This window comes from Mercenaria mercenaria, unplaced genomic scaffold, assembly GCF_021730395.1.
Source record: "Mercenaria mercenaria strain notata unplaced genomic scaffold, MADL_Memer_1 contig_2936, whole genome shotgun sequence".
NCBI classification, from domain to species: domain Eukaryota; kingdom Metazoa; phylum Mollusca; class Bivalvia; order Venerida; family Veneridae; genus Mercenaria; species Mercenaria mercenaria.
The window spans coordinates 1-65442 of record NW_026461029.1 but is presented as its reverse complement, the minus strand read 5'-3'; the positions used below and the strand labels follow the sequence as shown (position 1 = coordinate 65442).

Sequence of the window (65442 nt, the reverse complement as noted above, 5' to 3'; positions counted from 1 at the left end):
TTCATGAAAATTGGTCAGAATGTTCACCTTGATGTTATCTAGGTCAAGTTTGAAACTGGGTCACATGCGTTCCAAAACTAGGTCATTAGGTCAAATAATAGAAAAACCTTGTGACCTCTCTAGAGGTCATATTTTTCAGGGGATCTGCATGAAAATTGGTCAGAATGTTCATCTTGATGATATCTAGGTCAAGTTCAAAACTGAGTCACGTGCGGTCAAAAACTAGGTCAGTAGGTCAAATAATAGAAAAACCTTGTGACCTCTGTAGAGGCCATATTTTTCATGGGATCTGCATGAAAATTTGTCAGAATGTTCATCTTGATGATATCTAGGTCAAGTTTGAAACTGAGTCACATGCGTTCAAAAACTAGGTCAGTAGGTCAAATAATAGAAAAACCTTTTGACCTCTCTAGAGGCCATATTTTTTATGGGATCTGTATCACGCCCGGTAATCTCCAGAATCATAACCTTTCGGTTATGTATGAAAATGCTTCTGCTGTGATTTCCGGTTATGATGGTTTCCTCCTAATATTACTATAAATTAAAAATCAGCGAATGCTATTCGATGCACGATTGAACAATGATTACATACATCCCAGATTTTCCGTGCAGCTACCAACTGTTTGCTTCCTGTCAACTTTAGTTGTACACATGATGACATTTCAGCGTTTCTGTGCCACCAATACCGCTTTTTGCTATTGTTTTCGAACATATACGTTTTCTTGTGGCAAATAGTCGGCGACAGTCGATCAATGTTTCACAAACGTTTCAATTTATCCCCACAAAAATGTGTGAGAGCGTTGTTTACGACGGAAATATTGCAGTTTATAAGGTGTTATGATTCGGTTGATGATGTTATGATTCTTCAAAGGGGTTATGATTCTTCATAAAACAATATCTGTCGAAACGGAATTTAACCACAAATGCATGGATCTACACACAAACGCTGGTCCGATGACCCGGGGACAGTGTTTTTTCGGTCGGAGAAGTGAATCCTGAAAGATAGCTGGTCCATCGGACCACAACCCCCCCCCCCCCCCCCCCCCCCAAAAAAAAAAAACAAAAAAAAAAAACACCACTTTGGCTTTACTCTGTGATGTCTTTGAGCTGGGTTGAAAGTTAACCTGTTTGACATTGCGAGGTGACCTAAGTGAACTGTAGACATGTATAAAAATATACTTCGGGTTAAGTTTTATGGATTTTCATTGTGTAGCTGTAAGTTTGTGTCTTCTTTTCTTTTTCTTATATATAAATGAAAATTAAAGACGTAGTTTAGTTTAATCATATTTTATTTTACATATTTACAATAACAGCTCATATACACAGCATAAAGAAGTAAAGCAAAGACGACTGGGCAACAAGTCCTTAAAACATTAATGAATGCCTTCCTCTAAGATTTTAAACAGCAGTGGCAGACATGCTGCAAACACATTGCCGCTGAGTGTCTTTTTCAATTCCACGTTCCTTAATTTTAGAACACATTTTTTTAATATTTACGTTAAATGTCGTTCTTTTTTTCTTTTCTTTTTTTGTATATGTGGTACTTTAAAAAAGAAGTAATGAGAATTGAAAGTATTGAAATTTCCTACGATATAATTTCTAATATGAAAAAGCGCGACTTTATCGTAAAACAACTGAGATAATGGAAATGATATTAGCAACAACAAATAAGACATTCAATGTAGTCATGGTAATCTGCACATCCATTGCTTAATTTTGCTTTTCATGACAGAAAAGTTTTGGATTTCCTACGTCACATATTGTTAAACGAAGAATCATAACCCCCTTTGAAGAATCATAACATCATCAACCGAATCATAACACCTTATAAACTGCAACATTTCTGTCGTAAACAACGCTCTCACACATTTTTGTGGGGATAAATTGAAATGTTTGTGAAACATTGATCAACTGTCGCCGATTATTTGCCACAAGAAAACGTATGTGTTCAATAAACAATAGCAGAAAGCAGTATGGGTGGCACAGAAACGCTAAAATGTCATCATGTGTACAACTTCTAAAGTTGACAGGAAGCAAACAGTTGGTCACTGCACGGAAAATCTGGGATGTATGTAATCATTGTTCAATCGTGCATCGAATAGCATTCGCTGATTTTTAATTTATAGTAATATTAGAAAGAAAACGTAAGAATTCCTTACCTGTGTCACTGTTTTTACGTGAAAACCATCATAACCGGAAATCACAGCAGAAGCATTTTCATACATAACCGAAAGGTTATGATTCTGGAGATTACCGGGCGTATGTATGAAAGTTGGTCTGAATGTTCATCTTGATGATACCTAGGTCAAGTTTGAAACCGGGTCAACTGCGGTCAAAAACTAGGTCACTAGGTCTAAACATAGAAAAACCTTTTGACCTCACTAGAGGCCATATTTTTCAATGGATCTTCATGAAAATTGGTGAGAATGTTCACCTTGATGATATCTAGGTCAAATTCGAAACTGGGTCACGTGCGGTCAAAAACTAGGTCAGTAGATTTAAAAATAGAAAAACCTTGTGACCTCTCTAGAGGCCGTATTTTTCATGAGATCTTCATGAAAATTGGTGAGAATGTTCACCTTGATGATATCTAGGTCAAATACAAAACTGGGTCACATGCCTTCAAAAACTAGGTCATGTCAAATAATAGAAAAACCTTGTGACCTGTCTAGAGGCCATATTTTTCAATGGATCTTCATGAAAATTGGTCAGAATTCAATTTTTATCTTGATGATATCTCGGTCAAGTTCAGAACTAGGTCACATGAGCTCAAAAACTAGGTCACTTTGTCAAATAATAGAAAAAAACGACGTCATACTCAGTTCATGAGGGAACAGGTGAGCGATTCAGGACCATCATGGTCCTCTTGTTTTAATAGACAGACTGAAACATTTAATTAATCTTAGTGCTCAAAGTCAGTTATTGTGATACCTTGTGCCTGTCTTCTGTTGAGGGTCGTCTTTGTCAACAGTTTTAATGTAAACACCCTGAAGATCAGTTTTGGTCAAATTTATGTATGATCTTCGGTTAAAATGTAACCCTGAGTAAAATCTCGAATTCAAAACTAGGTCTTCTTGTAAAAACTTGATCACTAGGTCAAGTAATAGGAAAGTTTTAAAACTAGAGGCTGTATTTTCTACCTGATCATAAAAGGTTATAAGAATTGTCTCTGCAAAATTTAGATGGAGTTTAAGGATGCATGCTGCAGTTTTGGGTAAAAAAAAATCCCAGTAATAGAATTTGTTTAGACTTTGTATATGAACACAGTGTCATGTTAAAAACAGAATTATGAAAAAAAATTGAAGGTCACCATGCTTGTTCAGGAGTTATCTGCCCTTGAATATGCAAATTTGAAGAAAATTCCAGTTTTAAGGGCAGATAACTCCTAAACAATCCCGGTGACCTATGATTGATTTTGCATTTTTCTGTTTCTAACATGAAACTGTGTTCATATACAAAGTGTGAACAAATTCTGTTATTGGGAAATTTATGCCCCATGTCTCATACAAGAAACTGAAGCAAGTGTCTTTAAAACAGGTTTTAACTTATTGGAGATCAAAAACTAGGTAACTAGGTCCAATTAGAGAAATCTTGTTAACACTTAGTGATCGCATTTTCTACCAGACGTTCAGAATCACAGGTCAAGATTGAAACTGGGTTATCTTAATATGTCAAAAACTAGGTCAAATCTTAGAAAAACACTAAGGCCATATTTTCTACCTGATCTTAATAAAATCTTGTTGGAAAGTTTGTTTCTATGAAACCTAGGTCAGATGTAAAACTGTGTTATCTGAGGTAAGAAATAGGTCAAATCATAGAAAAACTTACGTCTGTAGGCAACAGTTTCAATCTGATACATTAGACTCCCTCTATGGACTAAAGAAAAAGTTCAGTTTATAGGTATTTTTGATTTAGTGGAGTTTTTGTTGGTTGGAAGTCCAGTTTGAAAGAAATACACAGAAAATAAAACAATGTATATTGTCATTGCATTTTAGTCTTCAGTAAATAGTTATAGGTTATTAGCTTTGTATCGGGAAATATGCACGAGTTCTTCAGCGGAAATATTGCGCGACTTTAGGAGCGCAATATTCTTCCGCTGAAGAACGAGTGCATATTTCCCGATGCAAAGATAATAACCTTTTTATTACATACGCATCTACACGTATAAATATTATGTAAATATCATAAATATGTTCAACAGCCTGAATAGGATTGATAATACTGAACAAAAAAGAAAAAAGTAGTGCAAGAACAAACACTGAATTACGTCACGCACCCGATATGAAATTCAGGCGTCAGTATATGGAAAAATATTGACGTTTCCGGTACCAGTGTTACTTAACGGGAAATAGAAACGAGTATGTAATAATTGTAGTTTTATTTCGATTCTTGACTGTGTTTGTGTAACAATTATCATATAATCACATTATAAACATATTTTGAATGTTTTAACCATGATAACAAGACATAAATAATATGCTGACCTGACATCACAAATGTTTGCGTTTGCAATCTAGACACCTTTGATTATTTTTATAGTAACATGCCTGTGAACAGAAAACAAAAATTTGTATGCACATTCTGGAAAAAACGGACATTTTATAGAATTGTGTTGTCCGTCAGACAGTCAACATTTTCCATCCACAAAGTATAATGGCTATAGCTTTCCACCTTTACAGGATGACTAAGCATCTTTTGAAGAGAATCCCTAGTGTTTTGGGGGTTAATTCGGTCAAAGGTCACAGTCATGGTCTGTCGGAAATACCGTCAACTTTAATTTGTGAATTTGATAACAGTCTAGTGAAAGTTGGTAAGACATAAAACAATACAATAACATAAGCGATTATTAACTTGCGACTATGGATAAAAAAACGCACAAACAAATATAACAAATACATTATGTAAAAGAGCTGTTACAGGAAATAAAATCATTTTCTTCAGTACTTAATTACTGTAGAGTCACTCTGCTTAATTCGATATTGAATCACTGTGACAATTATATAAGTCATATGGCGACTTTCCAGCTTTAATGGTGGAGGAAGACCCCAGGTGCCCTTACGTGCATTATTTCATCACGAGCAGGCATCTGAGTAGAACCACCGACCTTCCGTAAGCCAGATGGATGGCTTCCTCGCATGAAGAATTCAACGCCCGAGTGAGGCTCGAACCCACATCGAAGACGGGCAAGTATCCACTCAAACACGGAGGCCCCTCAATATATAATTAAGTCAACTCGAAGCTTAATATGAAATTATATGAAATTATCAGCAGACGGCTAGACACTTAATTAATTTGAAATAATGCACAATACTAGTATATAGATTTTTAACTGACAAATTTAAGCAGAATGCAAGAAGTCGCAACGTCAACGTGCATCACTATTTTTAAATATTAAACAAACGGTGTCGTTCTAATCGGTCAGATCGCTTCTATAATACGTAGTTATTTTATTATTTTTCTGCTGTGACACAACACTGATAATTAGGTGGTTGTGTGTGTGGTGGTGGTGGTGGTGGTGGTGTGTGTGTGTGTGTGTGGGGGGGGGGGGGGGGGGGGGGCTTAGCAAAATGTACTTATATAGTTTATAAATTGAACTTTAATGTTAAGAATAAAAAAGGAAGTAAGAAGTCATATAGACGTGTTTATTGCGTGGTAACTAATACATTCTGCGTTTCTTGACATTTTTACTTAGGCTTATAAATGTGCAGGCCAGTAGCGCTACTATAATTTTTATTTATCATAACACCAATAGCCTTAATCCCTCGTTCGGCATATGAGCTATTTCAAGTCTCATCCACCCCTAAGATACAACGTCTGAAATTTACTGTCAAATATTAGACTTACGTGCATGCCCAAAATGTTTCTATTAATTACACGACCAACTAGTCGAAAATAAACTGTCGGCGCGAATTGGAAATGGGAAGAGAAACTTTCCAGGAAATGTGTGCAGTTTTCTGAAAATATTTCAGAAACTATAATATTTTCTATATACATGTATAGTATTTGTTTCCTGGAAGTATGTTCGTTATAGTGCTTGAAACTGCCACTTCTTCTTCTTCTTGTCGTTCGCGACTACACTGTCAGACCAGCAACCTCGATGAAACTTGTGGTTTGCCACAGATCCTCAATACCTCCATACATTTTCTGGTGGATTGAGGTATCTATCGGCCAAGTCGCAGCTCGCTCCTGGTCATGCCTTTTACATCTCCGAAGTATATGCTCCACAGTCTGATCTTCTCCACCACATGGACAAGTTGGCGATGATGCCAGTCTGTATTTTTAGCTCACCTGTCACAAAGTGACAAGGTGAGCTTTTGTGATCGCGCGGTGTCCGTCGTCCGTCGTGCGTCCGTCCGTGCGTCCGTAAACTTTTGCTTGTGACCACTCTAGAGGTCACATTTTTCATGGGATCTTTATGAAAGTTGGTCAGAATGTTCATCTTGATGATATCTAGATCAAGTTCGAAACTGGGTCATGTGCCATCAAAAACTAGGTCAGTAGGTCTAAAAATAGAAAAACCTTGTGACCTCTCTAGAGGCCATATATTTCAAAAAATCTTCATGAAAATTGGTCAGAATGTTCATCTTGATGATATCTAGGTCAAGTTTGAAACTGGATCACGTGCCCTCAAAAAGTAGGTCAGTAGGTCTAAAAATAGAAAAACCTTGTGACCTCTCTAGAGGCCATATATTTCAAAAGATCTTCATGAAAATTGGTCAGAACCTTCATCTTGATGATATCTAGGTCAAGTTCGAAACTGGGTCGTGTGTCATCAAAAACTAGGTCAGTAGGTCAAATAATAGAAAAACCTTGTGACCTCTCTAGAGGCCAAATTTTTCAAGGGATCTGTTTGAAAGTTGGTCTGAATGTTCATCTTGATGATGTCTAGGTCAAGTTCGAAACTGGGTTACGTGCGGTCAAAAACTAGGTCAGTAGGGCTAAAAATAGAAAAACCTTGTGACCTCTCTAGAGGCCATATATTTCATGAGATCTTCGTGAAAATTGGTCAGAATGTTCACCTTGATGATATCTAGGTCAAGTTCGAAACTGGGTCACGTGCCTTCAAAAACTAGGTCAGTAGGTCAAATAATAGAAAAACCTTGTGACCTCTCTAGAGGCCATATTTTTCATGGGATCTGTATGAAAGTTGGTCTGAATGTTCATCTTGATGATATCTAGGTCAAGTTTTAAAGTGGGTCACGTGCCATCAAAAACTAGGTCATTAGGTCAAATAATAGAAAAACCTTGTGACCTCTTAAAAGGCCATATTTTTCATGGGATCTGTATGAAAATCAGTCTGAATGTTTATCTTGGTGATATCTAGGTCAAGTTCGAAACAGGGTCATGTGCGGTCAAAAACTAGGTCAGTAGGTCTAAAAATAGAAAAATCTTGTGACCTCTCTAGAGGCCATACTTGTGAATGGATCTCCATAAAAATTAGTCAGAATGTTCACCTTGATGATGTCTAGGTCAGGATTGAAACTGGATCACGTGCCATAAAAAACTAGGTCAGTAGGTCAAATAATAAAAAAACCTTGTGACCTCTCTAGAGGCCATACTTTTCATGGGATCTGTATGAAAATTGGTCTGAATGTTCATCTTGATGATATCTAGATCAAGTTTGAAACTGGGTCAACTGCGGTCAAAAACTAGGTCAGTAGGTCTAAAATTATTAAAATCTTTTGACCTCTCTAGAGGCCATATTTTTCAATGGATCTTCATGAAAATTGATCTGAATGTTCACCTTGATGATATCTAGGTCAGTTTCGAAACGGGTCACGTGCGGTCAAAAACTAGGCTAGTAGGTAAAAAAAATGGAAAAACCTTGTGACCTCTCTAGAGGCCATATTTTTCATGAGATCTTCATGAAAATTAGTGAGAATGTTCACCTTGATGATATCTATGTAAACTTCAAAACAGGGTCACGTACCTTCGAAAACTAGGTCAATAGGTCAAATAATAGAAAAACCTTGTGACCTCTCTAGAGACCATATTTTCAATGGATCTTCATGAAAATTGGTCAGAATTTTTATCTTGATAATATCTAGGTCAAGTTCAAAACTGGGTCACATGAGCTCAAAAACTAGGTCACTATGTCAAATAATAGAAAAAACGACGTCATACTCAAAACTGGGTCATGTGGGAAGAGGTGAGCGATTCAGGACCATCATGGTCCTCTTGTTTGTACATGTGAGCATTGAGCTTGTTGTGCCCTGAGCGGAGCCTGACCATCATCACTTGTTCAGACCGATCAAGGAGATGAAAAGCATCTTCCTCCATCCTTGGTCTTGTTAGTGCCTTGATGATGGTGACTTTCTCCTTGTTACTCACAGGTTCTGTTGGTTGTTCTGACTGAGCTGCTAGCTTAGCCAGTTTATCTGCCTCTTCATTGCCTGCAAGTCCACAATGGGATGGAATCCACTGAAGTGCTACTTTGCAGTCTATACTCAGGCTCTGCATTCTCCTGGCTAGCTGCGGAGCTTTATTGTTGATCAGAGCTTCCATGACAGTGCATCTGTGAGAAAGACGTCTGCGGAGCTTTCTTCTGCCGAGTCTTCAACCATTGAGACGGCCTTCACGAGTGTTTCAGTCTCTGCCTTGTAATTGCTGCAGTGTTTTCCTGTGGCTGCATGTAGTGTTTCTCTCTTGCCAGATGGGTACGGAATGAAAACTCCTGCTCCTCCATCTTTGATGGCGCAGGTGGCTGATCCGTCTGTATAGACATGAGTCCATGATTCCGGAGGATAGTCTTCATTGATCATAGCAAGCCTGAGGCCCTTCCGAATGCCTTCATCCTCTTGCTTCCCGCGGAAAAAGTACGAAATATCAAGACAATTTCGGAAAGTAGGTGGCATATTTCTGCCACGAGATAGCTAGGTAGCTATCACGATAATTTGTAAACTGGAAAGAAATGTGTGTATTTTTCTGAAAACATTTCACCACTAAATAATATTTTCGAGAGATTTTTATTAATTTCATGAAAATGTTTTAACGCAAAATTTCGAGGTTAATACTTGGAACTGCCACGAGATCCTTGGTAACTATCACGATAATATTTTAAACTTTCCAGTAAAGTTGTGCATTTTTCTGAAAACATTATCGCAATAAATTATTTTTTCTCGATATGCCTTTTATTTCAAGGACACTTTAGGCTATAATTGCGATAAACTTTTCAGAAAAGATCGAAATATCAAGATAAGTTCTGAAAGTATCGAGAAATATACTGGTAATCTGTCTAATATTTGAATGGCAGTTGTGAGCACGTACACAAAAAGTTTCGAGAAAAGAATGTAAATTATCGCAATATTTCCAGGAAACCTTCCACTATTGAGATAATCTTTTAAAAAAAACTTTGCTTTTTGAAGTATCGCGATAGCTACCTAGCTATATCTCGTGAACCAATTTCAAGTTTTTAGAGATGATAGAACCAGTGGAATAGGGGGTGGTGTAAGCTGTTTCCAATAGATTTGTTTGTGAGGAACAACCTGACTTAAAGACTGATCCAGATTGTAACATAGTATGGACAAAATTAAACATTCCAGGGGTCAAAACTATCTACTTATCAGCATTTTACAAACCTCATGAAAATGATCAAAATAGCCTGTTGTCCCTATGGAACTCTCTACAGAATGTACCTAGAAATAGTATAGTTTGGATACTAGGCGATTTAAACATGCCTGATATAGATTGGACGTCTGGTACAGTAAGGGATTCTTGTAAATTTAAATCATTATATGAATTCTTTTTGGAAAATCTTACAAATTTCAACCTGGACCAGGTAGTAAAAGAACCCACAAGAGAAAACAATGTTCTTGATTATTCTTGACAAATCAACCTTCTCAAGTTCATTCTACCAAAATATTACCCAGTCTTGGATCGTCAGATCATAATACTGTCTTTCATGAAATGAACATTAAAACTGGTAGACCTCGTCAAGTAAAACGTGAAATCAAACAATTTAAAAAAGCCAACTGGGATTCATTCAAGTCTGATCTCAATGAATACTTTAAAAATGTTTTTGTTAAACTCTCATCTAATGACCCAAACATACTGTGGGAAAAATTTAAAAATAAAGTCAATGAGCTATCAAGTAAATACATACCAACCAAAATGACTAAACCCAGAAGTGATCTTCCCTGGGTAACAAAAAAGATCATCAAAATGATACATAAAAGAGATAAACTACACACTAAATGTAAAAACGCTAAAGGAAAAGAACATTATAGCAAAATGAGACAGCGACTTACTATTCTTAAAGCAACCATTCAAAGAGAAATACGCAAATCATACTGGGAATATTTAGAATCGGTAATCTTTTCTAATGACTCAGAGACTGGTAAAAACAAAAAGTTCTATTCTTTTGTGAAACATAAAAAAACAGACAAGATTTCATGGTGTAGCACCCTTAAAATCTGAAGGTAAAACTTATACCAAACCATATGATAAAGCAACAATTCTAAACAAACAATTTGAATCTGTTTTCTCAAAACCTAAACCAGTCAGTCTTAAACAACTTTGTGAATTAAATCTTTTTGAAAGGGACAAAATTCAGCAAGTAAATAAAATGACCGATATAGATATAACTGTAGAAGGTGTTTTGAAAATGCTCAAGGATCTGAATCCTAACAAGGCGTCTGGTCCGGATCAGCTGTCACCAAGATTACTTAAAGAACTTTCTCTCGAAACAGCTCCTTGTCTCACTAGTCTTCCAGAACTCACTGAGAACTGGTATAGTTCCAGAGGACTGGAAAACTGCTATCGTTGCATCTGTATATAAAAAGGGTCCTAAATATAAAGCTAGCAATTATCGGCCAATCTCCTTGACATGCATAGCCTCCAAACTAATGGAGCATATCATGGTCTCTAACATCATGCGCCATCTCGACAGCAACAATCTTCTCACACCTTTCCTACATGGCTTCCGTTCCAAACATAGCTGTGAGACTCAACTGTTATCCTTTACACAAGAAATTTTTGATCTCCAATCTGGAAAACAAACAGATCTCATTGTAATGGATTTCTCGAAAGCTTTCGACAAGGTCGATCATCAACTTCTTCTCTATAAACTCATGAAACTTGGTGTCAACAAAACATCTCTATCTTGGATTCAATCTTTTCTTAGTAATCGCTCTCAATCTGTAGTAGTTGAAGGCTCACACTCTGATTCTCTACCAGTTCTATCAGGGGTTCCAAGGTTCAGTGTTGGGTCCTTGTCTCTTCCTCTGTTTCATCAATGACCTTCCCGACTCTGTTAAAAGTAGAATACGCTTATTTGCTGATGATACCATCATATACCTCACCATCGACTCATTAGTAGACTCTAACAAACTTCAAGATGATTTGACAAAATTAGAAGAATGGGAACGTAAATGGTCTATGGAATTCAATCCTGATAAATGCGAAATCATAAGAATCTTCAAAAAAAGAAAAAATATCATTTTTCCATATAAACTACATAATCAAGAACTAAAAACCACAGAAAATGCTAAATATCTTGGGATTACTATTAGTGATGACTTTAGTTGGAAAAACATATTGAAACTACATCTTCAAAAGCTAATAACACTCTCAGATTCATAAAAAGAAATGTACAATGTATAACCGTAATATCAAAGAAACTGCCTATAAAACATACGTCCGCCCACAATTAGAATACTGTAACACCATATGGCATCCATGGCAGAAAAACTTAGCATATGAGATAGAAAAGGTACAAAGAGCTGCAGCCAGATATGTTATGAATGATTACTCATGACAAAGCAGCGTAACATCAATGCTTGAAATTCTTAAATGGCAGACATTAGAACAGAGAAGAATAAATGCATCTTTAATTATGTTGTATAAAATATCACACAACCTCGTCTCTGTAGATCATAACCACCTGACAGCCTCTAGAAATTTAAACTTTATCATTCCATCTTCAAGAACACAATATCATATGAATTCCTTTTCCCCCCCGCACGATCAGATACTGGAACGCCTTGCCTTATAACATCAAGGACAGTGTGAACCTTCAGTGCTTCACATCTGACCTAGACTCGCATATGTACTAATTAATGTCATCATCCTGTTTTTATTTTTAACAAAGCTGTACATATTACTGCTCTTACTCTCTTAACACATGCATATCATGTATCATGTAACATAGCAACATGTTTTTAATAACTGCCCCGACCTCCCAGTTATGATCAGAAATTGATTGTTGGGAGTATCCCCGTAGATGTAGATGGCACCATGGATGGGTGGATATGAAAGTAAACCTAATCCAGCTAATAAATGGCAGTTGTGGGTACAATGTATCGGGATAATAATGTAAATTATCGCAATAATATTTCCAGAAAACCTAACTTCGCATATATAGCTCACCATACATGACTAATGTGTATTTTGATAGCTCCAAATTTTTATTTAAAAATAGAATCTAGCAACCAATGCTTTTTTTAGTGTTATTTTTAGAATTTATCTGGACTATTTATATGCAATATAACATAATTGCATTTTAAACCCTAAGAACAGTTTATGGAAATACATATGAACTAAAATCTATTAAAATAAATGTAGAAATATTTCTTTCCTCTCTAAAATGGATAAAATATTATAAAATTACACGTGTGTTTTCTTCCATAAAATACTTCGTTCACAAATAATTCTACATAAATTTAGGACCCGGAAGTTCAAGGCCGTAGTAATGGCCGCTCCCATGATTTTTATTGCGAACGTTTTGTTTACTTAGTAATTTCACGCTTCTTTGACTAAAATAATTGCTTATTCATGGATATTGTGAAATTTACAGAAACGTCTCTCTGAAAACTGTCTCTGATGATAAAAAACAATGTCTAGAGCACCGAACGACAATAATTTGACAACGTACAAACTGGTGGTTGTTGGAGATGGAGGTGTGGGGAAAAGTGCGCTCACAATACAATTCTTTCAGAAGATGTTTGTGGTAGATTATGATCCAACGATTGAGGATTCATACATACAACATACTGAAATAGACGGAGAATGGTGTATACTTGATGGTAATCTAAAATTCATGTAGTGTTTCTTTTTGCCGTTTTTGTTGGAACGATCTAGCCTACCGGTAACAGGATGCCAAGCCTGTGTTCTAGCCGTCTGGTTACTGGACGGCTAGCAAATCCCCAGAGGATTTTCTAGCCATCCGGTAAACAATTTCTAATTAATAAGTAATGATTTAATATAATTTTACCTGTTATTAATACTTATCTGCAAACAAAATTTGTGTGAAGAGATACAAAAGTATATTTTTAATCATCTTGAATACACTACTGCATTTTCAGCTGATAAAACGAAAGCGATGGAGACGGTGACAGTCAAAAGTTATCACGCTGTCCCGAAATGTCCTATTATTTGAACTAGGTGGTCTAGTGGTTACACGCTTGACCGTCAGTCCAGAGGACTGTGGTTTGAATACTGGTCCAGGCATTGGAAATTTCTGAGATGCTCTTGAGTGTCTCCCATGTGTGTATCGGTGCTATGTCTGTTTGCAAAGACCTAGGTTAAGTCAAAGAAGTATAAAATACACAGAATGGCAACTGGCTGTAATCTCGCGTGAGCTCGTGTCAGAGCGTGATTCAGCGTTATCTTACTAAAAACAAACATCGGCGAGCATGGAGTTACAATTTGTACCTTTAAAACTACATTTAAAATACATGTTAGCTTCTAAAACAAAATTTGTTTAATTTGAAATGGTCTTAAGACACGAAGTACACGTTTTTTTTTGCCATCGAAAGAAGCGTGGTCATAGTATCACACGGTGATAATTATTTTACCGATGAATAATTGCTTTCGTATACAAAATGGTGCGTGGAGAAAGCGCCACTTCCGGTAAACGAGATCTCGTTTTTTTGTCACGGGAGGTTGGCAAGATTTGCTCTATATGCCTTTCAAGTTGCCAATCTATTTATTTTTATAGCTCTTTGGTTAAGTTAGTTAGACAGGCCTGTATCTGAATCTGTTCTCTCTTTCCGTTCTGAGGGCTTTATCTCACTCTGTCCCTCTTGCCAGATCGCTCCGAGTCTGTACTAGTAGAGGATGAATTTCGCGCCCTGTGTGGCTGCGATTGCTATATGTAAAGTGCCTTTGAATGTGTTTATCATGAAAAGGGCGCTATATAGATTTGGTATAATAATAATAATAATAATTAAGTTGTTTAACAAAGAATGCAGTGCACTTATTTCCCATACAACCAGAAGTCAATGTCGCCTAGACATCTAAATCTAATGTCTATCAGACGTTGTGGGTATGACATTGTATAGATGTTGGATTTAGGTCACCCAGATAAATCCAGTTATTGTAACAACTTACTGTCTAGCTATTTTAAAAGTGATTAACAGTGTCTTTTGGTATCATGCTGCACACATTTATAAGCATTTAAACCTTTTTTGAACAATCCAATTAGTCATCAAATTTAATATTGATATATATTATAATGTCATTACTTATATTTAAACATTTCATGAGTTTTTATAGTTTGTTTTTTTTGTCTTTCGGTATCTTACAGTGTCTTTCTGTTTTTCAATGTCTTTCGGTATTTATATACACCGTAATAACAGGACAACATAAAAATTATAACTATTACAAAACAGCCAGATTAACATATAATTCTATAGTTTTAAATTTTTTATAGATAGAAAGAAATATGAACAACAAAGTGATCCTTAACCAGAAAATGGAGGCTGCTGCATGCACATGTTATTGGAACTTTCATGTTTTGTTATCATTTTTGGAGTTATGGCCCTTTTTTGCACTTCGAAAATTTACAAGTACATCAGACCATTGTTGACTCAACTCCTATAGACTTGGTATTCATAATCAGCAAAAAGTGGGCATGTGTATATTTTTGAGACTTTCATGTCCATTTATTATTTTTGTAGGTATGACCCTTTTGTGGACTTTGTGATATTACAACGACATCAGATTAAACATTTTGTACTGAAGCCCTCTACTTAGTTATTTATGAGACTTGGTATACATCATCAAAATAAAATGGACATGCACATGTTTTTTGGGTCTTTTATGACCAAGAATTCTTAAATCAGAACAAGAACAGGAGATAACTTTTATTTTAATATGACTAGCAATGCTTAAATCATCACAATGATATTATGTTGATGTCACATCGACAAGATATTTAGCACCATGTATGCATCTAGAAAGAGCGCTTTCATATTTGATCAAATATTTTACTAAATAGCATGTTTAAAACAAAATGTCACATTGCACAACTCTCTTGATTAATTTACACACATACTGAGTTGGTTATAAAATCACTTTGTGTAATAATTTGCCATCATTTTCACCCAAATTGAACTCTTCCACAAGATGTATTACCATTTCCGGTCCTGGTGTGTCAAAGGAATGCGACGACCTACCATTTGGAGCCATAGTTGATCAGAATTTTTCAATAAAAGACATATTAGAATTGAAATAATTTATAGCAAATCTGTGTTTTAATACTATTTATACACTTGGGCGTTTATACGTTGTTCAAAATAATTTCACTGACAGGCTGTGCCCTCTTGAAACTATTAAGCCTAACATGTCACCACCCATCATGTATAAATAATGTTAAAACACGGTTTAACTATAAATTATTTCTTAATTATTAAACACAGATTACAAACAGTAGTACCATGATTGTGAACAAAATACAGGTAGTATGTTTGCTATTCAATTATTTTCTCCTCCTTTGGCAGTGGAATCTGCTGCAGAAAGTCTGGTACCTGAGAAGTAATGAGTAAAGTTATAAAATCCACTTAAAACATGCATATTTTATAAAAGATCTTAAATGTGTTCACCATAGAAGAATTCCCAAAATTCATTTCTTTACTTTTTAGCTCACCTGAGCCAAAGGCTCATGGTGAGCTATTGTGACCGCTCAATGTGCGGTGTGCGTCGTGTGTCCGTCAACATTTTGTAAAAAATTCTTCTTCTTGAAAACCACTGGGCAGAATTACACCAAACTTCACGAGAATGATCCTTGGGTGGCACCCTTTCAAAATTATTCAAAGAATTGAATTCCATGCAGAATTCTGGTTGCCATGGCAAACGAAAGGAAAAACTTTAAAAATCTTCTTGTTCAAAACCACAGGGCCTAGCCCTTTGATATCTGGTGTGTAGCATCATCTAGTGGTCCTCTACCAAAATTTTTAAATAATCCCGCTAGGGTCAAATATGGCCCCGCCCCGGGGGTCACATGGTTTATATAGACTTATATAGGAAAAACTTTGAAAATCTTCTTGTACAAAACCACATAGGCTAGGGCTTTGATATTTTTGTAGCATTATCTAGTGGTCCTCTACCAAGATTGTTCAAATTATCCCTCTAGGGTCAAATATGGCCCCGCCCCTGGGGTCCCAAGTTTTACATAGACTTATATATGAAAAAAAGTTTAAAAATCTTCTTGTCTGAAACCACAACACTTAGACCTTTGTTATTTGGTTTGTAGCATTGTCTTATGGTCCTCAACCAAAATTGTTCAAATTGTACCCCTGGGGTGAAAAGAGGCCCTGCCCCGGGGGTCCTAAGTTTTATATAGACTTATTTAGGAAAAAACTTTAAAAATCTTCTTGTCTGAAACCATACGACCTATGCTTTTGATATTTAGCATGATGCATTGTCTAGTAGTCCTCTACCAAAATTATTCAAATTATGCCCCTAGGGTTAAAAGAGGCCCCGCCCTGGGGTCACTTAGTTACTATGTGAGTTATATAGGAAAAATATTTAAAAAATCATTTCATCGTATTTCCAAGACTGTTAATTATAATTACCTGATGACCCCAAGTAATATGATGTCACTTGACTGTGACCATGACCTACTGACCTACTTTCTTGTTTTTCAAGATACAGCCTTGAAATTTTGATGACATACACAGTTTTGCACACCAATCGTAAAACTGAATTTCATTGACCATGGATGTGACCTACTGACTTTCTTAATATTTTATCATCAGTTTGATCTTTGAAACATGTAGCTCATATTACTCAGGTGAGCGATCCAGGGTCATCATGACCCTCTTGTTTAAGTTTTTTTGCATGTCTTCCTAAAATGATTCAATAATTCTTTATTTCAGTTCTCGATACAGCTGGTCAGGAAGAGTTCAGTGCAATGCGTGAGCAGTACATGCGTAAGGGAGATGGTTTTATGCTTGTATACTCTGTGACTGATCCAGCAAGCTATGAAAACATGTCGAGCTTCCATACACAGATTCTTAGAGTTAAAGACAAGTAAGATATCTGCCTTTTTAATTTCCGTGAATAACATCTCTGAAAGGCAAATAAAATACCTGTACAAGCTTCTGAACAAAGGCAGCTATTTCCCCTGACTCAATGTCATCAGCTCCCTATTCCATGGGGCTGTTAAGATTTGTGTGTATGCAAGTTCGATAATGAGCCAAATCGCCTCAGGCACTTCAAAATTATGGCCCTTGAATTACCGTAAATTGGTCTTTTTACTCTTGTCCGTGCTCTAAATTGAACAGTTCTCATCCGATCTTCACCAAACATAAACAAAATGTGTTTACCAATAAGTTCTCTGCCAAATTCGATAACGAGCCAAATCGCCCCAGGCAGTTCAGAATTATGGCCCTTGAATAACCGAAAATCACTCTGTACTCACTTGACCACTCTCTTAAGTCGAACATTTCTCATCCGATGTTCACCATAGTTGAACGAAATGTGTTTGCCAATTATTCCTCGGCCAAGTTCCATAACTAGCCAAATCAGCACAGGCACTTCAGAATTATGGCCCTTGAATTACTGAAAACCGCTCTGTACACACTTGACCGCACTCTTAAGTCAAGCATTTCTCATCCGATGTTCACCAAACTTTAACAAAATGTGTTTTCCAATAAGTCCTCGGCCAAGTTTGATAACTAGCCAAATCAGCCCAGGCAGTTCAGAATAATGGCCCTCAATTAACGAAAATCGCTCTGTACACACTTGTCCGCACTCTTAATTTGAACATTTCTCATTCGATCTTTACTACACTTGAACAAATTGTGTTTGCCAGTAAGTCCTCGGCCAAGTTCGATAACTAGTCAAATCGGCCCAGGCACTTCAGAATTATGGCCCTTGAATTACAGAAAACCAACTGTACACAGATGCCAGTGATACATGTGTTGGTGCATGGTTGACTCAGGTACATAACTATTCAGATGATTAGGCGGTCGAGGGAGACATGCGCTATTCTCAAAAGCAGCTCTAGTTTTACATGTATGAAGTTATGACATGTTTTCTGTTTCAGAGATGCTTACCCAATGTTGCTTGTAGCTAATAAAGTAGATTTGGTCCGGCAAAGGAAAGTGTCAGAGGAACAGGGGAGAGCACTGGCTGCTCATTTAAGGGTAACTTTCCTGCATTAGATTTCTTACTCAATTACTTAGTGATAAAGTTTAATTTATATGTTATTTTTATCTCACCAGAGCACAAAATGCTCATGGTGAGCTACAGTGATCATTAACCGTCAGTCTGCATTAATAGTTACTTCAAAAAACATTTCCTTTGAAACCATTTGTTTGATTTTGATGAAACTTAGCAAGGATATTCCTTGGGTGATCCTCTTCCTAAGTCGTTCAAAAAGTTCAATTCGGTTGAAAATAGACTGCCATAATTGAAAATAGACAATCTTCAAACAACATCTTTACCTGAACTCAGCATGCTGGTCTGAATTTCATTGAAATATTCTTTGGGTGTCCCCCTACAAAGAGTGTTCACATTCTTTTAATTTGTCTGAAAACATGGCCACTAGGGGGCACATTTCTTTTCTCCTATGTATTGGAACTTAAAAAATCTTCATGCCAGAAACTGCCGAATTAAAGTAAATTAAAGTAATTTCACACAAATGAATCTTGGATGACTTTTTCCAAGAATGTTATAATTGTTTTGATTGGCAAAAAAAGTTGATCACCAGAGGGTGTGATCACTTTTCCTATAGGTATATAGTAGAAAGTTTACAAATCTTCCTGCCAGAAACTGCTGGCCCAATTTTGAAATAATTTTGCAGTAAAGGTTTTGGTTGACTCTCTACCAAGGTGGTTCAAATTCTTGTGATATGTCCAAAAAATGGCCACATGTGTCTCTATATAATGGGAACTTTACACAAATGTTCCTTTGACGACCCTTTACAAGTTTTCAAATTCTTGAGATTTGTCATAAAAGGGTAAGGCCACCAGAGGGTGTGGTACCTTTCTCCTTTTATGTATATTGTGGAAACTTCAGAAATATTGATCTCAGAAACTACCTTAGTCACAGTCTGTTTTTTCTCTCACCAAGATTTAAATTTTATTCATAATAACATGGCCACCAGAGCTAAAAATTGAAGAAAAAAACATCCCCTAACCCATTTGTTTGATTTTGAAATAATTTCTTAGAAGTGTTCCATGTATTACTATGTGCAAAGAATGTTCATTTTGATTGTTAATAAAACAGACTGCCAGAGCTAAAATAGAAAAAATAACATAACTAATACACAAAAACCTCTTGTTCGATTTTAAAATAATTTTACAGACAGAGAATAGCTGTATTTGTCAAAACAGCAAAATTTGATACCAACAGAATGAAATTATTTGTATCGCTAGCTAGAAGTTCTTATCAATCTCTTTTTTAAAAACTTTGATTTTAAGATCTTTGATATCACTTAGTTGCTTTAAATACTTAATCCTTATTTCCCAGTAGTGTAGTACCTCTCCACCATTATGTCACTTGAATATGTCACTGATACACTACATGTATATTTTCAGCTACCATATATTGAAACAAGTGCTAAAGATCCGCCAGTCAATGTAGATTTGGCCTTCCATGATGTTGTTCGAGTGATAAGGTAACAGCTTCAGTTGAATACATTCACAGTATCACCTTCTCTCAGTTATTTAACTTAGTTACATAAAGGTCTTGAAATTGGCGAGTACTAGAAAATTCATTGATCTAACAAGAAAATTTGTAGTCCTTAAATTGTCTTCCAAATAGGTCAAATTAATGCATTAAAGTTGTTATCATTGCCATAATGAAATTTAAATTTGTAAAAAAAAGTGTAATAAACTAACTCAGTGACATAAGTCTTTGTCAAGTTATGGCCCTTGTTCCACCAAGAAATTTTCGAATAGCCTTATATGCTGTCTTCTGGATTTTGATTTTAAACATTTCAAGTTTCTGTAAATATAGATAAAATTGTATGTATACTGAAGGTCTGAATATTAAACATCAAATAGTGAACTCCTCCATATCTTGCACTTTTTTACCTACTCTTATACTCTGCATTTTTGCTAAATTCTATATAAATGTTACATTGTTTTACCCTGTCTTACAGACAACAACCAAAAGAATTCAAGAAACAGCTCAAAACACACAAAGGAAAGCGGCGGAGATGTACAATACTATAAATGTTTGTTAAAATTTGACCCATAATATAAATGGTAACTACCTTTTGTCAGTTTAAGTTATTGTGCATTTTCTTTACACTTTCCTATCTGGGAAGAAAATCACCACCAAATTTTTAGCTGTTATGCCCCCTTAGTTGTGTAAACATTTGTATTGTTATTTTAGTTTTTGAGGGCTGATTCAGCAGAAGAGTTAAGGTTTGTTAACAAGGAGGTCACGTTCTATTAACACACCTTTTACATTATGTGCTATTCCATGGCAAAATGTCATGATGTCATACATATGTTTGTATACATTGTATACCTGAAGAATTTTTTTTTAATACGAAACGCGTTTCAAACTTGAGTTGTCTTCTTTCTTTAACCATATTATGGCAACGTGTAAGGGTACATCAGCCTCATTACTGTAAGTACTCAGCTTCGTAGACTGTGTCAGAGGCCCTGGAAGCTGTCTGGTGAAGTTTGTGAGAATTTTGTGTACCAGTAGTTGAATAAATTTGCCTTCACTAATTCTGTAGGTAGAGAATTCAGGACCTTTGGTTATGTTAATTGAACAGTGTAACATTACTTAGATACAGTTGAAGAACACTATTCAAGGAACAGTAGAATGAGTAAATGGTGGAAATATTATCAGTAAATATTGTGCGTAATTTTGATGCAAATATATTTATTTAAGAATTATAAATTACACTTAATGTTTTCTCTTTTCAGAAATGTGTTTCTTCCTTCCTGATTGAAAGAAATAGGTTATTTGAAGTCACCGATGTGCCATTGTCCATTAGAAAGCCCAGAAGAGTTTAGCATTTACTTAGATGAAATACTAGATGAAATTACTTGCATTTACATACAGTACAACCTGTGTAGATATAACACTATATGAATGGCTAAAATATCTGTGTGGTACAGAGTTTGTTGCTTTGGAGAAGTTTATTTATCAGGAACATTTTCCAACCAGAATACATGTGTGTCTTTCTAGGGAGAGCTGTTAACACAGGCTTTGCTGTATTATGTAGAGAAAAAGCATTTTTACTTTTGACTTTATTTAAGTAACTCAGGTTTTACATTTTCTATATGATTCTATTTGATGTGTGTTGAATATGGATTTTTGAAGATTTTATATATTAGATAGATAGATAGGTAAGCAGAACAGACATGTAATACAGCTTCTACTGTTGATTATGTAGCAATTCTGTGCAAAAGTAAAAAAAAACATTGACATAACAACCTGTAATGTTAGCATATAAAAATATGTGTGACATTAACTTTGTCATTTCCTTGTATCGATTTTGTCACTGAATTTAGAAGGTACACTCAACCCTGCACACTAGTACCACACTTACAAAAACTTTTTTTTTTACAAAAACAGTTGTTTTTGTTGGGGGATGGTCTTTATTCAAGTCCCGTTAATGTTAAACTCGGGGAATACAATAAGAGGTATTTACAACAAGCTGTTCTATTACAAAGGTTGTAAGAAACACATGTTTTACTGTATTTGGATATTGTTTGTTTGAAAATGCTGTCTGTACACATAAACAGACTGAAAAACAAAATTTGTTGCATCATGGTGCTTCATTCAGCATATCCTAAACATTGTTATTTCACTGTAAATTTCAGTTAGCATTTTACACTAGCTCTTGAATGGTGTACCATTACAAACTGTATTCTCTAAAAATGGATGAAACTTTAATGTTTTGTTGTGTTTTGGTTTGGAATTTAGGAGGTACTTCCTTTTCCTGTAAATGAAATTGTTAACACATGATTCATTGACATGGTTGTACCAAAGATTTCTATCAGGAAAGAAATTTAGGTTTACATTATAGTTATGAAGTAGCAACTTAAGATGTTTAATGAAATTGCTAGATAAATGTTATAACTATACTGTTTTTATTATTATGTGCAACCTGAATGTATGCGCCCTTAAGAAATCTGAGATTGTTATTTTACTGTTACAGCATCAAGTGCCTGATATTTCATGAGTTGATTGCAAAACTGTTTGATCTCTGTCTTTGTTTTACAATGAACCTTGTGTTAGTTGTGTTGTTTTTATGCAAGTGATGATAGGAGAGATTGTACCAGGGACCAAGATGATCTCCAGATAATTGTATATATGATTATAATATGTTTTAGTGTTCACAGTAGGATTTTCTGGCTCCAGAGTAAAATGCTTCTTACTCAAATTTCTGTATTTTTCAAGTGGAAGTTTTTTTGTTTTTTTCTTTTAACAAGAAAAGTCATAGTAACTGGGTTCTGGTATTGAAAGAAGTGAAGTCAAATTTCTGTTTCTCCATGATCAGCAAAACATTAAAAAATAAATATATAAAAATATCGTACAGTTTTCTGCATAATATAATTTGAAAAGAAAAAAATTGAAAACTTTCCACATTACCGCAGTACCACTTCATACATTGAAGAACTAAGGGGAAATATTTTCATGGACAAGAGGTTTTACTCTGAAGACAGTTTAGTCTAGAATTCACATAGTAAGTAAGAAAAGAGGCATCTCAAGGAAGTTCTACTCGTATTGAAATTATAGTGAACGTCAAATTTTGGAAACAATCTCGGGGTGAAAATGAATATTGGTGACATATATTTAAAAACTTAAATCTACATTCTATGGGATTTTGATAAGTTTATTTAACATTTATTGTTATTGTTGGGAATTGCACTTGTTTTGTAGGTACTTGGTTCTTTTTCAGCACTTTGAATATTTTTCCCTACGGTGTGATTCTATATTTTGATTTACCTAGCACTTTTTGTGAAGCATAATTTTACTAGAAAGGTTGTTAAAAATCCAAGATGGCAGATGTTTTTATCTTTATGTTGAGTTGTTTATACACAATATATAAAACAGATATAAACTTTATATATATTATGTTTTTTCATATATGTTCATATTTTATATATGTTTGTACTTTTTGGTTGTTACATTGTTCTGTACGTTACAAGGCTGTATAGTGTCTGATAGTCACATACACTTCCTCATTTATAAAATATACTTGACAGTTGCTGCAAATATCTCACCTCTTGGTCCTGATTAGCTTAGTAGGAAGTACACAATACTAGGGACCAGGGATTGAGTTCGATCCCCCTACCCTTTCTTCCCAGGTGCATTCTATGCACACCATGACCATTTTACAGAAAACAATGTGTCTGAAGTCATTTTTCCTCTGCCTCCAAGGCATGCGAAAAAGATATTACTGGTTCAGAGTCCAGCAACATTTGGTAGGTTAACTGTCTGCCATTGCATAAAACAAATAATGACAAAAAAATGTGTTAAACAAAGTAAACATTTCATTTCTTGGTCATTATAAATAGAAATCAGCGAGTTTTATGCAGTGTTTCATGATGAAACACTGTGAAATATGTTGGAATGTAGTTATTTACAGTAAAATCTAGCAAATATCTGTCAACAATGTCTGGAGATTGTGTACATAGAGCTGCTGTTGATCAACAAGTGCATTATAACTTTGAATGAGTAAATGTTTTTCTTTTCTTTTTTTCCTGATTTTATTTTATATGTCCAAAACATTTTTTAACTGTTACTGGAATTAAAATCCTTTTAGCTAGACTGTTAAAAGAACAGTGAGAGCTATTCTACTCACCCATGCATTAGCGTCACACCTTCATTTAAGCCTTATCTCAATAACCATTGCATGTATTGAATTAAAACATCACAGAGGGCTTTCTAGTCATCAAAACCTACTGCAGTATTCAAGATAGATAACACTTGGTTGAATTTAAGTGCGAATTACAGCACTTTTTTGACTTACAATTTTTGGTTAAAGTTTTTCTTGCTGATAGACTGGCTTAATCTGTATGACCCAGAGCTTTCTGTAGGTTCTGAAACTCAAGAGTCATTGACTCTTCAGCCAAAATTTTCAAGGATCAAAATCAGATTTTCAAGAGTCAAGATCAGCTTTTCAGGGGTCAAGCTACATGTATACTGTTATTAATGCAATTCCCACAGACTTTATCTAAAACAAGTACATTAGTCATAACAGATTTTCTTAAGCAATTCATATTTTAGTTGTCTTATTTTGCACATTGCCTAAAAGTGGGTGGGGTTTGGTGCTTTGCATGATTTTATTCTCGGCAAATTCTTCTAAATAAGAGCTGCTTCGGAAACAGTGATCATATTTTTCTTCAATGCAGACTTTTTATTGGCTTTTTATTCAGATTGTACTAGAAAAATCTTGTTAGAAATGATAAAAATGTCCGAAAATGGCGGTCGCGAAAACGAGTGACAAATACGGAAAACGAAAGTAAACATTTAAAATTCTTGAAAAAAATAACTGTTTTAAATTTCATTTTTTCATCATACCTCGTATAATTTCAGCTTATTTAAAGCATTTTATTTCTTTAGGCCCAAACAAAGCCTCGGCAATGATAATAAATTTGGTATAGACTGTGACGGCCGACCGGCTCATGTAATCGTATCAAGCACACAAAATAATTAACAAGTGGTACAAACACGATAATCTAAGGCTGCATTGTTTATCAATTAACTTTTACACATTGATCAATTTACACCTTTGATAATGTCAAGGCATTATTGTACTAAATACAAACCGCGAGATGATCACGTGTCAGTCGGCACGTGGCGTGACTAACATCTATCAGTAGCTAATTAACATACGACGCTCCGCCTTCTGCCATATTTCCGCTTGTGCCGGCGAACAATATTGAAATTCACTGGGGTTTTGATTGACAGGGAGGGGCAGAACTTTCGAACTTGAGACACATCAAAGTAAATTTCTGCGAGTCAAGCCAACGCACGTGGCATATTTTATGCGGGTCAAAACCCGGGGACCTTGGGTCAGCCGAACGCCCTGATGACCCTTTTTTGTCTCAGAAGTTGTGGAATAGTCAAGCGTGCTGTCTTATCGGCAGCTCTTGTTGGTTAAATATAAGTGCTTTATACTTGTACACTATTAGCATAATTGTAATTTTGTATTTGCCTGTCATGTATTGGAACCATTCTTTACAATAAAGCCAAAAGGACCACTTTTGTGGTGTCTGTTTTGAAAAGAAGCTGGTTTTTAAGTATTTTTAAAAAAAAATTTCTTTGTAATATTTTCAGTAAAAGATGCAGAAACAAAACTCGTTATTTATGTTTATGGAAATCATATTCTTGAGTCATTTGCTACTGTGTTTTGTTTATCACAGATACTTATTTTGTTATAAGTAAGTCATGTCAAGAGTCTGAATATTTGTATAACCCTTACCCTGCTAAATTTCTATAATGAACTTGTCCATCTTTCAATTTGGACAGTACCATTAACTGTTAAAAGGTGTGCTTACCAAAAATTTACTGACTGAATGGCGAACATTGCACATCATGATCAAGGATGTGCAGGCTGATCTTGGTCTGCACTGGTCACATACTATTAGGCAGAATCATTTGCAGCCAGCTGGGTAAAGGTTAAAATTTTAACATTCAAGATTTTGAATATTTATGATTTTACGATTTAAGATTTTAGATATTTATTTTCTTGAGTACAAGAAATAATCGAAGGTGTATTGATTTAGTTCTGTCTGTCTGTATGTTACAAAGGTTGTCCACGCAAGTAGATATAATAAATTGACTGCTTGAAATATAATGTTGTATGCTAAATATAATGAGTCAGTTGCAAGAAAAAATAAATGGATAGCTCAGAATAAATAAATATTTGTTCTAAACATACCAGTGTAAAGAAAGAAGTTTATTAGGTATTCTTAAGAAGCAGGAGAACTAACAAGAAGTTATTTTTTGTATAAACACATCCTGTAATAGCATTTGTAAGCATGTGTAAATGCATGGGCATGCATGTGCGTGTGTGTGTGTGTATGTGTGTGTGTCTTAAACAGATTATTAATGTTGAATTGATAATTTCATATATTGTTTGTAAAAAGTGTTATATATATGTAACGCCCATGTATTGCTCACAAAGATATGTATTATGATACCTCAATAGTATTCACCAAAATGTATTGTGTATGCACACTTCTGTTTGTTGGGAACAATTGTTTTGCATGATGATGTAAATCTAGCTTTTGAAGGTTTTATGAGGTATTTTGTGTGGTGTCAAGTTCATTGAACCAATTTTAAACAACTGATACTTTCAACAGGTCCAACATTTTAAAATTTACATGCAGTATACCATAGCCTGCCCAACAGAGACTTGTGTCGCAAGTTTGAACTGATGTTTAAGGCAAATGTTATCATGATACTTGCAGTGGTTTGACCTGCTCTTCTGATTCGTAGGAAGTTGTCTAGTACTTGCAGAGAACAAGTTAGTGCTCATACAGAAGCCATCACATTACTGAAATACCAGTGAAAAATGACCCTTGAAATACCAGTAAAAAATGACCCTTAAAATACCAGTAAAAAATTACCCCTGACCTTAAACATCCAAATCAAAGAGTGAATCATATGTATAAGAATGTCAGCTGTTTCTCAGTAATTAGTGTTTTGCTGTGCAACAGATGCTAGCCTTTTTACTATTGATCTGCTTTTTAAATGAAGAAACAGGGCTTGGGGAAAGAAAATTAGAACAGTACTTGCTTTTTTAGGACATAAGACACCAAATTCTTGTATTTTGAATTTATGCCAAATTACCATAAGTCACCTTTTTATAAATTTGCCAATAGTTTGTATTTTAGTGTGGACATATTCTGTATAATACAGATTGTAGGGTTTTATTGCGTTCCTTAAATATTTTTTCCTTAAGTTTACTCTGTGCTGATATTTTTCTTTATACCATTGCTTTATGTTTGTTAGGCCAGGTCAAGTTTTTTCTTAATGTTTTGTATATTTGTGGTTTTAGACACATCTGGGAATTTGTACATTTTATGAATCATTGGTTTCATACCCTACAGGGATATCTTGATTAAGTGCTATTCTAAATTTAGCTATTTTTACAGTTTATACATGTAAATAAATTTTACCTAGACTTACCAGAAACAAGCAGAAAGGTCGTTTAAAGTCTATTTGACCTGGTCTAAAGTTAGTTTCTTTTCGTTTTGTATTTGTTTTGTTTCCGTGGCAACTAGTTGCTAGTCAGCTGCTTAAGGGTAGTGCAATACTAGATATGGTTTTATATGTACAGAGAACATATGTAGAACAGAAGGGATTGTGGTCTTGTTTCATTATCAGGGGTGAAGTTATTCAATTTCTCTGATACTCTTCTCTGTTAAATACAAGGGATGGGAAGACTAACTTAATTATATAGAAACTATCATCTTTTAATTAAACTTTTTAAAATGTTGACTTTGCTTGGTATAGATTGGCAGCTGGATGACTTAGTCCAGCCTTGGTTTTAGATAAGTATAGAGATAAGATAAACTTTCCTTTTTTTTGTTGCATTCTTAAACTAAAGTTAAAACATTTTCAGTAGAAACACTCTTATAACATGTTTTAAAACATAACCACTGACTGGTAATATCCTTCAAGAAATACAAACTTTTCACCTGACTCTTGGAGAAAAGTAAGTGTTAGTTTTTTTCAACAGAAGTTGCAGCTGTTAAGAGATTTATTTTTGCCTACCTTGCAGAGAAAGACAACAGTATCCTTGTAGTAGATCACACTATCATTCTACTAGGGAAAAAGACAGGCTACACATCTGCATTTTGATGTCGTAATTAGAGTGTCATAAACTATATGTACAATTTTATAATTTACAATACTAGTATCTTTAACATTTTTGCAAAGTAGGCAAGAAAAATAATCTTACATATGTCCTTATGTTAGATAGGCGTTTTCCCCTCCCTTGGGACAGTGTTGGTAAGAAACCTCACTGGCACTCAGTTTCCTATTCACTGCTATGCCTTGGGTTGGGAAAACCCTGTTCTACACAGGCTGACATGTATGAGTCTTATAATGACCCCACTGTTCCCCTGTTATTGAAGATGTACTTTAGGTGCTTCTTAGGCCATTAATTCTCTATATTGTAGCAGTGCTTACTATCAGTCTTCTCTGTCTGCTTGTTTTATCCCCTGTACTTTTCTACATCTTTCGTTGGTACAAACACTTACTGAAGACTATCTGTTTGAATCAGACAGTCTGAACTGATCATTTCTGAAAGAAAAGGTTTAAAAAACATTCTGGAAACTTGTGAATTTCTTGTAGAGTCAACCATCAGCAGAAATAATTTCAGCAATATTCTTACTGAAACATCGCTATATGTTTCCTTGGCCAAGAACAATTTATATAATTTCAGCAAAAGCAATTGTTGGTCTATTATTGAAGGCTATTCAGGTTATACCTGTAGATATTTTGTATTCACAAGTTTATTTCCACAGCATATGTACTGTATGTACTCATTGGAGACACTTGACTTTCTAAGTTATATGACAATCATTAGTTTGTATAATCTGCTCACATTGTCATGTCCTTCAGATAGATAGATGTTACAGTTGTGACATTAAATTGTTTTTTTTCATGTAACACACAGTATATTGGATGTTACATTAGGTGTTACAGTTGTGACAATGATTTGTTACTCACTGTTGTCATAATATCCAGATATTACACATGTTTAATGATATTGAAATAAATTGTTCATGTAAAGCATATAGGACATTTCTTAAATGTTACAGTATAGATGATAACTGGTGACATATTAGTCTTAATATCCAGATATGACACCAGGTATAAGGTATGCAGCAACAAATGTATCAGACTGAGAGTATTTGAAATGATGAATTATAAAAACATTACAATGGCAATGAAATCAAATTTCAGAGGTCAGCATCACTGTGTGACAGTGATGGAATGTGTACACACCTAATTATTTTTCATACTCTGACTTATTTATGAACTAAAGACCAATTATTGCTATACAACAGATACTGGTGGGTGTATTAAAATGTGGGGTATCCAATAGCCCTAAATAACCTTTATGTTTATTTTGCTTTCACTGCTGTAAGATATATATACATTTATAATACTCTTCCACAATCTTACCCTGATTTATATACTCGCTAATCTTCCCTGCTGCTTATATATCTTTAGTGTATCTGTATTTTTAGCTCACCTGAGCATTGCTCAGGTGAGTTTTTCTGAGCACTCGATGTCCGGCGTCCGTCGTCTGTCGTCTGTCAACATTTAGCTTGTGTATGCGATAGAGGCTGTATTTTTCAATTAATCTTCATGAATATTGGTCAGAATGATAACCTTGATGAAATCTAGGCCGAGTTCGAAAATGGGTCATCTCAGGTCAAAAACTAGGTCACTAGGTCAAATCAAAGAAAAACCTTGTGTATGCGATAGAGGCTGTATTTTTCATTTGATCTTCATGAATATTGGTCAGAATGATTGCCTTGATGAAATCTAGGCCGAGTTCGAAAATGGGTCATCTCGGGTCAAAAACTAGGTCACTAGGTCAAATCAAAGAAAAACCTTGTGTATGCGATAGAGGCTGTATTTTTCAATTGATCTTCATGAATATTGGTCAGAATGATAACCTTGATGAAATCTAGGCCGAGTTCGAAAATGGGTCATCTCGGGTCAGAAACTAGGTCACTAGGTCAAATCAAAGAAAAACCTTGTGTATGCGATAGAGGCTGTATTTTTCAATTGATCTTCATGAATATTGGTCAGAATGATTGCTTTGATGAAATCTAGGCCGGGTTCGAAAATGGGTCATTTGCAGTCAAAAACTAGGTCACTAGGTCAAATCAAAGAAAAACCTTGTGTATGCGATAGAGGCTGTATTTTTCATTTGATCTTCATGAATATTGGTCAGAATGATTGCCTTGATGAAATCTAGGCCGAGTTTGAAAATGGGTCATCTCGGGTCAAAAACTAGGTCACTAGGTCAAATCAAAGAAAAACCTTGTGTATGCGATAGAGGCGGTATTTTTCAATTGATCTTCATGAATTTTGGTCAGAATGATTACCTTGATAAAATCTAGGCCGAGTTCGAAAATGGGTCATCTCGGGTCAAAAACTAGGTCACTAGGTCAAATCAAGGAAAAACCTTGTGTATGCGATAGAGGCTGTATTTTTCAACTAATCTTCATGAAATTTAGCCAGAATGATTACCTTGATAAAATCCAGTTCGAGTTCGAAAATGGGTCATCTGGGGTCAAAAACTAGGTCACTAGGTCAAATCGAAGAAAAACATTGTGTATGCAATAGAGGATGTAGTTTTCAATTGATCTTCATGAAATTTGGTCAGAGTGATTGCCTTGATGAAATCTAGGTCGCGTTTGAATATGGGTTATCTGAGATCAAAAACTAGGTCACTAGGTCAAATTAAAGAAAAATCTTGTGTATGCGATAGAGACTGTTTTTTTCAATTGATTTTTATGAAATTTGGTCAGGATGATTGCCTTAATGAAATCTAGGTCGAATTTGAATATGGGTCATCTGAGGTCAAAAACTAGGTCATTTGGTCAAATCAAAGAAAAAACTTGTGTATGTGATAGAGGCTGTATTTTTCAATTGATCTTCATGAATTTTGGTCAGAATGATTGCCTTGATAAAATCTAGGTCGAGTTTGAACATGGGTCATCTAGGGTCAAAAACTAGGTCATATCTAAGAAAATGCTTGTTTTATCGCAAGAGACCAATTTTTTGGTCCAATCTTAATGAAAATTGGTCAGAATATTTGTTTCCATGAAATCACTAGGTCAAACATGTTTTACACTGTTATGGTGTGTTTCTTAGGTGAGCGACCTAGGGCCATCTTGGCCCTCTTGTTTTTTTTTATTAGCATTTAATTTTTTTGTGAACAAATTTCTACTTGATATTTTTTCCAACATTGTTATACTAGTACCTGTTTTTTTGTTTTTTTATATTTGAACTATGTTCTTGATGAACTTACTGTATCTGTGCTTGTTTTAGTGTTATTCAGATTTTGCTATTTCCCCAGGAACAACAAGTATTTGTGTACTAATTTGGAGTCATGCCTTTCTGTTTGTCCATCCATCCAACATATTGGTCATATTGGAGGTCAAAGATCAAATAGCTGTATTTCTTGTCCAGTCAATATCTCTTGAGCCACTACACAAATTTTTTTAAAACAAGAATCAGTTTTTAAGCATGTCAGTATGACATGCAGAGAGTGGTTGACCTGTAAGAAAGTGTTGTCAGGGATATAGTTTAAGCCATTGTTTATTTGAAACATCTTTGAAATGTAGCTGTTGTGTGTATGATGTAATTTGGTAGCTCATGCTACATGATTGGGGTCATACTTACCAGGAATAGTGATTCCATATTTGGTCGTGCTTTTAGGGAAGACTTTATTTCATGTATTTAGTACATTTTCATGTTACAAACTACTTGTCATAAAAGGTAATGAGTACGTTCTCTCTTGGCAATTGTTCTCATCTACTAGTCTGGTAGTTTTGAAGCTCATACAAGCACTTGACTTCCATAACCAGCTGGGAAATGCAGGATGGTAATTGACAACTGGCATTAGGGATCAAAATGTCATGTATCTTGAGCGTGACTGTTTAAACATAAGTGAGAGCTATTCTGCTCACCTTGGCACCAGCGTCGCCATCATCATATGTGCCACATGGTTAAACTTTTGCATGTAAGCTCTTTTTTCAGTAACCATTGCATGCATTGGATTGAAATTTCGCACTTCGCGTTCTGTTCATCAGCCCTAGTGAAATAACTATGTTAGATAACTTGTGCTTGAATTTAATACAAGTTGCTATACTGAAATTTTAATATCTAATAATAAATTGTTATAAAATAATGGAGTTACACATGTCTTGCCAAGTTATGGCCCTTGTTAAATTAACAAGTTGTGGAATAGTCAAGCATGTTGTCAGATGGACACCTCTTGTTCAAAATTCGGTGAATTTTTTCTCTTTGTTTAAAGTTGTATGAAAACCATATTTTTTTTATGTCATCCCAAATAATAACCATTGTTTTCGTTGTTCCTTAGATGATTATTTTCTTTCTGTGAATGTTAAATAACATCCAGTTTTATCTTGTTCTGTAAGGCTAGTTATTTATCTGATATTGCAATGATAATATTGACATAATACTTGGCACATGATACTATTTTTTATATAAAATTATAATAAAGGCATATTAAATTCTTACTTATCTTGTTTTAGTGTTTATCACAGTAGCATAAGAGGACACCTGAATTTTATTGTCTTGCCCACTTTTAGTGGAAGCGAGACAAAGCAATCCAAAGTCTGGCGGTGGCGACGGCATTAACAAATGGGAATTACCGGTACTCAAAAACTATTACATATATTTCCTTTAACCTTAAAGGATGATTAAGACACCGATTTTACACGTTTATGGTGAGTGCTTGCCTGCTAGTGACCTCGACCTTGAAGACATTAGCATTTTGTAGACTCTTTTGACGCCTTTGAAAATCCACAAAAATGACAATCTCTCAAAAAAACTGTTACATATATTGCTTTGAAACCTTCTAGGATGGTTCAACCCACGTGCCCACCTAGTGACCTTGACCTTGAAGAAATTAGCATTTTTAGCTCACCTGAGCAATGCTCAGGATGAACTACTGTAATCACGCTGTGTCCGTTGTGTATCTGTTCGTTGTCAACAATTGTGTTTAAAAGACACCACTAAGGCCATACCAAATTGATATGTCGTTCGTCGGAACTACCGCATCAATAATTTCATTCCCGAGAAAAAAAAATAAAAATCACCCGCCCGCACGTACATAAAAATCTCCGAAAAAAATTTTTTTTCCCGATTACGTGGTCCGGAATAATAACGGCAAAGCAGGTTTTATCGCTGTTTTAATGCGTCAGTCAGATATTGATCGGATTTCATGCGTCCGTAATACATGTTACTGATGACCAAAACTCAAAAAGTCAGGAATTATGGTGTTGTTCATCATTTGTTTTAAATCTGGAGTGTCTGTGCAAGTGCCACACATGGCATTCGATGTGTCGGTAGGTAATGAAGTAGGCACGTTCTACTTTTGTTCAATACGGAATTCCGTTAGGGCCATCGCCTTTGTATGTGTTGATCTGAAACGCGATACTCGATAGTACGATGATGAAAACGCGAAATCACGATACTACGATAACGAAAACGCGACAACACGATGATGATAACGCGAAACTACGATAACGAAAACGCGATAGTACGATAGTACGATGATGATAATGCGATATACTATCGCGTTTTCACCATCGTACTGTCGCGTTATCACCATCGTAATATCGTGATATCGCGTTTTCGTTATCGTAGTATCGTACTATCGCGTTATCATCATCGTACTATCGCGTTATCACCATCGTACTGTCGCGTTATCGTCATCGTATTATCGCCTTCCGGTGCCCATGCGCATAGAAACATTTCCCCTCCATGTGACAAAATGTCTGATTCAGACTCAGATAACGAAGGTAAACTTTAGGCTAATTCTGATTCATAAATTAGTACAACTTTTTATTTGTTAACGGAAATAAGAGGTTTGTTTATCTTTGCCTTCTTTGCTGTATAATTTTATGTTGTTATCGCAGAAAATTCTGTTTAATCTGGTCACAATTTGACATGATCATTACGTTGCTTTTGGCAGTACAATAGTAACTTCCCTTAGTTCTAAATCCGCCATTACAGTATTTCCCTCTCATTTTCAGTAACATTTTCTTATAATTTTATGAGGTTTTGTGTAATGAAGGGATGTCCCATAATTGTAACAACAAATACTTATAATAAATAAGATACCTATGACAGAGTCCTGGCATACCGATATAATTTGATTTCAATGTTGAAATTTATATAATCATCTGAAAAGAAGATCAATAATTTTTTATATAAATTTCACAGAAATATTTATGAAAATAAATCCATTCAATTTCTATATGCAGTTGAGATCATTTATACATATGGGTGAAATGGTAAAGCTACACTTGTAAGCTATGGAAAGTCATGTCTGTATTTTTCCAACTGAGCCATTTTTCCAAATATCCTCTTTTTTCAGATTCAAGCATTGGTGAAATCCTGAGGCGGTTAGGGTGTGGGGAGCATGTCGCTGCATTTGAAGCGCAAAAGGTAGTTTTATTGTATTTCAAAATGTGTAAATTCATATCTTTATTCTGAACTGCCTCTGGTCAGCAGGACTCTGTAGAGATATCTGTTTGCTGTCCCCGGGCAGGTGGGTACGACAGACTGTAAACTCTGTCTTCTATATTCTGTTTTTGCTTTTTCTTTGATATTCTTTGTCTTTCTCTTTGGTCTTTCTGTAAATTGTTTATGCAATCCATATACAAGAAATTACTTTGTCACCTTTTTGTCACAACTTTTGTCTCTCGGGTACTAAAGCTTGCAGGTACGCTATAATTCAAAACACAGAACAACTCCAAATGACATCTCCTAAACTTCTTCGCAAATGTTGATGAAACTTGATTGGGATGTTTGTTAGATAGTGGTCCCTTTCTAAAGCTGTTGTAAGATAATTGAAATTCCATGTAGATATCTGGTTGCCATTGCAGCTGTATAGAAAACTTTGATATTTGGCATTTGACATCATGTAAAAGTCCACCACAAAGATTGTACAGAATTTACAAATTATGGCCTGTAGGTAAAAATTGGCCACCTACTGGGATGCGGCTTATTCCACTTTCATGTATGTAAAAAGTATGAACTTTAACATGTTTCCTACTTTGAAATTTTCGAAATTACATACATTGTATTGTTGTTTCTGTAGTATCTACAATAAGGACCACTACAAGGTAATTAAGGTAACTACAAAATGCAAGTACCCTACACTGTGGCATCTGGCTCTTCATAATTATGACAGTCAAAATATTAAATGTTCCCGGCTTCTTATGCTGGAAAACTGTGAAATGGAATATAATTATATTAACACTACCTAAAATAGGTTGTGACTTTGTTTTTTAAAAAACAGCATGATGCATGAAAGGACATGTGTAACATTGTATATGTATATCAATTTGCCTGTCAATTCCAGTACAGGTAATAGTAATGTAACTTTTTATAACTACACTCAATAAACGGTTTTGAAATTTAAACTGTATGTACAGATTTATGTGCAATATATAATTTAAAGAATAATTATGAACAGTTACATTAATTCTGATAAATTTGACTTTGACCTAGTGACCTGCTGTTGGATGTTTTTAAGCTACAACCTTTGGGGCCTAAAAATTATTCTTTCTGGTAACAAGCTCTAAAAAATTAGTTTTGTTATTAAGGGAGACTTCGGAAATTATTTTGTGTCAAAAAAGGAATACAAATCAGGGACTTATGCCTTTAGAGCATCACTAAGTTGATTTCTAACATCACTGACCATGTTAAAGCATAAAAAGTGCGTTTTGCAATTTTTTTTTAAAAAGTTGAAAAAATATTCTCCAAGGTCATAAAACATTTAGGGTCTGGCCAAAAATTTAGGGAGGTCGGTACCAATAGGAACAATTTTGTTTTAACGCCTTATTAGAACCACTTACATCATTTTATGTGCTGATTTGAATTTTATATTGGCCAAATGCATTTCAGTAATGCTTGCATGCATTTATTTCAGATCAGCATTGAGCAAGTGGGTAATGACGGATGAAGATTTTCCCAGAAAGTTGGCTTAATACGATTGGAACTCGCATTAAAAATTATTAAACAAGGGCCTGTAGGAACTTTTGAAAGGTAGGCATTAAATGAAAAATAAAAAACATATAATAATCCGTATATTATAAAATGCATAAGTACAGTAATTTTAAAGGAAGAATGAGCCTATTGGCAAAGTAGGATAACTGCCTCTTTTTGAAAGAGCTGACCAGATATTCAAATAAATGTATGTATGGTTGTAGTGAATGAACAAAATGTAAAATTCTATTTAAAGCATCACATCCCTGTGCATCAAGACCCAATTTTCTGAATTTTTCCCGTCATACCATAAAAAAACTTGAAAAAGTATGTAAATATTTTCTAGGGAGTGTTTTTTGTAATTACAGGAAATCTGCAACCCCAAAGTGGTGGAAAAGTACTTGAACTACCCACAACCTAGAAAGAAAAAAAAAGGGTGCGCAATGAAAAACGAAACATTCTTAGAAATGAGAAGCCAACAAGGCGATTATATATAGGGTGGAAACACAAAGCAACAGGTCATTTTAAAATAGTTTCAGCTAGCAAGGCGGTGGGCAACAGTTATTGGATGTCAGGAAAGATAGCCCTATACTGAACTGGTTAAGTTGATATTGACTTTCTTTTTTTCCGAATGGTTACAGCAAATGGCAGGGTTTGAGATCAATGATGTAACGTATTTCATTGGAAACTTCACTGGTGAACCAGTACCGACAATGGATGGGAACTTCACATTCTCCAAGTACATGTCCACACCAAGCATCTTGCCCTTGAGATTGTACCTTCATACGGAAACCGTAAGTGATATAAGTCATTAACATAATGCCATTTGTAAGGAATTCCTTAGGTCCATCGCTTTGAATATGTTGATCTGAGACTGAAACGCGATACTCGATAGTACGATGATGAAAACGCGAATCACGAAACTATGAAACAAAAAAGGCAACAACAAGATGAGATAACGCAATAAATACAATAACGTAAACACGATGATATGATAGTATGTGATGATAAGCAATAAACTTCATTGTACTGTTGCGTTTTCACCCATCCCTAATATCACATTATCGCGTTTTTCCGTTATCGTAGTATCATAATTTCGTAATTTCATTATCGTACTGTCGCGTTATTATCATCGTACTGTCGTGTTATCATCCATCGTACTGTTGCGGTGGGCCTGTCTGTTACTGCTGCAGTTTATAATGGAATTTTGAGCACATTGGTGGTAAAATTTTTATTTCATGAACTATTGGCTAATCTTTTATTTCTGCTCTACCAATTACTGAATAAGATGCAGCAATTTTAACAGCGATTGCCATTAATTGTTTCAGGCTAATGGATCATTTCTGCCTAGTACAGACGATCAACAGTCGACCCGCAAGAAAGTTTGCCAAGTTTATCGGATGTTATGAGCACAAACATGGTGAGGTCCTTTCCTACACAACAAATTATTAAACAAAACGTTGCTGTCATAATTTCGTTTTTGTTAAAAATTTTCAGTGTTTTTATGCCCCCGAAGGGGGGCATATAGTTTTGAACCGTCTGTCTGTCGTTGTCCGCAATTTTCGTGTCCGGTCCATACTTTGTCATCGATTGATGGATTTTCAAAAAAACTTGGCATGAATGGGGTTTCCACAGAACAACGAGTTTTGCGCAAGACCCAGGTCCGTAGTCAAAGGTCAAGGTCACACTTAGACATTAAAGGATAGTGCATTGATGGGCGTGTCCGGTCCATATCTTTGTCATCGATTGAGGATTTTCAAATAACTTGGCATGAATGTGTACCACAGTAAGACGACGTGTCGCGCGCAAGACCCAGGTCCGTACTCAAAGGTCAAGGTCACACTTAGGACATTAAAGGTAGTGCATTGATGGCGTGCCCGGGTCCTCATCTTTGTCACGAGGGTTTGGATTTTCAAATAACTTGGCATGAATGTGTACCACAGTAAGACGACGTGTCGCGCGCAAGACCCAGGTCCGTAGCCCCAAAGGTCAAGGTCCACTTTGACATTAAATGATAGTGCATTGTGGGCGTGTCCGGTCCATATCTTTATCATCGTGGATGGATTTTCAAATAACTTGGCATAAATGTATACCACAGTAAGACGACTTGTCGCCCCGCAAGACCCGGGTCCGTAGCTCAAAGGTCAAGGTCACACTTAGACGTTAAAGGATATGCATTGATGGGCGTGTCCGGTCCATACTTTGTCATCGATGGATGGTTTTTCAAATAACTTGGCATAAAATGTGTACACAGTAAACGACGTGTCGCGCGCAAGACCAAGGTCCGTAGCTCAAAGGTCAAGGTCACACTTAGATGTTAAAGGTCTTTTTTTCATGATAGTGCTTGATGGGCCTGTTCCGGCCCATATCTTTGCCCTTCAGCATGGATTTTAAAATAACTATGCATGAATGTGTGACACAGTAAGACGACGTGTCACGCGCTAGATCCAACTCCGTAGGTCAAAGGTCCTAAACTCTAACATCGGCCATAACTATTCATTCAAAGTGCCATCGGGGGCATGCGTCATCCTATGGAGACAGCTCTTGTTTGTTCTACAAAAGCTGTTCTTACATGAAATATATATGAAGATATAGTTTATTTAAGAATTAATATAATCTCATCGGTGATTTGACGCTGAATAAATCACTGTTTGGAGTTCAGATGCGAAGGAATTATATCACGAGGGCGTAGCCCGAGTGATATAATGCTACGCATCTGAACGACAAACAGTGATTTATTCAAGAGCAAATCACTAAATGAGATATATTATTTCGATTCTGGACAAACTGCCTGAGGGGAAAATGTTTGAGATGTGTGTGTAAAAGTGCTCTGATCATTTTTGCCAATTACATATGGATTAATGAGGGATAAAATGTCAAAAAGTACATGAAGATGAGCTTATGGATGGACTGCAAGATGCTGAAGTTTGAACTAAAAAGAGAGTTTTAACTTTGGAGATATTAGTGAAAATATGAATTTTTCTTTGTCTTTTCCTTTTGTTCACATTGGAGACCTGGATCACATGGATTAAGGAAAAACTTGAAGTACATAATAGTGATCAGTGCACTATTATCATTGGATTATAAACACTTTGTGTTGTGAAGTGTATATGGGTCTGGTGATTGTTTGGGAAAGATAATTTAGTTACAGTAGCATAAAGGAATGCATAACAGGAATGAAATAATACCTGCAGTCAGTGATTTACAGTTAAAATTTCAAGGTCAATTGCCTTAATCAAACCTTAGTGAAAACCAAAACACGAAAAATTTAAGTAAAAGAATCCAAAAGGTGCGTTACATCTTCATCTGCTGGTCCAGCCCAAAGTCAAAAAGGTGCAAAAGGGGCAAAACAAACTTATTAAAACAAAACAAACACAAAACAAAACACCAGGACAACAACCAAAAAAAACAAGCTAAACGAACATAATCGGAACTAAGTGACACTAGCAATGAGAGCAGAACTTATCAGTGATTCAAAATCAGCTTGATAAAATGCAGGAATCAATCTTTAGGAAGGAAACATAGAAACATTAATAACAAACACTATCACACAAATAATGAGCAAATGGAGGAGAAAATTTAGAGACAGTCGTTCCAAAGTAGAAGAAAAAACCAGATACTTACAGGTCAACAAAACAACACTGAAATTTGACAATGATAACTTGAAAGATATATTAGATAAAAAGGATGAGGAATACAACAAGAAAATAGAAGAAATAGAAGAGAGACTACTGAAATCTGAGGACATGTGCATAGAGGCCAACAGAAAGGCAAACAGAAATGAACAATATTCAAGGAAAAAAACCCAATAAATATATGACGTTTATAGAAGAAAGAAATGAACCCAGATAAGCTTACCGAAAAGTTCAGGGCATTCTTAAAAAGGAGATGTGAATTTAAGAGAGGAAGATATTAGTGCCATACACAGGTTACCAACCAACCCGGACATAAAAGGGACCTGCCCATTATTAAACATGAACAATACTGTTAAAACAGCAGTGATGAGGAAGAGGAGGAATATGAGGGATGTGGCATAGAATTGCGGATGATGCCCACAATAATGAATCTGGACTTAAAAATAGATTAACACTTCATAGGGAAATAAAATCACATGGTTTTTTAAGGGAGCAGGTATATGGGGAAACATTGACTGGCGAACGCGTAAAATTTGCGTGTACGACATATAGATGAGACATTGAGAAAGGCTCGCGAGAAGAAAGAAGGGGACAGAAGAAGGGGATTGGGAGGGCAGAGCGCTTCTAAAGTTAATCAATTAATATGACTGAGAAGAATTTTGTGTTGGGACTGTTTGAATATGTAAATTTACTTTGGTGGTAAAATATGCTAAAAGCTGCAAATTTAGTAAGATTTAAACTTATGTGTAAATGTAGCTTTAAAGAATTGCAGAGATATGAATTTTCATGTCTTGATATGTGCTGATGTCGGGTATTTCAACAATGAACTCTCCCTTTCCCCCCCCCCCCCTTCCCCTCTCTGCCCCCCCCCCCCCCCCCCCCCCCCATCATTAGGCTTACTTATGCTCCACACCACCCTAAACCACACCCTTCTTGGTTCAGAAAATGACCGGATTTTGGGAAAGATATATGCCATATGTAAGCAACTTGTTTCTTTGTGGACAGTACCCATTTTTAAAGGTAGGGAATAAAGGTTGCGGGTATTTGTCTATCATTCTGTTTTAACAGCATAAGATGTAAAAACATTTTGTTTACGAAGGTTAGTAAAATGTCTGAATAGTTCTGTATGTATCTTTAGGTTGTTGGTATACTATTATGTTTTTAATCCCAGAAAAGTACATTTTACATGGTCAGAATTGTAAAGCCTAAATGGATTTGAATAGAAAAATATACATGTTTCATAATTCTTGTAAATTAAAAAACAGAATAACTGTCACTATGCATTTAAGTAAAATCTATACAGAGAATTTGCAAAGCAACTTACGCAGCAAAAGTCATGTAAATGAGATTCTATTATTACTGTGTGGTTCAGATTTATTTTATTTTTTGGTTTATGCTATACAGAAAAACCCTTTAAAAATTTAATAGAAACAATGTAAAATTTATTTTAGTAAATGGACATGTATAAACAAGTAGTCATAGTCAGCAAATATTCTAAAATGTTTTTTGTCTTTAAAAAACTTTTAAAATTGATGATATACTCAAAAAATACTTTTTAGTTGTGTATCCATATGTAATTGTGCAAAATCAATGCACAGGCAGTTATGCGTTATTTTACTGTTTATTTTGTTTTTTTTTGGTTCATGTGTTATATGTTAAGCTGTTCGATTATATGGCATTTAATTTGTGATAGTATAGATGTATTGAAAGGTAGAAAGATGGGGATTGCCTTTTATAACAGTATTAGTAAGCTACTGAACATTTCTAGCCCGAAAGATAATATTAAATTTGTCTCATACAACTGCCGGGGTCTAAACAATATAGTAAAAAGAATTGATATTTTTAATTTCCTGAAAAAAACGAATGCTGAGTTTTATTGTTTACAAGATTGTCATTTACTGATGGTTTAGAAAAAGTTATTTACTCACAATGGGATGGAGACTGCTATTTTTCTCAGGGTACTTCAAAATTCTAGAGGTTTTTTGCATTTTTTGAAAAGAAATTCAACTGTTGTACACTCAGTTGAGCGAGATACTACTGGTAACTGTCTATTCTTAGATGTTAGTTATGAGGGAAAAGATTTACTTTATGTAATATTTATGGTCCAAATGCTGACAAACCTAGTTTCTATTCTGATGTATTTAATCGTATAGATACAATCGGTAATGTTTCGTACTTGTTTGGGGGAGACTTTAACTTGTATTAGATGCTGACAAAGATTATATGAATTACAGATCTGTTGATAATAATAGAAAAGCTAGGGAAAAAATCTGTACAATTATAAGGGAACAAAATTTGTTGATACATTTAGAATTATTAATGGCGATAAAAAAAACTGTTACTTGGAGGCGGATGAATTCTACACAGCAAGGTAGACTTGACTTTTTTCTAACATCAGAAACTTGCTGTCAAAAATTAAAGGGAGTCTTCTATTGGAATCTCTTACCGGTCTGATCATTCTGTTGTATGTTTAGAATTGGTATTCAATGAGATTGAACATGGTAAACCTCTATGGAATTTAATACTCATTGCTGTATGATAAAAATTATTTAAAAGTGAAATAATATAAATTGACGAGATTAAAAAGCAGTACTGTTTACCTGTATATTGTTAGAGAATGTACTTAATATAGACAACAATGATATTCGTTTGTTATAAATGATCAGTTATTTCTGGAACCTTTGTTAATGGAAATTAGGGAAAAACCATTGCATACTCAAGTTAAAGAAGAAACAGAGAGTTTCACGTGAAAAAATTTTAGTAACAAAATAGAAAATATAGAAAAGAACTTAGATGAGAATAACAAAGAAGAATTACGAATTTAAAAAATGAATTGCAAATAATAAGAGCAGAAAATATGAAAGGATATGTAATAAGATCTACAGCAAAATTATAGATGAGGGTGAAAAGCCTTCAGTTATTTCTGCAATCTAGAAAAACAGTATTGTACAAGCAAAGTTATTCCCTTTATAGAAAAAGAGATGGTAAATGTTTCTGTCAAATCAGTCAGATATTCTAAAAGAAGCTTGTTCTTTTTATAAAAAAAATGTATTCTAAAATGTTTTAGAAAAGTTGTATGATATAGAAAATGACTTAAAAGATATTCCCGTTAAGAAGTTTTCTAAGAGAAGCAGATATTTAGAAGGTCTATTACTTATAGTGAAATGCTCAACACCCTGATAAAAATGAAAATGAAAGTCTCCAGGTTCAGATGGATTTACTGTAGAATTTTTAAGGTTTTTTGGATGAAACCCTTTGGGCATTTTGTTGTAAGATCTATTAATTATCATTTACTATTGGTCCCTATCTGTTACTCATAAACAAGGAAAATAACATGTATCCCAAAAGAAAATAAACCCAGAAAATTTTTAAAAAAAACCCTTTGACCTCTTACATTTTTAAATGTTACCTATAAGTTAGCCTCTGGATCTTGCAAATAGACTGAAGTCTGTATTTCCAAAACTAAAAATCATGACCAGACTGGTTTTTTACAGGGTAGATACATAGGAGAAAATACTAGGCTACTGTATGATTAATGAAAATAACCCGAAGAAAGAAAGATTCCTGGACTATTTAAATTACAGTAGATTATGAGAAAGCATTTGATACATTATCCTTCAATTTCTTGAAAAGCTTTCGATTTTTTAATTTTGGACCACCCTTCAAGGAATGGCTTAGATTGTTTCTACATAATACTAAAGACTTCAGTACAACTTAATGGTTCTATCAGATTTCTTCAAAGAAACGAGGCTGCCCCCAAGGAGATCCAATTAGTCCTTATATTTTATATTGTGTGCCGAAATAATTGCTATTAAAATAAGAAATTCTGAGAAAATAAAAGGTATAATTTGATGAAGTTGAGTATAAAATATCTCAATTTGCTGATGATACTTTTACTCTTGTTGGATGGCTCGGAAGAGTCTTTACGTGCTACCCCAGATTGCTCCCTAAATTTTCATTTTATTCTGGTCTAAAAGTTAATTTTGAGAAGACTAATGTTTTTTTGGATAGGTGCAATGAAATACAGTACCCGATCTATAAAGACAAAATACAAACTTTCTTGGGGTACTACAAGGTTTAAAATACTTGGTATTATTTTTGATGTAGATCTTGATAATATGATAATGCTTAATTTCAATGATAAGTTAGAAATGTTAAAAGGAGATTTCCTACTGGAACAGAAGATTACTTACTCCTATTGGAAAAATTACTGTTGTAAAATCATTTTTGTTTTCCCCTCTTTTTCAAATTTGTTTATAATTTTGCCAACACCACCTAAAAATATTTATGGATAATTTAAACAAAATTTTTATATGACTTTGTATGGAATGGCCCATATAAAATAAAGTGCTCTGTTGTTGTCAAGAATTATGAAGAAGGAGGGCTAAAAATGGTGGATATTTATAAATAGAACATAGTATGAAAATGTCCATGGATAAAAAGCTTTTTAAAGGGAAATGGAAAGTGTTATGTGTTGTTAAAATCAAAATTTGGACTTACATAGAATTGTTAATCTTGGAAATTTGTATTGCGAAATATAATGAAAGGCTAGGAAACATTCTGGTGTGATGTGTTAAGAAGTTTTATTCTTATATGGGTAAGATGCCTGTTGAAACTGTAGATGAACTTCTTGCAATGCCATTATTTTATAACAGCTGTTTTAAAATTGGTAACAAAGGTGTATTTGATAAAAGTTGTTTGATAGAGGTTTTAGATTTGTTAAAGATTTAATATCAGACACAGGTGAATTTGTTGATATATCTTACTTAGAACATGTATTGGTAAAGGTTAAATTTTGTATTTTATGAAGGTTAAGAACATGTAATATTAGAATAAGTGGTAATTGTAGCTGCTATGGACCCGTTGTCTCTTGTTAGTTTCAAAAGTTTTATTTTCAAATATGGCAAATAAGCATGTGTATAATGTACTGATTGCAAACAATGATATACCTACTAGTCAAGTTAAATGGAACCAATGTTTTAATAATATTGAATGGAGTATGCCTAAAATCTGTTTTCTCATGAAAAAGAGATTTTACATTCAGTGGTTAAATTACGAATACTCCACAGAATTATTGGTACTAAGTCTTTATTATATCATATGAATATTGTAACTGATAATCTTTGTACTTTTTGTAAAGAAGAGGAAAGAAACAATTAACAATCTGTTCTGGTCTTGTACTTGTATTCAAAATTTATTGCAAGAAGTGAAAAATGTTTTATTGAATAATGGAATAACTGTTCAAATAAGGCAGAAGACTTTATTATAGGAATTGTGAAAAAGAATTGAAAAATTTTACGTTTTGTTCTTACAAATTAGAAATATATTTTTGCTGTAAAGAAAAGGATTGTACCAAGTTTTTATGGTTTAAAAGGTTATTTGAATGTTGCCTGGCAAGTAAACAGAAGCACCAAATAAAAGAAATAGAAAGAGATAACTGGGGAGTTGTACAGCTTTTTATTGTCAGCCACATACTTTAAACAACTTTAATAATATAATCTGTTGCCATTAGATTAGTAAATTGTTTTTCAATTATTTAGAATAATCAATACAGCTTAATCATTTCTTCTTTCTTATTCTTTTGTATGTTTCAATAACCCGAAAAGTACTTTTTAAAGAGGTTTCTTTTTTCCCTTTTAAAGTAAGGTTGAACTACGTTTTTCTAGAAAAAGATATGTACATGTTAATCTTGAATGTTATAAATGTTAAAAGTAGGAAAAAATCTTTGAAGTTATATGTAATAGTGATATTTAATGTTGTTAAAGTTATATATTGAAATGTAAATGTAAATTTTGTGATGAATAAACGGGCCTTAAACGTGGTTCAAAAAAAAAAAAAAAAATTATTTCGATTCTAACACGTTATTAAGGACTTTACAGTATATCCTTGTCGGCATGCATTAAATATTTGCCCGTTTTCAATCGGGTTCTTTTTCAGCGCGCCGCTTGACGCTATGACGTAATAAATTTTGACGTCAGGGAAAAGTGAATTGTTTGTTTTAATAAATTCCCCTGTTTCAAAACCTCTTTGTTTAATAGGAAATGAATCGGATCGTGTTAGAATGGTATTTATTTCTTTGTCTGGAGCCAAGACATGTCAAATGCACATCTGCGACTTTATATTTATATAATGACTGTTATTAACAGGTCTCAACAGCATGACAGTCCAGCTGTCAACAGCGTTGACAACCAACCCTTCAATTCGTCAACAGCGTTGACAGCCCAGCCTTCACATTCGCCAACAGGGTCGACACCCAGCCATCACAATCGTTAACAGCCGGGACAACCCAGCCTCCAACAGTGCAGTCAAGCAGTTCTTCAGAAAACTACCACTTTGTGTCAGCTGACACTCCAACTGTCCAGTTGCGACTACCACGGCGTAACTTGTCTTATTGTTATTAGTTGGACAGAGACAATCAGGGTAGATAACTATGGACTGGTTTTATGTCAAATTACCTCCCTTTATTTCAAATTAAAATGGGTATATCTCCATAACTAATGAAGATACTGATCTGAAATTTCATTTATTGTCAACAGATTTATTGGCAGATTTTTTCTTTTGTTCCTTACAAAATTTATTTTTTGAATTACTCCCTTTTACGTTACTATAAATAGCTTATTTTTAGTAACTTTTTTATTATTGGCCGTAGGGAAAAACCGAGACCACTTTTCTGTGGTACAACATGGAGGTACCTCCAATTTTTAGGTGTATTCTGACATATCTATACCTTGTAAGAATTTTTTTTTTCTTTTTGGTTAAATTTCTTCCCTTTGTTGTTCCTGTCCTTCGGACTTTGATATTTTACTGAGGACCTTCTTGTCCTCAAGTGCAATGATAACAGGTGAGCGATATAGGGCCATCATGGCCCTCTTGTTTACTAGTGAGTTTTTTTTTCAAGACTTATTTTTGATTTATTGTACACAAGTGAAAATGTTCCATTTGATGTCATTTCTTGCTGTTCAAAGTGAATTTACCTCTTAAACAGAAGGGGGTAGAGTTAGACTAAATACTGAGTTACATGCGACAAAACATCTATTTTGCCTTTACTCTTTAGATTACATATTGTGGAAGAAATGTAGACTGGTTTTACTTCTGCCCCAAGGTTATTTTTGAATGCAGTGAGCACAATTTCATTAAATCCTTTTACTTGAGGCACCCTAGAAAAAAATGATAAGTCACAGTTTTATTTTGTATTTTATTATTGTTTACCAATAGTTTGATGTTTCATTTATCAAAATTAATGGTATATTGAATTATCTGTAAACATTTTGGACAGTGGCCATCACTTAGACATTTGTCTTTACTTGCGCTTGAGGATATACCATGAAATATATAAAATTTATGAAAAATGACACAGCAAAGTTGTTAAAATTTTGCATACAAGTCTCTCACTGGATACAGTATGTTGCTGTAACATTGTTTTGAACATTTGAAATATTTACCATTATATTGGCCATACCTTAATTAATAGTATTATGTAAAGACAAAATAATATTTAGACATAAGTTAGATGTTAACAAGTTTGGAAAGATCAGCTATCTTCAAACAGGAGTTGCTGTAAATTAAAATGATCAAACTGTACCATTTGCAACATTTTATGCACATTTTGACATTCTCAACCAGGTTCTCCTATTACTAGTATTAGGTTGGCGAGGAATAGGGCAGTATACGTACTGATATCAAAAGTATGAAAATGACATTTTTCATCAAATTGCAACTTGGCACCAAGGGGCAGATACAATAATTTGTTACCTACCATTTAGCATATTGTACCACTGAATCTTATGGTTGACCCAAATCAGATGGTGGAAAAGGAAGACAAATCAGATCACGTTTCATATTTTATGATACAGTTTATTAATTACAATTTACTACTGCACTAACGAATCCATACATGCATGTCCAATGATGTTTCAGTGTATTCACTTATTGAAAATAGTTTGTCAACCATTGGAGAAGGTCTTTTGCTTCATCTACTGTTTCAGGCGGCATTCTTCCGATGGATTCCAGCAGCCCAAAAAGGGTAGTTTGCAGGGGCTCCTCACATCCAGTTAGCGTCGGTGTTTTGCAAAAGGAGCGGAAGGTGGCTACATCTTCCATTTCTACTGGAAAGGCATAGTCTCTTGTGCCTTCAGATGCAAAAAGAAGTAGTAAGATGAAGAATGCAAATCCAGTCCAGATAAACATATATTTGCAAATAGCGGTGTCTGTTTCATGTTTTTCATTGTTTTTGTTGATGGTAGCATGGCTATTTGTAGTAGAAGCAATATTGACACTATGTTTTATTGGATCGTGGGTCCGAACACCATCGGGACCCGCCCTTTTTATTGTAACAGACGATGAATTTTTCGTATAAATTGATTAAGAATATATGAATTTAGAAAATACTTGAATCGCGTAATCTATTTATATGTCAGTACGTTCTATGGGCCCTTTAAGAATGATATTTAAAATTTGGTCATACACGAATTTCTCCACCTTCGAATTCCGCACGTGGTATGTGATATGTATGACTCACTATGTTGATTGACTGTGGAGTTTAAATACTTTGAACTGAAATGACAGTTTTACCATAAAGTTGAACAATAAAATTTAATGTTTAACATTTAAGATGGAGCTTTCATCTATCGCTTGTGATAATAATATTAACATAATACCATATAAGTCTGGATGGTAGTAGAGGATTTCTGGCTTGCCATGGACTTCATCCCCATTCTGACGTCTGATTTGATGATCGTTCCATTCTTGTCGGCACAGATCCAGCTCATGTTGTATTATTTGTGTGAAGCAAAATCTTACACATTCTCTGAAAAAATGCAAACACGCACACACACAATCACAGAAATGCATATCATACACTCCATAAATGTAATGTCGAGTCTTCCGGAAACCCTACGAACCAAAATTTGCCTCCTTTAAGCTGTGCCCCCTCAACTTCATAGGCACGGTCATGAACAGGGATGAGGGGGCGCACAGGCCGTCCCATGTCTACGACCCTTCGTTCGTCGTTTCCACGAAACCGGAAACTGACGGACAAGGCTGAATATAGCCGGTCATCGCAGTGAAGACAACAGACCGTTGTCAAAACCGTCAAGGTAAAAAAAAAATATTTTGCATATTTTTACTATGATAGACTGAATTCTGAAGTTGATCATAACTGGAGTTCGCATTCATAGGCTAGGCCTACTGCCTTCTAACTGCACGCTTCTGTCAAAATCTCGAATATTGATATAATAATAATTATAATAACTTTATTTAAAGAGGATAACATTTGGCTATACCCAGTCTAACATATGGTCCTCTAACATAATAATTTTTAAAAAAAAATCATCCTAATATATACAGTGAATTGAAAGACATTAATAAAAATAATGTATTATGAACAAATTAATTCTTAGTTGCATAAACAGTATGTAGTACAATGAACAGAGATTAAGATAAGATAAAATTATGTATAAGACGTGAAAGAATAAATGTTATTTGTAATCCGCGCACTAAAACCCTAAAAACTTGTGAGAAAAGTACGGGAAGGCGTTGGATTACATTTAAGGAAACAATATTGTTATTATGTCACATATGTAATAACAGATATAGACTAAAGTAAACATAATAACACATGATATAAAAATGCGAACATTGCAAGTCTGTTACTCTTATTGATAAGACATGAAGGGAGATAAAAATGAATAGAAAGAAACAAAAACGAAAACGGATAAGAATTTTTTTTTTTTTTTTGACAAAATTGTCATATGAATTATACATAACTAATTAGATAAGTATGGTATATAGGAGTGAGCTTGACGGTCCGTTGGTTTTCATGGATTCCGGACAATAACTCGTGAAAGGCTTGACAAATTTAAATGATTTCATTCCACAGGTCGAAAATACAGATCAAGATTTTGTGGTCAGTAGGTCAAGGTCAGAATAACCCTGAACAGTTAAACGGTTTCTCGATGAGATGATAACTTGAGAACACTTTTGCCTAGGATCATAAATTTTGGAAAACAGATGTAACATCATGAAATAGATCATGTTCGAAGGTCAATAGGTCAAAGTTCAAGGTCACAATGACCCTGAACAATTAAGGGGTTTTTCCGGATGAAAATCTTGAGGATGCTTTAAATCTGGGATCATAAATTTTGATACACAGATGTAACATCATGAAACACAGGTCAAGTTTGACTTAAAAATTGTCAGTATGTTATAGCTGAAGGTCACAATGACCCGGAACAGTTGAACGGTTTCCGGATGATAACTTGAGAACGCTTGGGCCTAGGATCATAAATTTTAGTACACATGTGTTACATACTAAAGTACAAGTCAAATTTGCTATTGAGGTCAGTAGGTCAAAGGTCAAGGTAACAATGACCCAAAACAGTTGGTTTCCGGACGAAAACTTGAGAACGCTTTTGCCTTGGATCATGAAAATTGATAGGAGGTTGATCATGACCAGTAAATGACCCCTATTGATTTTGAGGTCAGTAGCTCACAGGTCAAGGTCGCAGTGACATGGAACAGTTTAACTGTTTTCGGACGATATCTTCAGAACGCTTGGGCCTAGGATCAGGAAACGTAATAGGGAGGTTAGTCATGACCAGCCCTATTGATTTTGAGGTCAAGTGACTTGGAACATTTAAAACTTTTCCAGACAATAACTTGAAAACGCCCATGACCAGCAGATGACCCCTATTGATTTTGTGGTCAGTAGGCCAAAGGTCAAGCAAATTCGCCTAGTTCTGTAACAAGGCCGTATTGTGGGGGTATAGTTCTTTCGCCCCTGTGATAACTCTAGTTTCGGATTGGGTGCTCCTTTCGTCTGCCAGAGCAGACGATTTTATAACAAGCCCTATTCCGTCTGTTCTATAAATCTACTTCCATATAGGTACTTTTGTCAGTATAATATTAAACGGTACATGGGCATATCTCTTACATAAAGATATGGCCATAAAATATAGTTCGTAACAACTGTGTAACTCACATGTGAAGGTTATTTGCGGTAGAAAATATCCCTCTGCTTTCCAAGTCACCAAGAATTTCTTGCCATGCTGCAATACACATCTCATGAAGTCTCCTCCCCAACACTCTATCCTCTGTGAAAAGATGATAGATTTTATATTACACATCAAACACAGTCTCATAGTTTTCTATTAATCCTGTTCGGGTTGAAACGCACCTTTTCACGACTTTGCTGGAAAATGTCCATGGATACAGTGTTTTCTAGGAACAACTAGAGCTAATCGCTAAAGGTGATTAATACTCCCCGCAACACCGCGTTAAACCCAGTACATTTTAAGCACCAATTAAATTTATGGCTACAATAACAGACCCGTTATTCTTAAGGAAATTGCATGACTTACATCTACAAATCACTGAACACATTAGATCAAGGTCCCTGCGACTATTTCCATTTGTATCCAGACATGGACATTAACAATGGTGACAGACATAATGCAGTCTATTGCTAGCAACCTATGCTTATATATGAATCTGTTTCGAACCTGGTTTGAAGGTGAACTCCCAATTAAGTACACTTTTCGCCCCTGCCCATCTCATCCCCGTGGAACCACCCGGAAGGACTCTGCATGTTAGCTACAACACCATTCTCGCTGCCTGCATCCATTCTGATGCATCTTGGTTGCTCCTGATTACAAAATTAAAACGTTTGTTTTACATAGACTGATATAATACATGCATGTACAAGTATGTATGTATCCAGTTCATCTTTTATTGTTGAGAAAATATGTAAAAGATATCCATTCAAGACCGCTGCACGAGTGGTAATAAAAGTGATAATTCAATGAAATCAAAACAAATTTCTTTTTAATCATACGACTTTCCAAAATACACTACCGAATACAGAGAGAAAATTCAAAGATACGGAAAATTTTAACGTCGTGTTGCACAAACATTTTAAGGGTGTTTTTCATTGGTCTGTCGAACTTCCGGTTAGTCAAAAGCGTACACCACGTAGCATTTGATTGGACGTTGACATCACGAGACAGAACTCTTAACGACGACATGTCTATTAGTTTCCGCGCGCTTCGGACGTTTGGGCTGAAACTGACGCATAAATTTAACGTCATAATTTCTCATTTTCCATAATCACTCGTATATATATATTCGGCCTTCTTCAGCAGCGTTTATTTAACAATGTAACAAGTAATCGGAAGTAACTTTTGGTCTGTGAGGTGCTTTTGACACAACGTCCCATGGCCTGTGACTCAGTGGAGCGCTATTCTTTGGTGTTAAATGCCATAGGGTCGGTATGTCCTTAGTTCTTTTTTTCATAAGTTCCCAATTGTTTTTGCTGTACAAGTCCGTCCGTGCAGCTTTTCCCAGTCCCATCTCCGCAAAAATCGTCCTTATTGTGGCCGTTAGTGTTGAAATGGACGGCCACTAGATCATCATATTTCGTTCTAATCCTGGACAGGTTCAACAAATGTCTCTGATACAAAGTAACGCCGGTTTCCCCTACACATATGTATGACTGGCAACGTTTGCAGTACAGTATATATAAAAGGATTATTACAACATAGCTCGATCTGGGATGCTGTAATTCGGCTTGAGTATGTTTTGGCCAGATCGGATCACCCAAGCCGAATGCAAAAATCCCAGACCCCACCCTACTGTTGTAATGACTCTTTATCATATACCTCTATCTTTTTGTTTGTTTATTTGTAATCGAACGAAATCTTAAATGTTTGTTGATGTTAAAATGAAATGAGTGATGTTTTTGATGTGCACTATTTATATAACTTTGTCAGCTCATGTATATTAATGAAAATAGTCCGGGGCCTCCGGGACCGAGTGGTTAAGGTTGACTTAAAATCACTTGCCCGTCACCGATATCGGTTTAAGCCTCACTCGGGCCGTTGAATTCGTTATGTCCGGAAACCATCCAGCTGGCTTGTTCTGAATACATTTTATGGATGTAATGTTGCTTTCTTTCTCTCGCAGATGTTTGTTTGTTTGTTTGTTTGTTTTGCGTTTAACGACGTTTATCAGCAGTATTTCAGTCATGTAACGGCGGGCAGTTAACTTAACAAATGTTCCTGGATTCTGTACCAGTATATACCTGTTCTCCGCAAGTAACTGACAACTTCTCCCTATGAATCAGAGGCGGAGGACTAATGATTTCAGACACAATGTCTTTTATCAAATCGTCAGGGAGAACATACGCCCCGCACCCTACTGAGCTAAGCGGGCGGGCTTCTCTCGCAGAAAATGGCAAAAAAAGTGTTTCCTATCAAATCCACATTATGATGTTTATAATAATTTGTTGATACTGAAAATGACATTTCCTAATGGTTTAAAGCTTATCTAAACTATTACATCGCACATGTTTTTCATAAAAATATATATTTTTTATTCTGGGCGCTATTTTCCAATGTAAATCGTGCGAGGTGCTGTCATTTTTGGAAACAAATACCGCGCTAAACACGCATCAAAATGAAGTCATTTTAACTCTCGACTGTGCGTGGAATGATTTTCGTGTGGAATGAATGTCGTTTCGTAGTTACAAAATGTGCATCAACCAGTTACCGGTAAATGTGCCTTTAAAATGCTACGAAGCATACGGGGGTCAGAAATACCTTATGTATGCATGATAAACATATAAATGCTTAAACTATATCTATACCTTTTGCTTCTGTTACAAACTCGAGGAAATATGATGCCACCACCTTAGGGTCATTATTTGTTCTATTCACTTTTAACCATAAAACTCTCCGGGAGTACCTAAAAGTCAGAACAAGTATGCTCGTATGGAATATGAAATAATAACAGATAATCATATCAAATGTTAACAAAAATGGTTTAAAGTTTATAAAGCTTTTTTACTTTTTGTGAAAATTAAGAAGATGTTCGTAATCTTTGAACGTCCACGGCACAACCCGAATGCCATGGCGATGTTGTCGTAGAAATTGCTTTGTGAAATGTTCGTGGTTAAACGAACGTCTTCTGAAATAAGGCGGATACACAGGTTCTGACAAGTTAGAAAGTAGTTGGTCGTCGGTAGCTGGACATTGCAGCAACTTTTTGGCAGCTGAATATTCCAACTACCTTTCCTGGTTCCTAGTTTTGATATTTTAAACTACTTTGTGGTCGGAAGCTGGATGTTCTGAGACTATTTTCTGGTCGTAGTTTGGTATTTGAATTCTAATTCTGCTTGGTAAATTTGGGAAAATTGAAACTTAAATTTGTTTCTTGAGGCTTCGAAAAAAAGTTTTGATTCAGCCGTACATGGTTTAAAACTGTACCAAAATGACCGGACGTTTTAATATATTCAATCCGTACTGTTCAATAATTTATGTCCAATAACTGAAAACATCAAACTGAAATTTTCCATACGCAAAACTAGCGAACATGGTCGCGAGAGGCTAAAGATATTTTTGCCGTGTACGTTCCCAATGTAGCACTTTCCAATGTGGGTAAATTGCCTGTCCTATGGCGGTTAGGCTGTATGTCTTAGAGGGTTCAAGTCGATTAAGTCAATTGGGCTGTCCTAGGGGGTAAAGTCGCTGGTGTTTACGCTAGCCGTCCTTGGGGGTATTTCTGAAAAAAAAAAAGAACCTCTCCATAGGCAGTCTTTGAGGAGGGGGTTCTTGAATGAAACCTTTTCCATATGAATTGCTAATGACTGCAAAAACAATTGGTATGATAAAATGTCTCATAGCCACTTCTGAGCGGAATAAAACGTCCGTACCCATGACTTTTCCAACAGGCCGTAATTCTAAAATGACGGGACGTTACGTCAGAAAAGGCGATCAAAAAGGTGTTATCGTCATAATGCCGTCATGACATGGAAAACCCTTTTCAATGGAAAAGTTCCATTAAAACAAAATCAATAGGCTATTATGACAAGATAAGGAAACGCAGCTAAATTTCCATGAAAATTAGGAGGGTCGCTTTTGTTGCAGTTGCATAATTTCTTCAAGTAACCAACTATACAAAAGGCCTAGAAAGCAGTTTGTGTTTTGTTTAGTACCAACGTTACGTATCCTCGACTAAATTGTCGGACATGATCACCGGAGATCAACAAACAATTATAACATGCAAATATCCAATTACCAAGCATGAATTACAAGTACTCGTAATTCAGAAAACAGATCACTTATCATTGAACAGTAAAATCTTTAACTATCGACCAGAAAATAGTTAAAAATCCAACTATCAACTATAAATATGTCAACATACATATCCTAACAATAGTTATGGATAAAAGAAAATAAAGCGTTCCTATATCACAGACCTACAAACAATGAACAACTTCAAGTAACTCACCCATCTATGGCACCATGTATTGCCAGCCCATAGCGCTTTATCTTGTCATATCCATCCATGTGAACTAAAAAGTTTGGACCTTTGTTGCGATATATTCTTCTAATGAGTCTATGTCTGCGTCTGGCTTCAACACCCTCTGGATCCAACAATCTCATCTGATGAAGAACCATGTTTCTACAATACAAAACAATGTTATCTTGAATGTCATGTTGTGCTCAACTGGCTACCATATTTTTCATTGGAACGGATCAGATTTAGCTGTCTTGGTCGAGGACAATACACGTATTATTTTAGAAGTAATGAGTTTAAATTGCATGAGGGGTGTTTTTTTTTTTTTCCCTTTAAATGGACCAACGAAAGGAGAAAATGGATTCATAAATGCTCGCAGTGAGCACGCAGTGCACATGTGATCATAAATAATTATAGTAAAATTAGCCTTTTTCTACAAACGTCTACAGTGGGGCTCGAACTCACGACCCGCTGTCCAGGTTAAAAGCCTGACGCGCTACCAACTGTGTGGTCTTGAATTAAATTACTCAAAAACCTACAGAGTAGCTAAAAGTTGGAGCTAAACCAACCTACAAACTGCACCATAGACTCTGATAAAAATAATAAAGTACAAAAACAACAAAACTGTGACAGTTCTCATAAGCGTGTTTCGTGCTTTTCGTGACTTGCATGGGGTGTAGAAGTAAACCGTTTGGGGTATTATTTTTCAAAGTTTGTTCATCCCATCAATTGAAAAGAGCACATAATTCACGCTTTCTGAACACGATAGCTGTACATCGAAAGTAGTTCGCCTTTGTCTTTAAAGACCTGTTCCAGTCCTACCTGTCACTGAAAAAAGCATGAAAATCCTGACTATGAACATTGACGCCTGTCAAAATAGAGTCCATTTTATATAAAATTCTATATAAAATACCTGTGGTTTTGCGTGTTAAGTGTGACGCGTGGCCGTTAACTGTTACCTATTGTAATTATGGGTTGCATACAATAGAATTTGAATAGCCGCGGAGCAGGGCTTTAAGTTAATAGGTATTAAATATGTAGAAAGGTACTTCCATCTCCTCCAATACCTAAATTTATTTCTGGTAGTTTATACTTACCTTCCCACAGACATTCCGTGTCGAGACCGTAATCTTTGAGACATCGAACGACAGCCAAGATTGCGTCCGCTGCCACAGAGTTCACTCTGAATATAAACGTATAGAAGTATTCATTAGAATCGCGTTTCACTGAAATTAAAGCCAGAAGTTTGCTTCTATAAACTGTACATGATACATCCATACATTCAGCTTTTTAATGATACTAAACCGAATATTGCATATGCATTATAATAGCCTGATCATTTAAGATTATTTCCCAGGGAAATTTTAGGTTCTGCTTTGTAACATGTTTCAGCCAGAATTATTTTCTCAAATGCATAGAATGACCTATATTTTGTCTCTGGACATCATCCAGATTGTAATCGTACCATTTTTCCCATCGAAACGGTGTGATGTCATGTGGAATTAAATCGGCTGAAAAGTAACCCACTCGTTGCTTCAAGTAATTATTAAAATAAACGTTGTAATTCGGACTGATAAATTATTCACAACAGAACAGTTGATATGGAAACATACTAGTCAGCTAGATGCATTTTTCAACTAATAACTTTGTCCTAGAATATTACGAGATCAGCAAAATATGGACCCCATAGTTTCGTAGATTCGACCTAATGAAATGCTTCGACTCACGCTCGTTGCAACAACGCTGAACACATATAATTTATTCAGTGAAATGACGCTGAACACAATATAATTTATTCAGTGAAATGGAAACCACTTGGTGTTGCGCCATCTGCTGCGTTGATTAGGCTTGCTATGACCTTGAGATTGTAACCATTTGTTTGTGGCCTTGGTTGTAAACTAGCATTTTAAATAGGACCTTTTTCAAACTTTAATATCGTTGATAAAATGGCTTAAAGCGTCTTTCCGATTCAAGGACTAAAGAATTAATTACATGCATGTATGTATTTGTTTGATGATAATTTATAGGGATAGTTACCATATGTAATAAATGTCCCTTGTACACTTGCAAGAAAAAAAAACAAAACAAAAACAAAAAAAAACAAAAAACAAACAAAAAAAAAAACGATAAGCTCTAGATAACGTTTCGGCCGAATTTGTATATTCATAAATTTTCAAATGGTTTCTATTTGTTTTGCTATTTAAGTAATGTTAAAATTCAAAATGCTTTCTACTTCTTTGTTCATATGTTGTACAGCGTTTTTTTCAGTTAAACCAAATATTAATTAGGCAAATATTCTCGAGTCAATCGCTTTGAGTGTTTCCATGTATTATAGCATTAATAATTATAACAACAAAACAGACTGTCATATTGTATCATAATCAGAGTTTTTTTCTGTTTTTTTTTTTCTCTTTTGCTTTGTCTTACATGAATATTTTCACAAATATGATAACTTTTATTTCTACCAAATGCATGTCTTTTACAGCTCGAGTTATCAATGTTTAGTACCATAAAACGCATAACCACACTGAAATAGGAGCATCGAAAAACACGATTCGAAAATATTCGAAGAATATTTTTTGCAGTTTTCTTGGAATATATTTTCATTTCAATGAGTCAAAGTCTGGCAATTTTCTGCAGAAAATTGATATCATTTCATTTCATATGTCAAAATAAAAATTAAAGCGGTTTACCACCAAAAGTTGCAGAGTTAACGCCCATTTACTCAGAAATTATGATTTTACAGGAATGAGAAATGCAGTTAAATTATACCTGTATAGCATTTTGAACCTCTTCAACACCCCACACGCTTCGTCTCCTTAAGTTCAATCTGTTTAAATGCCTCTTAAGCTGACGAATGCTGAAAAGGCATACGAAATGAATGGTTAATTATGCTGCTTTTGGCTAACTAGCAGCTGTAGATATGAGGATCATCAATAAAATCATGATTTTCACACTCAAGGACCTGCGTTCGAATCTGCATATTGCCCTATCGCGAGAGCGGGATTGGAATTTTTAGAGCTGTAGTTCTAAAAGCATAACCATACCAGACATCTATATCCTCTCCAACATACTTATAGACAAGCATAATTATGTTAAGAGTAGCAAAAATTCTAGTTGTAAATATACAATTTTTTATGACAGAACTCATCATGAAAGATCTTGTTCATCTATATAACATTACATATCTTCGTATGTATGCTTGAAACATGAAAAGCACAAAAAGTAGATGTGTGTGAAAAATATCAATTAGATCTATAGCAAAAGCATGTGGTTTAGTAAATACTGTCAAGTTTGATTGTAAACAATTGCCAAACTGTAAACAATCTTTAAAACGAACAAAAAACTTACAAATATCTGAAAGAAACTAACCTTATATCTACACCCATATCCGATTTTAATAAAACAAGTATTTCCTTGTAGACATAGCCTCTGTTAAAATGAGATTTTATAAACTCGTCCATTTGTACTGCTGTACTGGAAGATCTTCTAATTTTGAGCATGCGCATGCGCACCGGAAGGCGATGGTGCGATAATGATAACGCGACAGTACGATGGTGATAACACGATAGTACGATGGTGATAACGCGACAGTACGATGATGATAACGCGACAATACGATGGTGATAACGAGACAGTACGATGGTGAAAACGGAATTCCGTTAGGGCCATCGCCTTTGTATGTGTTGATCTGAAACGCGATACTCGATAGTACGATGATGAAAACGCGAAATCACGAAACTACGATAACGAAAACGCGACAACACGATGATGATAACGCGATACTACGATAACGAAAATGCGATAATACGATAGTACGATGATGATAATGCGATATACTATCGCATTTTCACCATCGTACTGTCGCGTTTTCACCATCGTACTGTCGTATTATCGCGTTTTCGTTATCGTAGTATCGTGATTTCGCAATATCATTATCGTACTATCGCGTTATCACCATCGTACTATCGCGTTATCACCATCGTACTGTCGCGTTATCACCATCGTACTATCGCGTTTTCATCATCGTACTGTCGCGTTTTCACCATCGTACTATCGTATTATCGCATTTTCGTTATTGTAGTATCGTGATTTCGCAATATCATTATCGTACTATCGCGTTATCACCATCGTACTGTCGCGTTATCATCATCGTACTGTCGCATTATCGTCATCGTACTGTCGCGTTATCACCATCGTACTGTCGCGTTATCACCATCGTACTATCGCGTTATCATCATCGTACTATCGCCTTCCGGTGCCCATGCGCACAGAAGAATTCCTCTCCAGTGTTCTGGTTTCTATTTATCTTGTTATTTAAGCTCTGTTGAAATTAAAAATGATTTCTATTGCTTCCCTAATGGGTTGTAAAACGTTTTTTTCAGCTAAAACCAAATATGTACTTATGCAAAACTCTGCAGGTCAATCGGTTTGAGTTTTCTATATAGTATATGCTAACAGAAAAAAAAAATGTTTATATTGTACCATGATGGTCAGGGCTTTTTTGTTTGTTTTATATTTGGTCTGACATGAATATTTTCACAAATATGATGATGAATATTTTCACAAATATGATGGTTTATATTTCAACACTGAAAAGCAAATGCATGTCTTGTAAAGCTCAGGTCATTGATGTTGAATTCCGTAAGACGCATAACAACACTGAAATCGGAGCATCGCAAATATGTAAATTTATGTTCTCTTATGAAATAAATTGTTTTAATTTTGGTGAGTATCGTCTTGTCTAACATAACGCATCACTGCTAATCCGCACCTGTATTTGTATTTATAGTCGTATCAGTTCAAACTAGTCTAACAAGTTTTAATCCCACGGGATTTTCATGGGCAAATTTAGTGCAGTGACAAGTACATTCTTTATCGGAAATCCGTAGAGGACAGATCGTTTACAAAAATTTAAAGAAGATTACGACGGAAAACTGCAGCGCTACTGTTTTGAGAATTCACAATTGAGATGAGTATACATTATATATTTTTCTTTAGATATCTGCGCTTATAATTTTGATTGCTGAACTTTTTGTTTATACGGCATTGAATATGTCCTCTGGAAAGTAATGGAGACACGTGTTCATCGTTACAATCAGCAAGATATTGGCTATTTGGTTTATTCAATCACTGACTGAATCAGTCTGAAGTGAATTTTAGTTATAAAAAAAAATAAATAAAAAATAAAAATAAAAATAAAAAAATAAAATTAACAGACATAGTGAGCTGACAAACACTCACAGGTAAAACATGGTGTGGGTCGAGCGTTCTTTTTGTTTGCATGTACATACGCAAAAATGCAGTACGTTAGTTCCTGTACATTATTCTCGGTCATTTTTATTATGGACTTTAATCATGATGTTACAATATGCATGTACAGGTTTCACCCGAGTGTAGTGAGGTTTATGCATTTCTAACGTAAAATGTTGCGAAATATTTTGTAACAGATTTAGTATCGCTAGGATTAATCAAAGAATTTTGCTTTTGTAGCCTAATATATTAAAAAAAAAAAATTTCACAAACTTTTAAGTCATTAAATCAAATAGAAATATACATTTGGTTGTTTTCTTACCATTGTCAAAATTATACGTTTAAATATCTTGCTTCAATGATAAAAAACATGCGCATAGTCTAGTTACAGCTTAACAGATCCGATGAAAAGGAGCGACAACAATTAATTGGTTCCAGCCGTTTTCAACAGTATTCAGTCAGATGGTTAAAGTGTTCGTAGAGACTGCACATGGAAAATTGAACTGTTAAACAATATAATCCGGACATGTTCGAGTAAGACGCAGTTCTAGCCTTACGATTTGATGCGGATTATCCATTACGTCAACAACTGTAACACCAGCATTAACACGGTCAATCTCTGGTATAAGGACTGCAGAAAACTAATGTCGTCAACCGGCTATTCTCCTAATGTCTTTAAACAGTTTAGCTATAGGAGCGGCGTGGCATGGTCGGGATCGGCAGCTATTGGGGCACCTTGTGTTTGAAAGGTAACTGCTGTACTGGTTAATTTTATTAGATCCGATTTATCTAGGTCCGTTGTAGCATTACTTAAACTGCCTCATGTAAAAGAATAAGTTATAAAAATGCATTGATATGGAAAACGAAATAATCAAGAAATATCGAAAATAGGTGTAAAACAGAATTGAATCAATTATGAGAATAATGTTAATAATAATAATAATAATCATAATAACAATAATGATATGAATAATAATTTCAATAATATGAATGCAAAGAAGACGTCACATGAAACTGTCCAGCATATTCGTTTATGACGTAACAAGTCAGGGCAGTAAGACTCTTCTAATTGAAAGTCTTATGGCTATTGGTTTCCTATTCGTCCGCCTGTCTTCCGTTCGTCTGACGTTCGTTTCAAAATAAATAGATATAAATTTCGACTGAAACCTCACAAAAGGTTTTCATGATGACCCTAGCTTATAGTAATCGAACTATTGGATAATAGTACAATGTACCTGAATGACATTGTAACATTTAAAGATATACAATATGTAAAATATTCAGCGAGTTTCATAGATTTTGATACATCTTAAAAATTAAGGTACATAGCAAAAGGTAATTTCTAGCTCTAGACTTTTAACTGTTTGTCAATGACTGCTGACCTATTAGTAACGTGTATTCACTGCATACCTCGTTTTGGCGAATTTTATTTTCATAAAATGTTGATGTGGCCCTCAATACACGTAATGTGCATTTCGGTATGACATATTGTAAACTTATTAGTACTAAAATCTAAAATGCATTCATTCGTTGAAATCTATAGTTTAATCATCTTATATCTAAGAGATCGGTGAGAGCAATCTTTGTCACGTTTCTCATTAGTGCGAAGTACTAGAACCTACAATTTCTATTAGGTCTGTATGTTCTGCTCATTATTTCATAGTTTTCTGCACCTTCGCGCTGCTATGTTGCTTCCAGGCATTTTAGCTGGAGCTTTGTCTTTCATATTTTTTCATCATTTTCATATATACCATGCTATATATTTACAATATGCCATAATTTTCATTTGAAAATTTTACAATAAAGTCACGCCTTATCCCACATAATTTTGTTTTGTTTTGCTATATTACTTGGTACATTTACCTTTGTCATAGAACCGTGAACTCCCTTATGCGTCAGACCCGTATGTAGACAGCCTCCATAAAATATAACCTGCTACTATGGTCACACAGTCACCTGTCTTGCGAAAATATATGTTATCACAAATACCGGCATTTTTCAGTCCCCAAGGGAGGTTCTGCAGCCGGGTTTGACTGTATAAAATATTAAAATATATATAAAAAACCCTAGCACCCACCAATAAATTAAGTAAATTTATGTTCTCTTAAGAAATAAATTGTTTTAATTTTGGTGAGTATCGTCTTGTCTAACATACGCATCACTGCAATCCCCACCTGTATTTGTATTTATAGTCTATCAGTTCAAAACTAGTCTAAAAAGTTTTAATCCCCCGGGATTTTCATGGGAAATTTAGTGCAGTGGGCAAGTACATTCTTTTATCGGAAATCCGTAGAGGACAGATCGTTTACAAATTTCCCTCCCACCCTTCCCATTACAGTACTTTGTTGTTTTTTAACATATTTTTCTGCCGTCAAGTTTAATCTGTTTTAGGGTCACAATGGTGAATCATACGCTGAACCCTGCCACAAAATGTACTGCTGCACCAAACATGTCACGGGCCGCTTCTGTAATCTATGGTATATTAGAGATAAACTCTACAGTGTGGTGTGTATAAACTCAAATTTTTCTAGTACGCTTCTGTTGGTACATTAATCATCATGGAAAAAATACGGTTGAATGAAACCGGCTTGATTTTAACTGCATGTATTCATTTATAAACATTCCCAATGTTACTATCTTTTTCTTTGGTACTTTGTTTGTTGTTTTTTGTTAAATTTGGTTTGAATTTAAGCACGAAGATAACATGAATTAGTGCGGGTTTATTACACAAAGCGATAGCATGCAGGTTCGCCAATTCTGCATTGTATTTGCAGAAAGATGGTCTTAATGTCATTTATTCTGTAAAAAAAACAAACAAAAAATTGAATAATTTTTTTTAGGACATTTGTTTTTGTACATCGATTTATAATTCGATGACAGCTCATGAAAATTACCCAGTTTTTCCGTGTTGTTTTTGTTCTGTTTGGTACATTTATTTTATCTGCTAGAAACATTGATGATAGTAAATACTCGGAAAGCAGGGGGTGGAGAGAGCCTTTTCGCTGGTCAAGAGCCCCCGGATTCTCCCTACACTCCCCCCCCTCTTATAAAAAAAAATATCATAAAAAAAAAGAAAAGAGTTAGGGTTGGGGCAGCCGGCTCGCAGCATACGATTAACCTGTCTTTCTGGGTAGTTTTTAGATGAAATTAAAACAAAAAATAATAATTATAATATAATAAAAGCGTAAAAATTAAGATAACATGACAAGTATTTGTCATATTACATATGAATTGTCCATTCTGTATTCTGTCTTACTGCATATGTTCATAAATATCCGGTATATTTTATGTTTTCCTTTCGGCATATTGATTGCTTAAGTACATGCATATTTGAAAGAATTATGATATTTCTGTCTATATATATTTTGAAGACGTTCTAATTGATGCATTGTGTTATTGGAATTGATTGTTATAAAGAACAGTAGTTAACCACCATCTTTGAAACCATTTTAAGTTGTTTGTTTGGTATTAGTTATATAGTAAAGGAAAGAAATAAGGCGTGTAATGCGTATATAAACTTGATTTTATTTTGTAAACATACATTATTTGCATTGATCTGATTTCATCAATTTAGAATTTTTATTGTCGTGACTTAAATGGCGCTTACAAAAATTTTAATCTTTATTCGGGGTACAGTAAAGAAAGTCTTCTGTATTAAAATGTTTGGCTCAAGTCAATTCTAATTTCATTTTAATTTTTGTCCGTGTTGTGAGCAATATTTAGTGATCCACAAAATATTTTTAATTTTTGTATACTAAAGGCAGTATCAAAATAAAAGCTCACTTGTCTAGGTTGACCTTCTCGTATCTGCAAACCTCGCGCTCGGTTGGTCATCTCTTTTTATTGGTGTTTATTGGGCGGGCGCTCTTTAAACCCTTAGAAGGGGGCCTTGTACCATGTGGTCGGCCATTCACCTGGTCCATGGATTGACTGTGTCTTATATAAACAGGGGTTTTTCAACTTATCGGCCATACGATTATTAGTGTCAGTCGAAAGTTGCATTTGTTATATGTAGTGTAGGTCCGTACATATTTTTATAATTTGTGGATCACTTTGCTACAAACCTCTAACACATGGGGTTTTGTTGAAACAGACATGTAAATCCCCCCTGTTTCTTACGTTTCCAGTCTGCTGGTTAGCTTTAGTCAATCGCTTTGGGTGGATTATATTATTATTGTAGCATAATTTGCTATAACCATTCCCTCCCCACCGGTCCGTTTGTTCATATATTACATTGAAACAATTTTTTCAATATTTTAATATTTTTGTGCGTTTGTTTTGCTGAAGACTTTCTTGACTTACATCAGATTTTATTTTGATCTTGGTGTTATGTTTCATTTTGCATTTACTTAATCTAGGAAGAATATTTTTTTTGATATATCATCTTAAAATCATAGAGATCGGTGAGAGCATCTTTTGTCACGTTTCTCATTAGTTTCGAAGTACTAGAACCCACAATTTCCTATTAGGTCTGGTATGTTCTGCTCTTATTTTCATAGTTTTCTGCACCTTCGCGCTGCTATGTTGCTTCCAGGCATTTTAGCTGGAGCTTTGTCTTTTCATATTTTTTCATCATTTTCATATATACCATGCTATATATTTACAATATGCATAATTTTCATTTGAAAATTTACAATAAAGTCACGGCCTTATCCCACATAATTTTGTTTTGTTTTTGCTATATTACTTGGTACATTTACCTTTGTCATAGAACCGATGAACTCCCTTATGCAGTCAGACCCGTACTGTAGACAGCCTCCATAAAATATAACCTGCTTACTATGGTCACACGTCACCTGTCTTGCGAAAATATATGTTATCACAAATACCGGCATTTTTCAGTCCCCAAGGGAGGTTCTGCAGCCGGGTTTGACTGTATATATATATATATATATATAAATACCCTAGCACCCACCAATAAATTAATCGAAGAATATTGTTTGCAGTTTTCATGGCACATAGTTTCTTTTAATGCATCAAAGTCTGGCAATTTTCTGCAAAAATAAAATAAAAAGTAAAGCAGTTTACAACCAAAAGTGAGTTAACGCCCCCTTACTCAGACATTTTATTTATGATTTTACAGGAATGAGAAATGCAGTAAAATTATATCTGCACAGCATTCTGAACCTGTTCAAATCCAACACGCTTTGTCTCCCTAAATTCATTTTCTGTAAATGACTCTTAAATTGACGAAAGCTAAAAGCATGGAAAAATTTTAATTTTTTTTGCTTTTGACTAAATACACTGTAGCTATAGGAATCAAATCCAAAACAAACAAATTTTCACACACTAGCAAACCCCGTTCGAATCTATACGCCCTATCGCAGAGCAGGAAACTGTA

The 65442-nt window shown here is 35.0% G+C and overlaps 3 protein-coding genes across 3 annotated transcripts; 1 reads left to right on the top strand and 2 right to left on the bottom strand.

Moving 5' to 3' along the window:
- The first annotated feature begins 12470 nt into the window (after window positions 1–12470).
- LOC128552598 (ras-related protein M-Ras-like) lies at window positions 12471–32441 on the top strand. Its single transcript, XM_053533646.1, has 7 exons — window positions 12471–12557; window positions 12794–13022; window positions 17097–17250; window positions 18269–18368; window positions 19764–19843; window positions 20330–20435; window positions 21111–32441. The coding sequence occupies exons 2-6, from the start codon at window positions 12833–12835 to the stop codon at window positions 20400–20402; spliced, it is 597 nt and encodes a 198-aa protein (XP_053389621.1). The 5' UTR covers window positions 12471–12557; window positions 12794–12832; the 3' UTR covers window positions 20403–20435; window positions 21111–32441.
- Window positions 32442–47385: 14944 nt separating this feature from the next.
- LOC128552597 (uncharacterized) lies at window positions 47386–51110 on the bottom strand. Its single transcript, XM_053533645.1, has 4 exons — window positions 51056–51110; window positions 50536–50647; window positions 48215–48363; window positions 47386–47686 (listed from the first exon to the last, which is right to left on the bottom strand). Exons 1-4 carry the CDS (start codon window positions 51108–51110, stop codon window positions 47484–47486), a joined length of 519 nt encoding a protein of 172 aa, XP_053389620.1. The 3' UTR covers window positions 47386–47483.
- A 2069-nt stretch (window positions 51111–53179) lies between these two features.
- LOC128552596 (uncharacterized) lies at window positions 53180–58473 on the bottom strand. Its single transcript, XM_053533644.1, has 5 exons — window positions 58221–58473; window positions 57621–57708; window positions 55946–56031; window positions 54840–55013; window positions 53180–53294 (listed from the first exon to the last, which is right to left on the bottom strand). Exons 1-5 carry the CDS (start codon window positions 58355–58357, stop codon window positions 53180–53182), a joined length of 600 nt encoding a protein of 199 aa, XP_053389619.1. The 5' UTR covers window positions 58358–58473.
- Window positions 58474–65442: the final 6969 nt, after the last annotated feature.

Coding starts and splice junctions, on each gene's coding strand:
- LOC128552598 (XM_053533646.1), top strand. CDS start 12,833: ATGTCTAGAGCACCGAACGACAATAATTTGACAACGTACAAACTGGTG. Junction 13,023..17,096: donor AGAATGGTGTATACTTGATG/GTAATCTAAAAT, acceptor TCTTTATTTCAG/TTCTCGATACAGCTGGTCAG. Junction 17,251..18,268: donor ATTCTTAGAGTTAAAGACAA/GTAAGATATCTG, acceptor TTTCTGTTTCAG/AGATGCTTACCCAATGTTGC.
- LOC128552597 (XM_053533645.1), bottom strand. CDS start 51,110: ATGAGATGGGCAGGGGCGAAAAGTGTACTTAATTGGGAGTTCACCTTC. Junction 48,364..50,535: donor ACCGCAAATAACCTTCACAT/GTGAGTTACACA, acceptor GCATTTTTTCAG/AGAATGTGTAAGATTTTGCT. Junction 47,687..48,214: donor CTACCATCCAGACTTATATG/GTATTATGTTAA, acceptor TTGCATCTGAAG/GCACAAGAGACTATGCCTTT.
- LOC128552596 (XM_053533644.1), bottom strand. CDS start 58,357: ATGCGCATGCTCAAAATTAGAAGATCTTCCAGTACAGCAGTACAAATG. Junction 57,709..58,220: donor GATATGGGTGTAGATATAAG/GTTAGTTTCTTT, acceptor ATGCCTTTTCAG/CATTCGTCAGCTTAAGAGGC. Junction 56,032..57,620: donor AGGTTCAAAATGCTATACAG/GTATAATTTAAC, acceptor GTTTATATTCAG/AGTGAACTCTGTGGCAGCGG.